At 49.4% G+C, this 60,948-nt stretch overlaps 1 protein-coding gene across 3 annotated transcripts; it reads right to left on the reverse strand.

Moving 5' to 3' along the window:
• Positions 1-21,934: 21,934 nt before the first annotated feature.
• TRMT44 (tRNA methyltransferase 44 homolog) lies at positions 21,935-57,907 on the reverse strand. 3 transcript variants are annotated; one of them, XM_024246521.3, is made up of 11 exons: positions 57,245-57,907; positions 52,089-52,203; positions 48,787-49,006; positions 46,601-46,669; positions 45,637-45,744; positions 43,821-43,892; positions 34,457-34,563; positions 32,980-33,163; positions 30,212-30,644; positions 27,307-27,423; positions 21,935-22,718 (listed from the first exon to the last, which is right to left on the reverse strand). In XM_024246521.3, exons 1-11 carry the CDS (start codon positions 57,858-57,860, stop codon positions 22,489-22,491), a joined length of 2,271 nt encoding a protein of 756 aa, XP_024102289.3. In that variant the 5' UTR covers positions 57,861-57,907; the 3' UTR covers positions 21,935-22,488. The 3 variants fall into 3 exon arrangements, with proteins under 3 accessions (XP_024102289.3, XP_024102290.3, XP_054409636.2); XM_024246522.3 differs by having other exon boundaries at positions 48,787-48,977; positions 57,245-57,363; XM_054553661.2 differs by lacking the exon at positions 21,935-22,718 and adding an exon at positions 22,725-23,433 and having other exon boundaries at positions 57,245-57,900.
• Between the last annotated feature and the right edge of the window lie 3,041 nt (positions 57,908-60,948).

A 60,948-nucleotide genomic window follows, 5' to 3' on the forward strand; every position in this document is an offset into this window, starting at 1 on the left:
AGGGAAGAAGGGGAAAGGAGAAGGGAAAGGGGCAAAGAGGGAGAGGAAAAGTCCAAAAACATCTCAAATAGCAAAGGAACGTCCCCTCTTCCAGAGGCTGGTGAGAAGGCCCTTGTGTGAAATCGCTAACCCTCACTGAGTTCTCACCGTGGCCAAGCGCCCGCTAAAGCTGTTAGGCTCCAAATGTACTCAACCTTCTCAACAATCCTCTGCCAAGATTATCCTCATCCCCGTTTTTTCCCAGGAGGAAACTGAGGCACAGGAAGTTGAGTGACTTCCCCAAGGTTGCAAGTTCTTGAGGCAGAGCTGGAATTTGAACACAGGACATCCGGTCCCAGAGCTCATGCTGCTATTAATAGCAGCAGCCTACATACCATCTCTCAGACTTTGAACTGCAGGGGCCAACTGGGGGTGGGGTCTCTCCTGCGCCACATCCCTGGATGGACCAGGGGTCCCCTCAGGCTCCCTGCCAGCCCCACCACAGGCCACCTCCCGCCCTGTACATGCACAAGCCATCACCTCTGCTGTCACTCTATCCCCAGCACAAGCCATCACCTCTGCTGTCACTCTATCCCCAGCACAAGCCATCACCTCTGCTGTCACTCTATCCCCAGCACAAGCCATCACCTCTGCTGTCACTCTATCCCCAGCACAAGCCATCACCTCTGCTGTCACTCTATCCCCAGCACAAGCCATCACCTCTGCTGTCACTCTATCCCCAGCACAAGCCATCACCTCTGCTGTCACTCTATCCCCAGCACAAGCCATCACCTCTGCTGTCACTCTATCCTCAGCACAAGCCATCACCTCTGCTGTCACTCTATCCTCAGCACAAGCCATCACCTCTGCTGTCACTCTATCCTCAGCACATGGAATTGCCGGCCATGCAGTAGGCACTCAGTTGGATCCACTGAGCGGTGGCACAACCGCCTGCCCCACAGCTAGGGGCCTGGCAGGGCTGCATCTGGGTTTCTGGCCCAGGACAGAGCTTCCTCATACAGTGCTTCCCAAGCATTCTCACCCCCACACTGGGGAAGTAGTTCTATCTATGGGTGCTACAGCACAGGGAGGGGGTCCCAGCATCACAGGAAACACACCTGTCTTCCCAGCACTTTGGGAGGCTGAGGCAGGCAGATCCCTTCAGGCCAGGAGTTCAAGAACAGCCTGGTCAACATGGTGAAACCCCCATCTCTACTAAAAATACAAAATAATTTAGCTGGGCATGTTGGTGCACACCTGTAATCCCAGCTACTCGGGAGGCTGAGGCACAAGAATTGCTTGAACCCAGGAGGTGGAGGTTGTAGTGAATCAAGGTCAACGCCACTACACTCCAGGCTGGGCAACAGAGTGAGACTCTGCCTCAAAAAAAAAAAAAAAAAAAAAAAAGTAAACAGTGCCCGCCAGACACTTGTGAAAGGTGGCAAGACTGGCTTCATTCAGACCCCTGGAGTGGGGAAGAGATTCCAGGACACACTGAGCTCAGCCTCAACTAAGACTAAGGGGACTAGGGCTTTTATTTTATTATTTTTATTTTTTTCAAGAAGGAGTCTCGCTCTGTTGCCCAGGCTGGAGTGCAGTGGCATTATCTTGGCTCACTGCAACCTCTGCCTCCCGGGTTCAACCGATTCTCTCTTGTGCCTCAGCCTCCCGAGTAGCTGGGATTATGGGTGCACGTCACTAAGCCCAGCTAATTTTTGCATTTTTAGTAGAGACAGTGTTTCACGACGTTGGCCAGGCTGGTCTTGAACTCCTGACCTCAGGTGATCCACCCGCCTCAGCCTCCTAAAGTGCAGGGATTATAGGCATGAGCCACCGCACCCAGCCGTTTTTATTTTTTTAGAGACAGAGTCTCACTCCATTGCCCAGGCTGGAACTCCTAGGCTCAAGCAATCCTCCCTGCCTCAGCCTCTAGCGTAGCTACGACTACAGGCACATGCCACCACTCCCAGCTAATTTTTAATTTTTTCATAGAAACAGGGTTTTGCTATGTTGCCCAGGCTGGATTTGAACTTCTGGACTCAAGCAATCCTCCTGCTTTGGCCTCCCAAAGTGATGGGATTACAGGCATAAGCCACTGCACCCATCGGCTGAGAGCTCTCTCTCTATTTTAGCTTTTATTTCTTGTTCAAGGGTACATGTGCAGGTTTGTTATATAGTAAACTCCTGACTCAGGGGTTTGGGGTGCAGATTGTTTCATCACCCGGGTACTCAGTGTAGTATCCGACAGTTTTGTGTTTTCTTCTGAACCCATCCCTCCTCCCAACCTCCTCCCTCAAGTAGGTCCCCGTGTCTGTGGGGACCTACTTTCTGCCCACGTGTTCTCATTATTTAGTTCCCACTTATAGATGAAAACACGTGGTATTTAGTTTATTGTTGGTTTCATCTTTGGTGGTGGTGGTGAAAGAGGCATGACACTAAATCGACCCTCAGGACACTCCCCTCCCTCCCCACCCCACATCCCCACACACACACACACACACACACACACCCTCACCCCTGCCCATCCCCCACACTCAATTCTAAAGGGAGAATAGAGAGGAAACCAAAATTGGAGGGTTGAAGAAGAGGGAAGGCAAAGGCCTGGGGCTCCGTGGATGGAGAAATGTATGGAAGGTGCAGGAGGAGAATTCCTGGAAAGGGTTTGGCCAGGCAGGCTGCAGTTTGGCAGCCCTGCATTTTCTTGCACAACACCTCAGCTCAGGGGCTGGGGTCACCTTTAGAGACACGGCCCAGGGCAGGGGGCCCAGGCTGAAGATGGGGCAAGTCTCTCAGCACAGCGTTGGGGCAAGTATCCTGTGCCGGATGGGAGTTCACAGCTCACCCCAGAGCCCCAGGCCCCTGGAACCCGGAGCCACATCTCAGGAGGCCACCTCTAACCCAGGCCTCCTCGATGGCCACGCTCTGAAGCTCCTGGGGAACTGAATCTCCAGCCCCTCCTCCTGGGCTGAAGGCCACTGCTGCAGCTGCCCCTGCTGCACCTGGAGCTACAGAACCACACAGAGGGGAAAAGACAAACTCGCCTCCCACGAGGGACCCCCTTACCTCTCAAGCTCCAGCTCAAGGGCACCTCCTCTGGGCAACTGGACCACACAGGGCCCACCATTCCCCGACAGATATAGAGGGCCCCGTGGCTCTCACTGTAAAGGTGGGGTTCACTCTCATGCCCCCTGCCCCTGCATCTGCTGACTCCCCACCCAGAACACATAGCCCCGGGCATCTCCACACAGGGCACAGGGGCATCACTTCTACACACAGACTATCAGCCAGACCCGTGGCCCAGGCTAACACAGGCAGCTGGGAATGAGGGGAGGCGTGGATGTTGGGTGGGTGTGGCTGTCTCAACATGGGACCCTCCTTCAGCACCCTGGCAGGGACAGACACTGCATTTTATCAAACCTAAGTAAACAGCAGGAGGCATCATCCTTTCCATAACACTGAGAAAGAAAATCGCTGCCCCTCTCTCTCTTCCTCCTGCACTGGCCATATGGAGACATGCCTGCTTCCCCTTTGCCTTCTGCCATGATTATAAGTCTCCTGAGGCCTCCCCAGAAGCTGAGCAGATGCCAGCATCATGCTCCCTTGATAGCCTGCAGGACCGTGAGCCAATTAAACCTCTTTTCTTTGTAATTTACCCAGTCTTGGGTATTTCTTTATAGTGATTTGAGAACAGACGAATACAGGAGTCCACCCCTACAAGAAGGGAGGTGCACGAGGTAGAATCTGCATTTACTCGGCTTTCTGGAAGAAACTGCCAGACCACGCAGTGCACAGGGTGCAAATCAAGCAAAATGTCATCATCTTCATACCCTGAGGAGTCAGGGGATGGAGTTCACAGCTGCCCAAACTACTGGAAATTGAGGAGAAAACCCCGGAGAAGGGGAACCCACAAAGGGAGGATCTCCAAAACCTGCATGTCCACTCTCCTGATGTCTTCCACTGAGTCCTGATTTGCACTGGAGTGGGTGGGAGTCCATAGAGGCTGGGGAGGGACAGTGAGAAGCATAGCTGAGAAAGGCCACGCTCTCAGCCCAGCAGAGGGCACAGCTCCTGCTCCCTGCCCCTGGGATTTTCCCAGCCCCGCCATGCCAGCCCCAATGGCACAGCTCCCATCCACCATACTGTGCAGGTAGCTCAGGTAGGCAAAGGGCAGAACCCTGAGGGGAAAAATCCTCACTGCCTTTCACCTGAGTGGCATCTAAAATGTTGTGGGAAATAGAGGACTAGAGAGACTAAAGAGACTGATATGGAGAACAGGAGGATTGTTTATTTTAAGGTATGCACCAGCTCAGTGGACTCACATCTAAAAAGCAGAGCCTTGAACAAAGACAGAGCAGGGTTTTTTGTCTCTTTGTTTGTTTGTTTTTGAGAAGGAGTCTCGCTGTGTCACCCAGGCTGGAGTGCAGTGGCGCGACCTCGGCTCACTGCAAGCTCCACCTCCCAGGTTCATGCCATTCTCCTGCCTCAGCCTCCTGAGTAGCTGGGACTACAGGCACCCGTCACCACACTCAGCTAATTTTTTGTATTTTTAGTAGAGACGGGGTCTCACCGTGTTAGCTAGGATGGTCTCGATCTCCTGACCTTGTGATCCACCCGCCTCGGCCTCCCAAAGTGCCGGGATTACAGGCGTGAGCCACCACGCCTGGCCCAGAGCAGGGTTTTTATAAGCTAGCTTACAAAAGCAAAACAAAAGCAGTTAATCATATAGTGCATAGCTTGTGGCCTTGCAGCTGCATCGAACGAAAAACAAGAACTGGCTAAATACAGACATTTGTAAAACATAATCATGCTTAGGAGACTAAGGAAAGGAGTAACAGTAAAGGAATTTGTCTTTCTCTTTTTTCTTTTTTTTTCCCTCAACCTTGCTCTGGAGAAGGAAGAGGTGTCTAAAGCCCATTCCTTTAGCCTTGGCTTTTTAGATAGCGTTATCTTAAAACTCCTTGAAGTGAGCTGCTAAACAGAAAAAAACTTGTTCTTTTCTTTTTAGCCCTTGCCTTGCCACATTCTAGGCCTTAGCTTTTACTTTTCTTACAGTGAATAAACGCAGTATTTATTTTTCTTTAATTTCTGCCTCAGAATAAGTGAAAGGGAAGCCCAGGGCCCCACCACAAAGGCCTCTTAATGGGCTCTTTTCATTAAAAATCACTAAACTCCTTTTAAAAATCAATTTTTAAAAATTAATTAAAAAAATTTAACCCTATTTGGTGCTTTAAAAAAAAAGAAAAGAAAAAGAAAAAAAAAAATCACTGAACTTCTAATTACCCTAGAGGCAAAAATTTACTGGCTGCCCCTGAGGCTCAGTCCTCTCTCCCTGACAGAGCCACAGTGACTGCCTGCATCTGCAGGATAGATTAATATGCGTTTCTAATTAATCACACAGCTCTGTGACCCTGAGCAATTCACTTTCCTTCTTGGGGACCTCTGCATCTCATTTAGAGGTGGTGCCTCTGGTTAACTGCCCAGAGGTCTTTCTACTGTCAAGTGCCCTGTAGCAACCGACAGTCCCAACTGCATGGCTGAGCTCCTGCGTGGGGCAGGCTTGAGACGCAAACACCCACTCCTGCCTTCCATTTCAGCTGCAGCCTGGCCAGCAGGTGTCCTACCACTGTCTAACAGATGAGGAGACCAAGGTGCTGCTGCAGCACAGGCCGGGATAAGACCAAGGAAGTCAGAGGCCACTGTTACTGAGTGAGGGTAGTTGTCCAGGTTCTTGGTGTTTTCAACAAAGAATTGGACACAACACACAAAGGAAGGAAGTAAAAGCAGAGATTTATTTTAAACAAAAGTACACTCCACAGTGGGAGCGGGGTTGAGCAAGTGGCTCAAGAGCGTCTGTCACAGAATTTTCTGGGGTTTAAATACCCTCTAGAGGTTTCCCATTGCTTCACTCTATGCAAATGAAGGCTTCCCATTGGTTCACTCTATGCAAATGAAGGTTTCCCATTGGTTCACTCTATGCAAATGAAGGTTTCCCACTGCTTCACTCTATACAAATGAAGGTTTCTCATTGGTTCACTCTATGCAAATGAAGTAGCAGCCTGTGACCCGTCTGATTGGCTGCAGGAGGGAAACAATCAGAATGAAGAAGAGGCCCGGCCCACAACCAGTCTGATTGTTTGTGGGAGGGAACCAATTGGAGGTACTTTCATGTTTCAACGGCCAGCAAAAAAAAAGGAGGGGTTGAAAAGGGAGTTGCCTCTGGTATCTAGTCAGCACGAATCGGCCTTAGGTTCCCTGCCTCCAGACCCAATTCCCCTGCCTCACTATCAGGCACAAGACAATGACAGGGTGTGCGCTGAGACGCGGGTGCTGCCTGCTCCTGATTCTGGAAGGAGATATGAGGCAGTGGTTTCCAAACTTGCATAATTTGAGGGCTGCCTTTGTGATGTCATCCCTCTCCATGCACCAAATAAACTGTCACCTAGTTAATATTTTGTATTTAGTTGACCCACTTTTTTTACTGAAATGGATTCATTTTGAAAGCTCCACTTCACCACCAATGAGAAACCACCATGCAGCATGACTGGAGGGTGAAAAACAAATGCATGCCCCCCAGACTAAACCCCGAGTGTCCCTCTGGTCAAGGGCCTCACGGGGAAGAGCCCTGCCAGCAGACTGCAGCCCAGCATGGAAATCCTGACTCTGGCGGTTGCTGTGTGACTCTGGGCAAGTCACTTAACCTCTCTGAGCCTCAGTTTGCTCCTCTATGGCATCAGGTCACTGACACCCCATGGGGGTTTATCTATGACAATGGATGGAAACTGCCCAAGTGCAGCAGGACTGGGAGGAACAGACAGGGGCACAGCTGCCTCCCGTTCCAGGTGTGAACAGTCTCCCTACCCTAACCTGGGGTCTCCAAATGTTCTGTCTTCCCCTGACTGAGGACTTTCATGGTGAACAAGTCAGGTGGTTCCAAACAGCCATGGCAGCCATTTCCTAGATGAAAGCCCGTGTTGGGAAAGAGCAGGTGGGAGCTGGTGAAAGCACACCGTTCACCCGTGTTTAATGCTTACCCATGCACTGCATCGCACGCCCGCTGCATCGCACGCCCACTGCATCGCACGTCCAACTGCATCGCACGTCCGCTGCATCGCGATGTTTCAGTCCACCACAGAACACACCTATGACAGTGCTCCCGGAAGACCATCACCAAGCCACGGGAAGAGTCAAGCTGGGAACTGCATCAGGCAACCTGCCTCCCATTTTATTCCTAAATAAGACAGCTGCAAAGACTGAAAAAAAAAAAAAAGCTTCATACCTCCCTTCGGTATTTGAACCCAAAATATCTGAGACAGGTCTCGACCAATTTAGAAAGTTTATTTTGCCAAGGTTAAGGATACGCCCATAACACAGCCTCAGGAGGTCCTGATGACATGCGCCCAAGGTGGTGAGGCACAGTGTGGTTTTATATATTTTAGGGAGACATGGAACATCAATCAATATATGTAAGGTATACATTGGTTCCGTCCAGAAAGGTGGGACAACTCGAAGCAGGGAGGGGACTTCCGGGTCACAGGTAGATAAGAGGCAAACAGTTGCATTCTTTTGAGTTTCCAACTGGCCTTTCCAAAGAAGGCAGGCAGAGATGCATCTATCTCAGTGAGCAGATGGGTGGCTCTGAGTTCTGTCATTTGTCCACAAGGAATTTCCTTGTGAGGGAGGTATGTAGCTTTTTAATCTTAGTAGCTATCTTTTTTAGGAATAGAATGGGAGGCAGGTTTGCCCTAAGCAGTTCCCAGCTTGACTTTCCGCTTTGGCTTAGTGATTTTGGGGCCCCAAGATTTATTTTCCTTTCACACTGTAAACTAAGTTCTTCCCAAAGTTGGTTGAGCCTACGTCCGGGAATGAACAAGGACAGCTTGGAGGTTAGAAGCAAGATGGAGTCAGTTAGGTTAGTTGTCCTTTCACGGTCGTAATTTTCTGTTATAATTTTTGCAGAGGCGGTTTCAGCACCATGGAGATCATGGCCAGAGCAAAAAGTATGTTTTTGATGTTGAAAGGAAAGGCTGGACCCGACTTCAGTGTCAGATTTCCTGCCAGTTCCGGGTGGTTCCCATGATTTGAGGATCGTTATGCATTACATAATGTTAACATGAATGCTGAGTCTGTGGGTGCTGATGTGAAGGCAGCTGAAGAGTTTTGGAAGCTTGATTATGGAGGAAATTTACTCGCCACAGCAAATCTTCAATATAGAGGGAACCTCCCTATTCTGGAAACAGATGCCTGAAAGGACTTTTGTATCTGCCCGAGGGGTTTTTCCTGACCACAGCACAAAGAAAGACCATGGCATTTGTGTAGAGAAAGAGTTTAACAGACACAAGGGCGGCCATGCCATGTGGGAGACTGAGTCACTACTCAAATCATTCTCATCCAAAGCTTGTAGGTTAGGGGTTTTTCAAAGGCAGTTTCAGGGAAGGCATGGGGGTGGACAGGTAACGGGTGCCTGCTGCTGATTGTTTGGGCAGAGATGAAATCACAGAGGATCAAAGCTGTCCTCCTGCGGGCTGAATTGCCTCTGTGGGGGCTACAGGAGCAGGGGTTGACGGGTCCAAGTGGAGCCATGGGTGTCAGACATGCAAAAAATCTGAAAAGATATCTCAAAAGGCCAATCTTGGATTCTACAATAGTGATGCTATTTGCAGGAGTAATTGGGGAAGCTGCATGTCTTTAACCTCTGATATAATGGCTGGCAATCATTCATGTCTGCGCCTTAGCAGGACTCCTCTCCTCCCCCAGTCTGATGGCCTTCCATTTGCTTTACAAAAGCAGTTGAGTTTGGGGCAAGGCCTATTATAATTTAAACTACAGCCTAGGCCGGGCGTGGTGGCTCACGCATGTAATTCCAGCACTTTGGGAGGCTGAGGCAGGCTGATCACCTGAGGTCAGGAGTTTGAGACCAGCCTGGCCAACATGGTGAAACCACGTCTCTACTAAAAATACAAAAAATTAGCCGGGCGTGGTGGCTCACACCTGTAATCCCAGCTACTCAGGAGGCTGAGGCAGGAGAATCGCTTCAACCTGGGAGGCAGAGGTTGCAGTGAGCCGAGATTGCGCCACTGAACTCCAGCCTGGGCGACAGAGTGAAACTCCGTCTCAAATAAAACAAAACAAAACAAAAACAAAACTACAGCCTGTCTTCCAAAGTTAGCCCAGCCATATGGCCCAGGAATAATTCAGGGAAAGGTAAGATGGGGGTGGGTTAGCTCAGATCTCTTTCACTGTCATCATTTTCTCACTGATAGAATTTTTGCATAGGTGTTTCACTGTCATCCATAAGGAGGCCAAGTCAATGCCAGGTTTCCAGGCTTTTAAGGACAGGATACCAGCCTTGCCTGGTGGCCATGTTGCAGGCTATGAATGTGATCCCACGCAATGAGAGCCCCAGGGCCTTCAAGCGAAACAGTGAGCACACGGGGCCAGGGCACTGCAGGAGCCAGGCAGTCAGGAATGGCCCACTCCTCTTCCAAGAGGCCCTCCTGAGTTGCCGGATGACACAGTTCCTTTCAAGGTCTTGCTTGTGGGTGGCGCTGCTCCTGCACATCCTCCTCTTACTGGTGATTTTCATCCCTCCTGCGTTGCCAGGTAACACAGTTCCTTTCAAGATCTTACTTGTGGGTGGTGCTGCTCCTGCACATCCTCCTCTTACTGGTGATTTTCCTCCCTGTGTCGCAGTGGTTCCCCCTCCAAATACCACTCCCTTGATCCCATGGACACAGCACTCACAGCAGCTTTTAAGTCCTCCTGGCTGAGGAGGTCCTTCGCCCGGGCTATAGCTTCAGCTGAAGAGTCTACCAAGAAGGCACTGATGCAACTGTGGAAGGATGGCATCTAGGGCTGCACCAGAAACCTTGTTTGAGCTTGGGGTTGTCAGGCCTCTGAGCCCAAGCCAAGCCATTGCATCCCCTGTGACTTGCAAGTATATGCCCAGATGGCCTGAAGTAACTGAATAATCACAAAAGAAGTGAAAATGCCTGCCCTGCCTTAACTGATGACATTCCACCACAAAAGAAGTGTAAATGGCTGGTCCTTGCCTTAAGTGATGACATTACCTTGTGAAAGTCCTTTTCCTGGTTCATCCTGGCTCAAAAAGCTTCCCCACTGAGCACCTTGCGACCCCCACTCCTGCCCGCCAGAGAACAAACCCCCTTTGACTGTAATTTTCCTTTACCTACCTAAATCCTATAAAACAGCCCCACCCCTATCTCCCTTCACTGACTCTCTTTTCGGACTCAGCCTGGCTGCACCCGGTGAAATAAACAGCCATGTTGCTCACACAAAGCCTGTTTGGTGGGCTCTTCACATGGATGCGCATGAAATTTGGTGCCGTGACTCGGATCGGGGAACCTCCCTTGGGAGATCAATCCCCTGTCCTCCTGCTCTTTGCTCTATGAGAAAGGTCCACCTATGACCTCAGGTCCTCAGACCGACCAGCCCAAGAAACATCTCACCAATTTCAAATCCAGTAAGCGACCCCCTTTTACCCTCTTCTCCAACCTCCCTCACTATCCCTCAACCTCTTTCTCCTTTCAATCTTGACGCCACACTTCAATCTCTCCCTTCTCTTAATTTCAATTCCTTTCATTTTCTGGTAGAGAAAAAGGAGACATATCCGTGGACCCAAAACTCCGGCGCCAGTCACAGACTAGGGAAGGCAGCCTTCCCTCGGTGCTTAATCATTGCAGGGACGCCTCTCTGATTATTCACCCAGGTTTCAGAGGTGTCAGACCACTCAGGGACTCCTGCCTTGGTCCTTCACCCTTAGCGGCAAGTCCTGCTTTTCTGGGGGAGGGACAAGTACCCCAACCCCTTCTCTCTATCTCTACCCCCTTCTCTGCTTTTCTGGGGCAGGGGCAAGAACCCCTCAACCCCTTCTCCTTCACCCTCAGTGGCAAGTCCCGCTTTTCTAGGGGGCAAGAACCCCCAATCCCTTATTTCCACGCCCCGACCTCTTATCTCTGTGCACCAATCCCTTATTTCCATGCCCTGACCTCTTATCTCTGTGCCCCAATCCCTTATTTCCGACCTCTTATCTCTGCACCCCATCCCTTATTTCCATGCCCCGACCTCTTATCTCTGCGCCTCAACCCCTTATTTCCATGACCCGACCCCTTTCCCACTTTTCTGGAGAGTAAGAACCCCCGAACCCCTTCCCTCCATGATTCTACTCTCTTTTTTCTCTGGCCTTTCCTCCTTCACTATGGGCAACATTCCACCCTCCATTCCTCCAACTCCCTTAGCCTGTGCTCTCAAGAACTTAAAACCTCTTCAACTCACACCTGACGTAAAACCTAAATGCCTTATTTTCTTCTGCAATGCCGCTTGACCCCAATACAAACTTGACAGTAGTTCCAAATAGCCAGAAAACGGCACTTTCAATTTTTCCATCCTGCAAGATCTAAATAATTCTTGTCGTAAAATAGGCAAACGGTCTGAGGTGCCTGACGTCCAGGCATTCTTTTACACATCGGTCCCTTCCTAGTCTCTGCCCAATGCAACTCGTCCCAAATCTTCCTTCTTTCCCTCCCGCCTGTCCCCTCAGTCCCAACCCCAAGCGTTGCTGAGTCTTTCTAATCTTCCTTTTCTAGAGACCTATCTGACCTCTCCCCACCTCGCCAGGCCGAGCTAGGTCCCAATTCTTCCTCAGCCTCCACTCCTCCACCCTATAATCCTTTTATCACCTCCCCTCCTCACACCCGGTCCGGTTTACAGTTTCATTCCGTGACTAGCCCTCCCCGACCTGCCCAGCAATTTACTCTTAAAAAGGTGGCTGAGACTAAAGGCATAGTCAAGGCTAATGCTCCTTTTTCTTTACCCCAATTCAGATCGTTTAGGCTCTTTTTCATCAAATATAAAAATCCAGCCCAGTTCATGGCTCGTTTGGCAGCAACCCTGAGACGCTTTACAGCCCGAGACCCTAAAAAGTCAAAAGGCCGTCTTATTCTCAATATACATTTTATTACCCAATCTGCTCGCGACATTAAATAAAAATCCAAAAATTAAATTCCGGCCCTCAAACCCCACAACAGGACTTAATTAACCTCGCCTTCAAGGTGTACAATAATAGAGGCAGCCAAGTAGCAACATATTTCTGAGTTGCAATTCCTTGCCTCCACTGTGAGACAAACCCCAGCCACATCTCCAGCACACAAGAACTTCCAAACGCCTAAACCGCAGTGGCCAGGCATTCCTCCAGAACCACCTTCCCTAGGAGCTTGCTACAAGTGCCAGAAATCTGGCCACTAGGCCAAGGAATGCCCGCAGCCCGGGATTCCTCCTAAGCTGTGTCCCATCTGTGCAGGACCCCACTGGAAATCGGACTGTTCAACTCACCTGGCAGCCACTCCCACAGCCCCTGGAACTCTGGCCCAAGGCTCACTGACTGACTCCTTCCCAGATCTTCTCGGCTTAGCAACTGAAGATTGACGCTGCCTGATCGCCTCGGAAGCCCCCTGGACCATCAAGGACGCCGAGCTTTAGGTAACTCTCACAGTGGAGGGTAAGTCTCTCTCCTGTTTAATCGATACGGGGGCTACCCACTCCACGCTGCCTTCTTTTCAAGGGCCTGTTTCCCTCGCCCCGATAACTGTTGTGGGTATTGACGGCCAAGCTTCAAAACCCCTGAAAACTCCCCCACTCTGGTGCCAACTTGGACAACACTCTTTTCTGCACTCTTTTTTAGTTATCCCCACCTGCCCAGTTCCCTTATTAGGCTGAGATATTTTAACCAAATTATCTGCTTCCCTGACTATTCCTGGACTACAGCCACATCTCATTGCCGCCCTCCTCCCCAACCCAAAGCCTCCTTTGCGTCTTCCTCTCGTATCCCCCCACCTTAACCCACAAGTATGGGACATCTCTACTCTTTCCTTGGCAACCGATCACATGCCCATTACCATCCCATTAAAACCTAATCACCCTCACCCCGCTCAACGCCAATATCCCATCCCACAGCACGCTTTAAAAGGATTAAAGCCTGTTATCACTCGCCTGCTACAGCATGGGCTTCTAAAACCTATAAACTCTCCTTACCAGTCCCCCATTTTACCTGTCCTAAAACCAGACAAGGCTTACAGATTAGTTCAGGATCTGCACCTTATCAACCAAATTATTTTGCCTATCCACCCTGTGGTGCCCAACCCGTACACTCTTTTGTCCTCATTACCTTCCTCCACAACTCACTACTCCATTCTCGATCTTAAAGATGCTTTTTCACTATTCCCCTGCACCCCTCGTCCTAGCCTCTCTTTGCTTTCACCTGGAATGACCCTGACACCCATCAGTCCCAGCAGCTTACCTGGGCTGTGCTGCCACAAGGTTTCAGGGACAGCCTTCATTACTTCATTACTTCAGCAAGCTGTTTCTCAGGATTTACTTTCTTTCCACCGCTCCACTTCTCACCTTATTCAATATATTGATGACCTTCTTCTTTGTAACCCCTCCTTTGAATCTTCTCAACAAGACACACTTCTGCTCCTTCAGCATTTATTCTCCAAAGGATATCGGGTATCCCCCTCCAAAGCTCAAATTTCCTCTCCATCTGTTACCTACCTCGGCATAATTCTTCATAAAAACACACGTGCTCTCCCTGCCAATCGTGTCCAACTAATCTCTCAAACCCCAACCCCTTCTACAAAACAACTCCTTTCCTTCCTGGGCATGGTTGGATACTTTCACCTTTGGATACCTGGTTTTGCCATCCTAACAAAACCATTATATAAACTCACAAAAGGGGTCTAGTTGACCCCATAGATCCTAAATCCTTTCCCCACTTCTCTTTCCGTTCCTTGAAGACAACGTTAGAGACTGCCCCCACTCTAGCTGTCCCTGACTCATCCCAACCCTTTTCATTACACACAGCCGAAGTGCAGGGCTGTGCAGTCGGAATTCTTACACAAGGACCGGGATCGCATCCTGTAGCCTTTTTGTCCAAACTACTTGACCTTACTGTTTTAGGCTGGCCATCATGTCTCCGTGCAGCGGCTGTTGCCGCCCTAATACCTTTAGAGGCTGTTAAAATCACAAACTATGCTCAACTCACTCTCTACAGCTCTCATAATTTCCAAAATCTATTTTCTTCCTCACACCTGATGCATATACTTTCTGCTCCCCGGTTCCTTCAGCTGTACTCACTCTTTGTTGAGTCTCCCACAATTACCATTGCTCCTGGCCCGGACTTCAATCCGGCCTCCCACATTATTCTGGATACCACACCTGACCCTCATGACTGCATCTCTCTGAGCCACCTGACGTTCACCCCATTTCCCCACATTTCCTTCTTCCCTGTTTCTCACCCTGATCACACTTAGTTTATTGATGGCAGTTCCACCAGGCCTAATCGCCACACACCAGCAAAGGCAGGCTATGCTATAGTACAAGCCACTAGCCCGCCTCTCAGAACCTCTCATTTCCTTTCCATCGTGGAAATCTATCCTCAAGGAAATAACTTCTCAGTGTTCCATCTGCTATTCTACTACTCCTCAGGGATTACTCAGGCCCCCTCCCTTCCCTGCACATCAAGCTCGAGGATTTGCCCCCACCCAGGACTGGCAAATTAGCTTTGCTCAACATGCCCTGAGTCAGGAAACTAAAATACCTCTTAGTCTAAGTAGACACTTTCACTGGATAGGTACAGGCCTTTCCTACAGGGTCTGAGAAGGCCGCCACAGTCATTCCTTCCCTTCTGTCAGACATAATTCCTCAGTTTGGCCTTCCCACCTCTATACAGTCCAATAGCAGACCAGCCTTTATTAGTCAAATCAGCCAAGCATTTTTTCAGGCTCTTAGTATTCAGTGAAACCTTCATAACCCTTACAGTCCTCAGTCTTCAGGAAAAGTAGAACAGACTAATGGTCTTTTAAAAACACACCTCACCAAGCTCAGCCACCAACTTAAAAAGGACTGGACAATACTTTTACCACTTTCCCTTCTCAGAAGTCAGACCTGTCCTCAGAATGCTACAGCGTACAGCCCATTTGAGCTCCTGTATAGACGCTCCTTTTTATTAGGCCCCAGTCTCATTCCAGACACCAGACCAACTGGGACTGTGCCCCCTCCAAAAAACTTGTCATCCCTACTATCTTCTGTCTAGTCATACTCCTATTCACCGTTCTCAACTACTCATACATGCCCTGCTGTTGTTTACACTGCCAGTTTACATTGTTTCTCCAAGCCATCACAGCTGATATCTCCTGGTGCTATCCCCAAACTGCCACTCTTAACTCTTGAAGTAACTAAATAATCTTTGCTGGCAGGACTATGCTGAATCTCCTTAGGCACTCTCTAATCAGATGTCCTGGGTCCTCCCAATTCTTAGACCTTTTATACCTGTTTTTCTCCTTCTCTTATTCTATTTAGTTTTTCAATTCATAGAAAACCGTATCCAGGCCATCACCAATAAATCTACATGACAAATGTTTCTTCTAACAACCCCACAATATCACCCCCTACCACAAAATCATCCTTCAGCTTAATCTCTCCCACTCTAGGTTCCCACGCTGCCCCTAATCCCGCTTGAAGCAGCCCTGAGAAACATCGCCTATTATCTCTCCATACCACCCCCCCAAAATTTTCGCCGCCCCCACACTTCAACACTATTTTGTTTCATTTTTCTTATTAATATAAGAAGGCAGGAATGTCAGGCCTCTGAGCCCAAGCCAAGCCATCGCATCCCCTGTGACTTGCAAGTATATGCCCAGATGGCCTGAAGTAACTGAGGAATCACAAAAGAAGTGAAAATGCCGTGCCCCGCCTTAACTGATGACATTCCACCACAAAAGAAGTGTAAATGGCCGGTCCTTGCCTTAAGTGATGACATTACCTTGTGAAAGTCCGTTTCCTGGCCCATCCTGGCTCAAAAAGCTCCCCCACTGAGCACCTTGCGACCCCCACTCCTGCCCGCCAGAGAACAAAACCCCTTTGACTGTAATTTTCCTTTACCTACCTAAATCCTATAAAACAGCCCCACCCCTATCTCCCTTCGCTGATTCTCTTTTCGGACTCAGCCCGCCTGCACCCGGTGAAATAAACAGCCATGTTGCTCACACAAAACCTGTTTGGTGGTCTCTTCACACGGACGCGCATGAAAGGGGTGATGACCCAGGTGTGCTTGCCAAGGTGTGCGTGAGTGGCATCCAGAGGAGGACACGCAAGAGTTCACCCAAGACTTCAGTGGATTTGCCCAGGATGGGGAGGCTGCAAAACTCAACACAGCTGTGGCTAGGATGGTAAACAATTCCAGCCCACGGTGGAGGAGGATGGCATTGAGGAGCACCTCCAGGTGGTTCCTGAAGAACTGACAAATGAGGAGCTGCTGGAACTGGAAGAGGGACGCCGAGCTGAAGAAGGGGCAAAAGAAAAGGCAACTGGTGAAAAACAAGATGAGCCCCAAGAAAATTTACAGTGAAGGGTGTAGCAAAAGCTTTGCAGACCTCGACACGCACCTTAACAAGCCTGAAGCATAGACCTCAACATGGAAGGCTTTCCTTCATAGAGAGGAATGTTCATATTGCCTTATCTGCTTACGAGCAAATCTATGATGAAAAAAGGAAACCAAGCACATCACCATGGCCACGTTTCTGAAAAGAGTGACGCTTCCTCAAGAAGAGCCTCAGACAGGGCTTTCAGGACGGATTCAGAAGGCAGTCCTGTCATCATAGGCAGTGACAGCCCTATGTGTGCCAGTCCCCTAAAGACCTTCCGATGGGACAAGACGAGGAGGTGGGAGACAGTGATACTGATGATCCTGACTCTGTGTACGCCTAGCTTAGGCTAATGTGTGTGTTTCTATTTTCATTTTTAACAAAAAAGTTTAAAAGTAAAAAATAATAAATAAAGAGAAAAGCTGATATAAAGAATATTCACCTGTAACCCCAGCACTTTGGGAGGCCGAGGCGGGAGTGACATAGTAGGTTGGTAGGCGGGCAGCAGCGGGACAGGAAAGGGCTACCCCAACCCCCCAGGAATGTCAGGTGAGTGACCATCAGGTTGTCGACGAAGAGAGTAGAACCCTGTAAAGTATTTGTTTTCTGTAAAATATTTGAAGATATTTCTTCTGAGCCAAATATGAGTGACCATGGCCTGTGACACAGTCCTCAGGAGGTCCTGAGAACATGTGCCCAGGGTGGTCGGGGCGCAGCTTGTTTTTATGTATTTTAGGGAGGCATGAGACATCAATCAAATACATTTGAGAAATACATTGGTTTGGTCCAGAAAGGCGGGACAACTCAAAGGTCGGAGCAGGGGAGGGAAGCTTCCATGCTACAGGTGAATTTAAACATTTTCTGGTTGACAGTTGGTTGAGTTTGTCTGAAGACCTGGGATGGATAGAAAGGGAATGTTCAGGTTAAGATAAAGATTGTGGAGACCAAAGTTCTTTGAAGTCTGATAGTGGCTGCCCTTAGAGACAATAGATGACAACTGTTTCCTATTCAGATCTTTCAAAAGGTGCTAGAGTTTTAATCTCCTCAGGACTGGGACGGTCTGGAAGAAAAAGATCTAGCTATGTTAACAGAGATTCTTTACAGATGCAAATTTTCCCCCACACAGAACAGTTTTGTAGGGTCATTTCAAAATATGGCAAACACATTTTGAGGTAAACTACTTCGATTTTTCTTCCTTGACTTGTAATGTTATGCCAGGGTCAGTCTGGAAAGTAAGTCATAACATACAGGGTTAAATAAAACCCATGTGATGAGAATTTCTGATTTGCAGGGCAGGACTCCCCAGACCCCTTAGATAGGAATTTGGGCAACATAAAAAATCAGTTTAGTCCTCGAGGTGATGGTCCCGCAGTTGTTACACTGGCTGTCTAAAAATGATCATTGGTCGCAGGCGCCAGGGAGAGGCAATTTCCCAATAGATTAAGGCACTTGAAATTGCTCACCAGCAGCTTCCAATAAAATCTCAGGAATTGGTAAGTGGGCTAGAGCAAGCGCATTAAGAGACAAAATGGCAGAGCACAACCTTCTGGGGGCATCCTACCGGAAAAGGGAAGCAGCCTCAGGCGAACATACATACAACTTCACAAACCCACTCCGAATGCTCACGTCCCGAGTGCGAGGAGGGCACCGTGCATGCAGGCAGCCCACCCTAAGGAAAGCATCATGGGAAAAGGGACACAAGACCCCAGAAGTACGCCAATATATAAGACCCCAAGACAAAAGGTCAAATGCTGCACTCCACCTCCACAGTGTGTGCTTGGGTGTCTTCCAAGTGTACTTTCTTTTCTTTCCTGCTCTAAAGCTTTTTAATAAACTTCCACTCACGCTCAGAAACTTGCCTCAGTCTCCTTTTTCTGCCGTATGCCCTTCAGATGAATTCTTTCTTCCAAGGAGGCAAGAGTTGAGGCTGCGGCAGACCCATGTGAATTCGCCACTGACAGCTCAGATATTCACCACCCCTAACAGGAGGACCGCTTCAGTCCAGGAGTTCAAGACCAGCCTAGGCAACATGGTGGCACGTGCCTATGGTCCCAGCTACTTGGGGGGCTGAGGCAGGAGATCAATTAAGCCCAGGAGGCTGAGGCTAACTGTACTGAGCCGAGATGGTGCCACTACACTCTAACCTGGGTGACACAACAAGACCCCATCTCAAAAAAAAAAATAAAAAAGTAAAAGGAAAAATATTTTTGTACAGCTGTACAATGTGTGTTTTAAGCTAAATGTTATTAAAAAAGAGTCAAAAATGTTTTTAAAATTCATAAAAAAGTTAGAAAAAAGCTCAGGTGTATGTGTTTTGAAGACTTTTTTAGTATAAACTGAGTGTGGCCTAAGTGTGCTGTTCATCCAGCCTGCAGCAGGGCCTCAGAGGCACTCCCTCTCCCTCACGGATACCCACAGCCTTGTCCACAGGCCCCAATCAGGGTGAGTGCCCTCCACAGCTGAAGCATGTTTTCTCTTTTACATCATACTTTCACTGTACCTTTTCTACATTTAGATACACAGACACTTACCATTGCGTTACAACTGCCTACAGCATTCAGCAGTTAATGTGCTGTGCAGGCGTGTGGTCCAGAAGCAACAGGCCGTCCCGTCCCCCACAGCCTGGGTGTGGGGCAGGCTGTCTCATCCAGGAGCGCGGGGCACACTCTGATGTTGCAGGATGATGAAATCACCTAACAACGCATTTCTCAGAATGCATCTGCACTGTTAAGTGACACATGACTGTGCTTTCTCGTGAACCACCTTTTCCCAGAACGATGAGGTCCACAATATAGTTTTCCGAGCAAAAACGGCAACAAGGAAGGGTCAAGCAGACATGAGCTGGGGGCAAGTCAGCAGAGGGCTCGGCTTCTCCTCTGGAACTCTCTTCTCAATACACCCACACAAGGCTCTTCTGCACGAGGCCCGGGTTCCTCGTTGTGTGACAGTTGTGGCCCTGGAGAGCAGCCCCAGCGGATGGCAGGACGAGAGGGAGAATACGCAGCCTCAGCCCCTCCTCCAGGAAGCCTGCCCTGCCAACCCCGACAGACCCCAGGGCTTGGCCATGCCACGAGCCAAGGCCTGTGTGACCTGGTGTCTGAATCCCCAGCACCAGTCCAAGGGGCTGCGGTGACCATGGTAACTCCACAAGGACCCTGCAGGCCCTAAGACCACGATGCTCACCACAGGTGGGCCTCCTCTGCAGCAGATGGTGCAAGTCGGGGCGCCTGGGGACAGAGGCTGCCCCTCAGCCAGTGAGACCTAGTGCCTGCCTGGCACTAGTCTGGAAAGCAGTGTAGACACGCTGTACCCCTGGCGAGATTCCCCCTCATGCCCACCTTCGTGGCATTCCCTCGATCCCACCTGTCCAGGAGAGACATTCAGGCTCTGAGAAGTCACCGGGAAGCCCTTGGGGCTGGCCACAGCAGGCTGCCATGATCAGTGCCCCGCCCCACCCCCGCCAAACCTCTATCTGCCCACCTTCATCCATAGATGTAGATGTATTGTTCATTGCTGCAAGGGAGCTGTGCCTGACACCCAGTCACATGATCTGTGGACAGGGGCACAGTGGTGCTGGGGGGCAGTAAGAAACGGTACCTGGCAACCGGAGATCAGGTCAGGTGATGTGGTCCCCAAAGGCTGTTTCTACCAGCTGATTATGCCAGGTGACACAGAGGGGCCTATGGCCATGGTGGGCCCCACTTAGCATAGCTCTTGGCCTGGCAGGACCCCACCCGGGAGAGCCAGGGCCACCCCACATGCCCCCAGCCCCATCTGATGCTCCTTTGAGACTGTGTCCTTGCGGCTTATGACTGGAAACTGCCGTACCAAGTGTTGGGGAGCTCATCTTCCCCAGGGCCACCACCCTCACCAGGACTGCAGTGCCGGAGCCAAGTTTGGAGTCCAGCAGCACTGAGTGCAGAACCAGGCTCTGTGGCCACTCTCTTGTCTCCTCACACTGGAAAATTAAAGCACTGGCTCTGGGCTTGGGAAAGACCTGGGAAGGGGAGAGGAAATGGGAGTCCAACCACCTGGAGCTATCCTGGGCCTGACAGACACCACACACTCTGGCATGGGGGACACCTTGGGAGGCCCCGAGGCTTGGGTGGCATCCTGGGCTTAGCTCAGGAGGTGTGCCCCTTCCAGGAGGTGGTGGCAGGGCTGCTCCTCTGGGCCGGGCTCCCTGCACTCCCTGCTCTGCCAACCCTTGATGTCGCCCCAAGCCCCTCTGTGGTTGGGCTCCGCCCTTCCTGCTGCAGGGAGAGCTCCAGCGAGGCTGCAGGGCTGGGGGGCCAAGGGGCATCAGGTGGCTTGTCCTGAAGTGCGTGACCCTGGATGTGCTGAGCAACAAAACCTGAAAGCCCTGGTGCAGTTTGGCAGGAAGATGCCTCACGGCCTAATGCAGGGGCTGGGGAAGGGATGCTGCTCTGTGGCTCATCTTTGGGAAGAGAGTTCTTTCCATCTTCCTGCTCCACCACCCTCAGTGCTGGGCTCCCGGCTGCTCCCTCAGGGCTTCTACACCAGGTGTCCCCTGCAGGGAGAACTTCCCAGCGTGGGGACCCCAGAGGTCTCAGCAGAGCTCCCTTGTGCCTCAATATTCAGAGCTGCAGCTGCTCGACCAACTGGGGCCTGCCCCAAAGGGCCACAGAGCGCCAGTCTCCCAGTAAGACGAAGGGTGGACCCTTCCAGGGCCAGGCACCTCCTGGCACATCCTCAGCCTGGGATCTGTGCTCTGGGACTGACTTGGAACTCAGAGGGCAGGGTCTGGGCCCGTGGGAGCGCCGCCCCGTGGTACTGCAGAGCTGAGGTGCCTTCAGAGAAGATGCCCGTTTCTTCTCACTGCTCAGGAGTGATGAGTGCAGCGCTGCCACGGAATGCCACACGGCTGCTGCCAATAACCAGGCGGATATACCCAACGGAGAGGCACCAGGGTACACTGCAGAAAGTCAATGGCAGAACAGTGTGGACTGCACGTAACCTTTTGTATAAAACCATAGAAATAACTTTAAATAGAAACATCGGGGGTCAAATGCCATGGCTCGCGGCTGTCATGCCAGCACTTTGGGAGGCTGAGGTGGAAGGACTGCTTGAGCCCAAGAGTTCAAGGCCAGCCTGGGCAACATAGCGAGACCCCGCCTCTAAAATTTTACAAGTTGGCCAGGCATGGTGGCGTGCATCTACAGTCCCAGTCACTTGACAGGCTGATGACAGGCAGAGGCAGAAGGATGGCTTGAGCCCAGGAATTCAAAGCTGCAGTGAGCTATGATCTTGCCACTGCACTCCAGCCTGGGCGAGAGATCAAGACCCTATCACTTCATAAAAATAAAAGAGAAACAAATCAGGATTTTTTTCTGGAAGGACTAAAAAGGACTGCTGCAGTATTTCTGGGGAGAGGGTCTCGTGGAGGAGGGAGGAAGGTGTAGGTCTTACCTTTCTGTCATCTGTGATATTTACATTTTTAAAGCCCTGTCAACAATTCACTTAGGATTCTTTTTTCATGCCGCTTAGAGTGGCCCATGTGAGGAAATTATGAGTGTTTTTATTCTCTGTAACTCTAAAAACAACCTCAACATAGCAAGCCTAACACCTTTTTTAAAAATACCAATCTGGCAGATCCCTGCTCCAGAGCGGCTGCTCTCCAGTGTGGTGAGAAACGCTGGCAAATACGGTCTTACTTCTCGAGGAGCCGCATCCTCTTCACAGATGTGGACATGGTGGGGCAGGCGTCGGACAGCACCCTGGGAAGGGCCTGTGTGAGGCAGCCTCAGTCGCTCTCCCCCAGGAGACACTGTAAGGATCCGTGCACGATCTTTATGATATGAAGATGCTGTGCACGTTTCAAGTGGCTGCATCAGAAACAAGCCAGGCACCCAGCTGGGGGCTTCCCAGTAACTGTGGCTTCTCTGGCGTGTGATGTTTTTGAAATATGGCTCACCACTGTGAGGATCTGGAGAAAGCTGGGAGGAGGTTGGCTGAAACACAGCCAGAGCAGAGACCACAGCACTGAGGACTGCTGGGGAAGCTCTCCTTGGTTTGGCCTCCCCGACCAGGCCTCCGCTGGCAAGGACGCAGCTCATGAAATCTTCTTCCTTGGGGTGGTCCGGGGTGGCCGCAGCTCCGCAGGCCCGTGGGCAAATGGGCAGCAGTCCGTGGACAGAGCACAGCCATCAGGGTGATGCGTGAAGAACCAGCAGAGGCGGGTTTTGCAGGCTTCGGAGAGCAGTCTCCGCTTCGCTTCCGGCTGCTTTGTCTTCCACGGCGTCTCCTCTCGCCAGTCGCGGATGTGAACTCTCCCATTCACAACTGTGGTTTAGAACAGAGAAGACACACTGAGAAGTAAACCTGAAAGTGCCTTCATTCACCAGCCTCTGTTTAGCTCCCACGCCACGCGAGGTGCCAATCCAGGGTCAGGGATACAACCGGAACCCAGCCTAGAGTTCCTGCTGGTCCCAGTGAGTCTGCCTCCAGTGGGAGTGACTGAGGTATGGGATGTGTCTTCAGGTAAGGCCGGGGAAGGTGAGCCCTGCGGGAGGTGAGCGGCAGCCCCGCGCAGACCCAGGAAGAGCATTTTAGGCAGAGAAGCAGCAAACCCGAGTGTCCCAGGACAGACTGCATCAGGACTGGCCACATTCAAGGGACAGCCAGAGGGGAGGGCAGAGGACAGAGCTGGGTCCCATGTGGCTTCATCATTGAGGCCACCGACCTTCCCTCTGGCTGAGAGGCAGGTCCTGCAGAGCCACCATTTTAGAAGGATCACTTGAGTGAAGGAAGGAGGGACCATGGTGTGAGAGCCGAAACACGAGAAAACATCTGTGCTGCAGCCCCGACCTCTGAGGACTGTGTCAGCATTGCAGGCAGAAAGAGCGGCAAGGCGCAGTTCCCTCCACGCAGTCTAAGGACGGAGCTGGTGCAGGGTAGCCTCCACTCCTTGGTGCGGTCCTGGTGCACTGGGTTTACATGCGCCTCCCAACCGGAGCCCCTCCAGGTGCAAGTGTGGAGTAACAGAGGCCAAGGAGCTCTGGAACAGGAACACGAAGGGGGACCTGCCTATGTGCAGTGGTTTAGATACCCCCTCTGGAAGTGCCATTGCAACCCAATGGCCAGGGCTGATCTCCAAACTGGGGAGCTGGAGGGACATCAGAATGGGGTGGGGCCAGGAGAGGGCTGCTGTGGGCCCACTCGTCACCTGGGTGCCAGGCCTCACGGGCCTCCTCTAGGCCGCCTCCTGACCCCGCCACCCAAATTGGGCCGAGATACCCACCTACGCTCCCATTTGACCGTTTCCTTGTGGGAAGCCAACAACTCCCCATGAAACGTGGCCAAAGCAACCACCTCCTTCCTGGTTCTCGCTGGAAGCTAGGAAACCGCTCGCGACAGAAGGCTCGGGGGAATAAAGGAGCTTCAGTGAGGAAGTCTGGCTCACCGACTTCCAACGAGAACTTGAAAGTGTAGGAATTAGAGCTTGAATTCTGCCTTCAAATCACCTTGTGTGTGGCAATAACGAGCCTGTGTGCTTTTGACAGACTGATACTTTACAAATAGTTTCCCCTGAAGCTAGAGAAATGAGCCCAGAGAGCGGCGCCTCGCTGCGTCCAGGGACACAGCTGGGGGCTCACCCTCACAGCCTGGCTGGAAGCACCGCCAAGGCCAGGCCTGACCCCGTTTGCCCTCCCACGGCCGCCTCTCTGTCTCGCCTCCCAACATCGGAGCTGAGGTTTCTTAACCTGAAGACTCCCATTAAGGCAGTCCCACGACACTCTGCCCATGTCCCCACAGCAGCACCTCCTGGCACAGCACCTCCTGGCGCAGCACAGAAGGGCACATCCTGGTGACTGAGGGATCTGGAACCCCCTAAAGGGTGCTCAAGTGGAGCCCCAGGGGCCAGAGCTTCTCCCCAACTCCCCATGGGGCATATGATCCCAAACAGAGGGGCCTCTGGCCTGACGCCCTGACCTGTCAAGAGAATGGTGGGTGGGGATCACTGAGGCCAAAGGCTGAGCACAGATTCCCACCCTCAGAGCCAGCCTTGGCACCCCCTTCCCCACCGCAACGTGACAGGCCAGCTGGCGGCAGGCCCTCCCACGCAGCTCCAGAGTTAAGAGCACACTCAGCCATGTTTTGGAAGCAGGACCTGCAGGGTGTCTAAGGACTGAGGAGCGGGTGCTGATGATAGAGATGAGGCTCCTGAACGGCGCAGGCAGGCTCCAGGCTGGCCCAGCCTCGCTGACCCACTCCCCGTGTCTACAACCCTGGGCATGGCAGGTAGCTCCTGGCCGCCCCTCTTAACACCTGAACCCCCATCTGGCCAGGTGCCAGAAGGGGCGGCCTTCCAGGGGCACTCGCTCCAGCCAGCTAGAAAGACAATCAACAGCTAGAAAGACTCTCCTCTTCTGGAAATGTGCTCCTCATTTTGAAATGGAACCACAGGGCCACAGTCTGCTCGACCCAAGTTCCTGCCACTTCCTCCCTCCTTACTGTGCGCATCCTCTGGGACTCTAACTCAGGACAGGAACCGCCATCTCCACCACTGCTTCTGACAGCAGACACTCCCTTTCACCAAGTTGCTCTGAGGAACGGGTTGAGGATTAGAGTCCTCGGATGATGCCATAGGCTCAGGGGTGCCAGTGCTGGGTCAGACCTGGCCTGGACTGTGGCGTGGCCTCTCCACTCACTGGGAGACTTCAGGCCGGCGCGCTGACCTCTCTGAGACTTGTCTGCATGTTCAAGGAGGAAACGCCTGCTCTGCCATGAGTGCAGGATGAGATGAGGCCCCGCATGTACCCAGCAGCACGGTGCCAAGCTCCATACCAGCCAGCATGGATGGAGCGCGCCGCCCCTTGGTGGCCTCAGGAAGGGACAGGGACAGAGGCAGGGCTGGCCCTTATGGCCCTCATAGGTCATGCTCAGGGCTGGCTGACCTGAAGCCATCTGGAAACATTTCCAATTCCTCACTCTCATAAACATTTTCTGAGACTAGCCACGTTAGCTTACAACAAAACCTAAACCTCATACAGAGATAAGACCCAGCTTCAGAGCATAGTTTTAGCATGACTGGAGGAGAATGTTTATTTGGAACCCAATCCCCAGGCCTCCTACTCAGAAGCGTTTCCAAAAAACAGGTTTGCCCCCCAGGGTGACCTGCACAGAAAAACACTGACATACAAGTAGACTCATCGTGGGTGAAAAAGACAGTATTTCAGGAAACCAACAAAAACAAGTGTTGGGAAAGACAGAAAGAGGCCCCGTGGAGGTGGGAAGTATTCTGACTGCCTAAAGCTCTATGCAAGGAAGAGCAGACTCCAGGCAGCGGCCCAGCCCAGCCAGCACTGCAGGCCCAGTGTCTACTCTGGAGGCAGCCTCAGGGACACGCTTCTGCGCCTGCCCCGGGAAACAGAGGCTCCAACCATGCTCATGGGCCCCCCACCCAACAGCAGCTCTCACCTAGAGAGGCCAGTTTAGCTGAAAGCCAAGTTCAGCTCTCCAGGAGCAGGCAGGCACACAAAGGCAGTGTGTGTGTGTGTGCGCACAAACCCACCCGCTTGCGCTCTTGTGTACACATGAGGCATGGCACGCACACCTGTGCTCTCTCACACACCCACAGAGCCAGATACTGCACTGCACCTGACCCCCACGGCTGCCTCACGGGCAGGGGACCCAGAAGCTAGGGTGTGAGCCAGGCCACTCCTTCCCACTGTGACTTCGGTGTCTTCCCTACCCATCAGTCAGAGGCCCAGTCCTTCTCCTGGTCATGGCGGCTGTAACCCGACCAGCTCCCACTCTTACTCCTCCCAACCCTGGCTCTTCGCAAATGCTGTTCGCTCTGCTTAAAGCTGTTCTCTGTTCCTGACTCCTCTTTTCCTTCCAGGCCCAGCTCAAGTGTCATTTCCTAAGTAAAGCCCTCCTGAGCCCACTCGGGCCAGGCCAGTTCTCCCTGCACATCACAACTCACAGAAATGTGTGCTTAGGGCATGGTGGTGACACAAGACACCTACTATTCTTAAAGATGCACGTGGAAGTACTTAGGGGTGAAATAGCGTGCTAGCTAGAATTTGCTTTAAAATACTTACAGAAAGAGGAAAAAAAAAAAAAGCTCCACAAAGCAAGTTATGGCAAACTCCCCAGCCACTGGCGCTGGTAAACCGTGGCTCCCTGCCGTGTTCCTGCCCCCTCTGTGCACACCTGGAAGCTGCAGATGATGGAACTGTGTACACCGCCGGCACCTGGGTGAGCACCTGCTACATCTCCCCCTCCCTCACTGCACCACCGCCTCCAGCAGGCCAGGGATGTGTCTGCTTTGCTTTGCGGGCTGAGTGAATGGACAAGCGGGTGGAGGGCCCTCCTGCCTCCCCATACCCTGGCAGTCCTGGAGTCACAGGGCGTTGGGGAGCGGGGAGCTGGGTACCAGGACTTCCCCCTGCCCAGGCCCGCGGGGTGAGGGCCACAGGAGTCCAGGCCTCTGCCTGTGGGGCAGAGCTCACTCTTCCCACTCCCCACCCTGGCTCTGTGGCTCGGGATGCTTCCAGTTTGCAGCAGCTAAAGATGACGCCAAACAATGACCCCCAGCCAACGGTGGCCCGGCCAGCGGCTGCCCGACTTGCTGTCCTGCGTGAAGCAAGTGGAGCTGAGGTGTCAGCAAGCACAGCATAGCAGGAGACCAGCCTGGGGACATCGCATGGGACGAGGTCCAGAGGAGCAAGGAGGGAACGGGGTGACCCACGTCCCACCCTGAGGTCAAATGCCACCCATGTCAGAGCTGGGTGGGGCACCGCGGAACTTGGTGCTTCTGCCAGATTCTTCTGTGAGTCTAAACCACTCTAAAATAAAACATTATTTAACTGAAAAAAGGGGGAAAAAGAAGGAAAGAACGGCGGGGGAGAGGCGGACTCCGTACCTCGGAACACCTGGTGGCTGTTCCGGAGCAGCGTCTGCAGGCCCCCACACTCCCGCTTCAGCCTCCGCAGGGTCTCCGTGTCCAGCTCATTGGCTACTTCTGCCAGAGACAGGCTCTCTGTAGAAAAACGGGTTTTCCCCCAAAACAACAACAAAATATTACAAACCTGTCACACAGGCAGAAACAGTCAATTTCGGTTCCATACTCACACGCTTTATGCACTCCAGCACGAAGGACCACGATTCCATCTCACCTAACCCACACCACACCGCAGCCAGACCGTGACGGCCGCAGTGTCTCCACCCAGCTGAGGTGGCGCAGCCTGAGAAGGCGCAGCCCCACACATGCCCCACGCCCGCACGGGGCCAGGCGTCAGGTGATGCTGCCTGCTCTGGGTGGTCACCTCAAGCTCTTCTTGCTGGTGACCCATGAAGGGGGGTGGCTGTTTGGGGCCAGGGTTTCTGACGGAAGAAGGAAGGCCAAGCTGGCAAGCCTGGGGCCCGAACCTTCCTAGTGGCTGCTCCAACCACGGAGCAGCCAGCCTGGCGCTACCGGCTCTAGGGTGGCCAGCAAGGCCACGCTAGGCGCTAAAAAAGGAACAGCACAGATACCACAGTGATGGTCTCTTTCCCATTCGAATTTCTGCTTTGAGAGCCTGCATGTATTTCAAAATGCTCTAATCAGAAAACCTGGTGACAATAAAGTCATTTATTACCGAAACATCAAATTGGATATGAATGAAAGCTGGTTTTCCTGCATGTATGTGCCAGGAACTTCCTATCTGCCAGGTGCTGCACTTCACGTCTTACCCGCACCCTCCCAAGCTGCAGGAGAGCGGAGGAGACGGCGCCTGTCTGCATGCAGCTGAGCCTGTCGGACGCCCACGGATCAGGGCACCACACTGCTGACCCAGGAGCCTGGTGCGGGCAGCCGCTGTTGCAGCTGCTGCGAGAATCCTGCCCACCCAGCCTGGCCAACCTTCTGAGTCCACCTCTCGGCTGTCTCAAATCCATTCTGAGAGGAGTGGGAGTGTTTTAAAAAAGATAACATATTGTCCCAGTCAGCCTTCCCTGTCCCCCGGGCTCTGGCCCAGCATGGACTCCATAACGGGGAATCTCACACTAGCAGCCGTGGGTGCCTCCGGGCCTGGCACATCCGGCCTCTTTGTTACTCATCCTTTGACGTGTGCAGTCTTGACTCCTAGCCAGGCAGGACTTGGAGCCTCTTGAGGGCAGGGCCCTTTCCTACCCTATTTCTCAGCAATGTCCCACAGGGACAGACGCCAAGCTAGGATGGGTGAGGTCCTGGAGACAGAGCCACACATGGCCCACAGGCACGGAAACGCAGAGGTGCCTGCCTGAGGACAGGCTGGGTGGGGCGACCAAAGGCCCTGAAGGCCGCCTGTGGGCGGGAGGGAGGCAGTGGGCTGAGAGGCCGAGGGCACGGCTCCTCCCTTCTCACAGCAAGGCCACATGGAGAGCCCCTAACAAGCCCCAGACCCATGGACACCCATCTGGAGGAGACGGGGGTCCGGGGCCTGTTAGGCGCCCTGGTTCCCAGGTTCCAAGGGGCAGGCAGGACTGAGCCCACCGCTCAGCCATCCCTGCTCTCCATCTCCAGGTCTGTTCCTCCTTCCTCCTCACCCACAGAAAGCTGTCCATCCCAGGCACAGCTGACGCCTGTGTGCCCGTCATCTCGTGGGAATTTAAAGGTCAAACTGCACTCAAGAACTGTCACTGTTTACTGCACGTGGGAACTTTCAGACCACACTGATGTCCCTGGGGCTCCGGGGCCCAGCTGCCTGTGGTGGGCTCCACTCTCTGCCAGCCTCAGCTTTCTTCCTCTGTGCTCCAGCCCCACCACAGCAGGGTGCCTTTAGTCAGCAGGGCCAACCCAGAGACCCCACGGTGCCTGGTGGTTTGCAAGCAGCTAGTCGGCCCCATCAGCCACTGAGCCAGGGCCGCTCTCACCAGATGGCTAGAGGCTCTGCTGACCAGGTACCGTCAGGTTCGAATGATTTCTGGAGGGGCCCTCTGTGCTCCATGGCCTGGCCCCATCCCACATACACATGGTGCAAGAGGACAAAGGATGAAGAAGGAAACGGGCATGATTTTGTCCCAAAATTCACAGGTGAGGAAAGCAAGGCCTGGAGAGGAAGGGTTTCCCTCAAATGGGCAGCCAGGCAGGAGTCACCGACAGAGGGGCTGGGAGGGGATGGGGCTCCGTGCTCTTCTCCAGTTCCCAAAACTGCAAGAGAAGCCAGGCTCCGGCTGCAGCTCTACACCACCCTCTGGCGGCCAAGAAGCATCCCTGCCCGGAAGGAGGCGAGGTCCTTACAGCCCTGGCTGGCTCTCTGAATGGCCTTAATTTCAACACACCAGTCACCTGAGAACATAATTTCAGCACACCACTCACCCCATGAGAACAATCGATGTAATTTTCTCCTTTTGCCATGGCTGATTGTTGTGTTTTGGGGATTTCAAAGAGAATTAAATTATCGAATCACAACAGCTCCAAATCTTACCACATACTCAAGGGGACAGTGCATTTTGCTTGCACTCAGTAACCTGTTTTCTCTTTGGATAATTTCTAGATTGAAAATGAGTAGTTCTAGCCCCTAAACCTGCATGTTTGGTAAAAGTTAATTAAGGGTCCAAACTGTCACTCCCTGGCCTGGCCTTGGCCTTCCTCCCTGGAAATAACAAAGTCCTTTATGTTTATAAGAACTATTTGGAAAATTTTAAAGAATTTGCTTGAAGAGAGCCTATTCGCCCACCATCAATGGCTTTTTCAAAGTGTGTGTAGTCACAGGGCCACACCATTTCATGTCGGTTATGAAGACGTGAATTCCTGCCCTCAAGCCTGGGAGCGTGCTAGCCCCTCCCTAAGGTGGTGGACAGCTTACCTCCCCCGTTCCAGGTCTTCAAACTCCCATTTCGAGAACTTCTTGTGTTTAATTGCTTTCCACCTAACAATAAATTCGCTACTTGCAAAACCACTTGGTCAATAAAATCTTGCGGCAGGGCGGCACAGTTCCTCACGCGCTCAGCCTTCTCTCTGGGATGAAATCCAGGTAGCCAGGGTCCTTCAGCCTGGGGCCCTGCTCCACGCTCAGCGGCCCAGGCCCTGGCTACACACCCAACCCTGGCGTCCAGAGCTTGCTGACCGTCACAGTGACCAGCACTGCCAGCAGCAACCCAGGGTGGAGAAGGGGAAAGCTCCCGGCCAGGTGGGCTTACAGGGCAGCCCCGCCTGCTCTTAATGTACTGAGTCCTCTTTTCATCCACAGAAGCTTCTCTGGAGGAAGGGTATGTTCTGGATTTCCCAACAAGACAGACCTGCGTTTGAAAAGAGCAAAGCAAGTATTTTAGCTGGCTAGTCTATTTCAACGTTCTGCATGGAATTCTCTCATCCTGGAGTACAAATCACAAGTTTTAAACGTCTATCATGAAAAAATCCTGATTTAAAAAACTGACACCAGCCAGGTACAGTGGCTCACTCCTATAATCCTAGCATTTTGGGAGCCCAAGGCAGGCAGATCACTTGAGTTTCAGACCAGCCTGGCCAACATGGCAAAATCCCGTCTCTACTACAAATACAAACATTAGCCGGGCGTGGTGGCCCTCACCTGTAGTCCCAGCTACTCAGGAAGCTGACGCAGGAGAATCACTTGAACCCAGAAGGCAGAGGCCAGTGAGCCAAGATTGTGCCAACACACTCTAGCCTGGGTGACAAGAGCAAAAACTCCATCTCAAAATAAATAAATAAAAAAACAATAAAAACTGACACCAATATAAGTAACTTAAAAATTAAAAAAACAGTAAGAGCCCATGGTTCCCTCTCATCACTTGGACCTTCACAAGATCTAACAAAGGCGCCTAAACTCAGAATCCACACTCCTGGGCCCGGCAGCCGCACCGTCCTAGTTTCCTGCTGCTGCCCCTCATTCCACCCCTCAGCCGCCCGGCAGGGGCACATGCTGATGGTAACACTGCAGAGTTGCAGAGTGCCCCAGGGGCTGGGAAGGGAGGCAGCTTTGTCCCCACCTTGCCAGAGCCAGCGAGTGCACACAGGGGCTGCGCTGAGGGCCTGGAGCCATAGAGGTGCTCCATGCGTGCTTGCCTCCCTTTGCGGCACACCCCGATGGAGGGTGCCCTTCAGACAGTCCCCTCCGGACAACCAGGCCCTGCCCAGCCCCAGCAAGGGCGCCTCATTTCTGGGCTTCCTCTCCAGGCATCAACTACAAGGCCAGGCGCAGGTGATAAGGAAGCCGACCTCCTCGCTACGTGACAGCCACATCTCTGCTACCCAGCTCTTCCAGCGGGATTTTAAATTCTCAGTGCCTGTCACACACCCAGTCGCCACCAGAAATGTGCTGTGTGTGAACTGCTTTAAAAATGACAAAGTACGTTCACATCCACTCTTACATTCGATCCCCAAACCTGCCAGTGATAAGAAAACTGAAGCTCAGAGAGATGAAGCGACAGTCCACGGTCTCTACCAATTAGTAATGGGGCAGCAAGTGCAAAAATCAAAGCCACAGGCTCCTCAGACCTGCCTAGAGGACCCAAACTTTAGCAGTTTCCCCAAATCAATTCTGACCTCAGAAGACCAAGACTTGCCAAAAACGAGGACACTGAGAGGATGACGGGACGGCTCAGCAGCAAGTCCCAGGGTAACTTCCCACGGCAGCAGGGCAGTGACAGCGCCAGCGGCCCTGAGGCCTGTGCCACCAGCCAACGCTGCTCCTGGTGCATGGCTATGACTGCAGCTGGCCAGCAAATGCCCACGACATGCCCTCCCCACCGTGGGCTCTGAAGACATCATCCTGTCCAGCCCCCACAGAGCCCCGGGCAGCCTCCTCCTGGTCTCACAGATGAGGATGGGCTTGCGGAGCTCCGCGATCAGCCCGAGTGTACCATGGGCAGCAGCAGAGCCGAGGCTTCGCTCAGATCAGCCAGGCCCTTTCTTGCTAAGGCAGCCATCAAATTCGGTGGCCTGGACACGACGGGGTTATTTTTTAAAAGCACACTGTCTGCCAGCCACAGAGTCTTGTCAAATAAAGTTACCAGAGACTGAGGTGAGCTGCTGTAAACACTTCCATGGTACTTTCAAAAGGTCAAGCCCTCGGAGCGGCAAGAGGGCATAAGTCTGCCCTGTCCACACAAAGGTCAGAGGCACAGTCCCACTGCTCACAGAAAGCCCCCGGGCCAACTTCTGCCCAAATGACATTTCAGGTGAATCTGAATGAACTAGGCCTTTAATGAGAAAATGGGAAATCATTGTGAACTTCTGAAACACACTTCAATCGCAGCCAATTATTTGCGACTTGAAGGAGCAGGAAATTTCCACAGGGAGTTCAGCCACAGGCCACACTGAGGCCTCCTCTGGGCAGGTCCCCTGGGGCCACTCAGAGCTTCTGGAGAGGCAAAGAGGGCTTGGCGAGGGCTCCTGCAGGCCTGGAGGAGGGAGCACCAGGGTGCCTTTAAGGAGGGCACCATGGGACAGAACAAGCCTCTGGGCCTCGTCAGTGACAGAGGCACAGAAATCAGCACCGGCACGTCTGGGAACATTTTGAATGTTACAGCGTGGTTCATGGCTCTGTGACAGAGCCCTGAGCTCTCCATCTGAACGCCGACACACCGCCAAGAACAACATGAGAATCAGACATACTCTTTTGGTTGAAGGAATCCTGAGGCAGTCTTCTTCCACGTGAAACCCACAGGTGAAGCCCACTTCTTTAATGAAGTCAAGGTATTCCCGGTACTGAGTCTTCTTACTCTGCCTCCGGGAGTATCTTCCAACAAAGTCAAAGAAGCAGCAGGGGAGGACAAAGAAGCGGCAATTGTAGGAAGACCTTCAAAAAGAACCAACAACCACAGCGTCAAGCATCCTGAGCAGACACAGTCAAGGAAATTCGGCACAAAGCCACATGGCAATCACGTATCAGGGCAAAATAGGGAAGTGATATTCCTGGCCAATATTGTTTCTTTTTTTTTGTATATAATGTCCACTTTTATTTCAGCTTCAGGGGGTATGTGTGCAGGTTTGTGGCATGGGCGTACTGCAAGATGCTGAGGTTTGGGGTAAGACAGATCCCATGACCCAAGCAGTGAACATAGTAACCACCAGGGGGTTTTTCAACCTCTGCCCTCTGCCTCACTCCCCACTCCAGCAGTCCCCAGTGTCTACTGCTGCCATCTTGATGTCCTTGTGTACTCAATGTTTAGCTCCCACTTATCAGTGAGAACATGCGGCATTTGGTTTTTGGTTTCTGCAATAGTTTACTGAGGATAACGGCCTCCAGCTGCACCCCATGTTGCTGCAAAGGACATGATTTCCTTTTCTTTGTGGCTATGTAATATTGTTTTTCATATTAAAAGATTAATTACAGCCTTCCCCAAGTTAATTTCCAGAAATAAGGCAACACAGTATATCTTTTCAATAAAATATGAATCTAATTACTTTTATAAAAATGATCTTTTTCACAGTTACTGTTATCAAGTGTCATCTAAAACTTCTTGAAGTACTTTAAGATGTCAGCTTTTAATAGGAACTGTTAGAAGGAAGTACAACCAAGCCTGAGTGAAGACCTGATCTTTAACCTAGTTACTCCTTGAGAATGTAAACAGCTCAGAAGAATCTGAGATAAGGAGATTCAGCAAGGAAACGTCAACGAGGAGCAGCACAACCTGCTTTGTGACCAGGTCTCTCGGACACACACAGCTCCCCATGCAGAGGCAACTGTGGCTGCAGAGGGTCTATCGATGGGTAGATTTCCCCTTTAAAGGCAAAGCCTCATGTTTTCAGAAAAAAACTTCCAAAAAGGACACCTCTTTTGACACCGGATATAAATACCGTAGAAGTAATCACAGTGCCAATCAGTGCTGGCCAATAGAGATATAATGTGAACAATCTCAGTAATTTTATATTTTCCAGTAGTCATATTTTAAAAGGTAAAATAAAACAGGTGGAATTTATTTTAAATTTAACCCAATATAGACAACATGCAAACATTTCAAAAATTGGAACTACCCACATTTCAAGTGCTCGACAACTGCACACAGCTAGTGGCTACCCTTTTGGCCATCACTGTTTAGCAGATGAAGCATTCCCCAGCCATTCACCTGATAACTTCTCCACTTCTCACCTGGCTGCAATGACAGGTATCCATGGTGTGAGTTCATCAGAATGGTTACCGATTAGCCAATCAACATCAGGGAAAAGGGTCTTATCATTGGGTGTGACTGCATCTTCCTAAAGGAATAACAAAACAAGACAAAATGTTTTGTGAATCATTGTAGAGCTACTGCGTGGGCAGGACATGGCGGGAGGGTACAGGCTCTGGAGTCACACAGCGCAGAGCTGCAGTTCACCTGCTGCATGACTAAGAGCGGGGAAGAGCGGGGAAGTCGATGTATCCTCCCTAGGTCTGCCTAGAGGGCAAGAAAAGCTGGCAACTTTTAGGGAAATCACCAGAGAAACTAACAGCACTTTTCTGAGTGCTAATCGCCTTTGGATCATTTAAAAGCTGATTTTTCCATAGGCATAAGAAGGAGCTCTAGGAGAGACGGCCACGGAACGGTTTCACCTCTGGCAGCGCATGGGAGCAAGCAATGGCTTCGGAGGAAGTGAATGGAAGGCAGAGAGGTCTGAAGGTGATTTAAGTGCATAATACAACACAGGGGTCTAACCTCACAGGCCTTTCAAACTAGGAAACCAAGTCTATGAATAGAGAATTTACATATGTAAATACACGAAATTCTTTACCATTAGGCTATTACCTTTTGTAAACTATCAGAAAGTGATTAAGATCCCCCTGAATAGGCACTCTAACCATCCTGACAAATTCTGCAGTTAAGCTGAGGACAGCTTGCTTTTATGATTTAAGAACTTTAAATAGGCACCCTACCCTTTCTGATAATCAGCAGGCCATCATTAATTACCGAAATCAACAGTTTCAACAGCAATTCTGTCAGTAAAAACCGGAAAGAGACAGGGGAAGAGAGACCACACAACCACTGAAAGTCTTCTTAATCTTCCAGTGGCAGGATGAGTCCCCAAGACAAGTAAACAGAAGTTATTCCCTCATCATAACGGGGAAGACATTCTGAGAACACTCACTTTTCAAGGCTATTCTTTCTAACAGCAAAACTATAACACAAGAATGTTTTACAGACATGATAAGTAAAAAACTAAAACTGAAATTTTGTCTGTCTCTGGTTCTTCAATAAGCATATGTGCTTCTATTTACATAGATGTTAAAATACTGAAAATAGTATTGTTCAAGGGTATATGTATAATCTACAGAGATGTCAAACCTTTGGGACTATTTATTCTTGATTCCCACTCATTCTAGATTTAAGTTTGCCCATCTGTCTCTTTAAATGGCGTGAATAAATTAAAGCATAACTGACATTTAGTAAAGACCATAATCATATTTTATATTATCTTGCCAACAGCACTAGACATCAAAGCCCCACCTGTTTTATGAAGTTTGTTTTGTTTTGTTGTTGTTGTTTTTGAGACGGGGTCTCACTCCGTCACTAGGCTGGAGTGCAGTGGCGCCATCTCGGCTCACTGCAACCTCCGCTTCCCAGGTTCAAGCAATTCTCCTGCCTCAGCCTCCCAAGTAGCTGGAATTACAGGCACCCGCCACCACACCCAGCTAATTTTTGTATTTTTAGTACAGATGGGGTTTTACCATGTTAATCATGCTGGTCTCGATCTCGTGACCTCGTGATCTACCTGCTTTGGCCTCCCAAAGTGCTGGGATTACAGGCATGAGCCACCATGCCCAGCCATTGTTTTTCTTTGAGATGGAGTATCGCTCTTGTTGCCCATGCTGGCATGCAGTGGTGCAATCTCTTCTCACTGCAACCTCAGCCTCCCTGGTTCAAGAGAGTCTCCTGCCTCAGCCTCCTGAGTAGCTAGGATTACAGGCATGCGCCACCTTGCCTGGCTAATTTTGTATTTTTAGTAGAGACGGGGGTTTCTCCATGTTGGTCAGGCTGGTCTTGAACTCCTGACCTCAGGTGATGCGCCCACCTCAGCCTCCCAAAGTGCTAGGATTATAGGCGTGAGCCACCACACCCGGCTTTTATGAAGTTTTAATTGGCATTTTGAACAGAGCAAATTCCAATATTCCTGTTTCATATACAGGTTCACACAATTAAGACAATTTGTGATCACCACCAGGCTGTTGTTATAAACAGGTGGTTTGTTTTTAGTTTTTTAACACTCCCTTGCTTGCAATCAAATGAGGTTTTTGAAAGAAAGAAAAAAAGTTATATTCTACACTTGGCCTTTGACTTTCTAGATTGTACCTGTTCGTGGAAACCACTCAACTACAGCTGGAAGGAAATCATTCACTAGAAAATCCACAAACACCATGTGCACGTCAGCGGAACCACCCTCATTCTGGCCACGCTCCTCCAAGGCAGAAAGCATGACAGAACTCCTGGCATTTATTTAACACTAGAATAAACATGGCTATTTTAGCACCGAGACTGAAGGTTGGGAGGTAACAAGGAAAAAACCTACACACTTGATTAGAATACAGAACTCTCATCAGCAGGCCTTTCCTGACTAAGTGCTCGGGGTAGGGTCTCCCCAGGTCAGATGACCCCACAGAAAGGTCTGATGCAGGCTGCTGGGGAACCTCAGCTAAACAAGTAGAGCTTCTGCCCGTTCTCCAAGGGGCACCCTCAGCAGCCAGCTCTTCCCTAGGGTCTGGGCTTACATAGATGGCCTACTCACTGCTGCTTGAATTTCCTATCCAAAGGTGCTTTTTCACCTGGGGACACATGGAATTTTGAAATCAACCACATCACTACTGCTTTAGCTTTGGTCATTAACTTCATAGCCAAGATTAGAGCCCGATTCTGGGACATGTGTGAGAGTCTATAGTCTGCACACATATTTGCAGAGCCTCCCCAGTGCACTGGCTAGATTACCAACATTCCTCAAACCTGAGGTTTTGAAAACATTTCCTAATGTACTGTAATGTATGAGTGGACAAGCAACTGCCAATCACTGTAAAATAAAGCAAAAAGTAAATGTACAACCAAAAGTAAGCACTCCAGCCTGGCGCAGCAGCTCACATTGTCATCCCAGCCCCGTGGGAGGCCGAGGTGGGAGGATCACTTGAGCCCCAGAGTTTGAGACCAGCCTGGGCAACACAGGAAGACCCTGTTTCAACAAAAAACAAACACAAAATTAGTCAGGTGTGGTGGTGTGCACCTGCGGCCCCAGCTACTCGGGAGGCTGAGGTGGGAGGATCACTCAGTCCAGAAGGTTGACGCCACAGTGAGCTGTGATCACACCAGTGTACTCCAGCCTGGGCAACAGAGTGAGACCCTGTCTCCAAAAAAATAAAAGGGGGGCTGGGCGTGGTGGCTCATGCCTGTAATCCCAGCACTTTGGGAGGCTGAGGCAGGTGGATCACTTGAGGCCAGAAGCCAGATCAGCCTGGCCAACATGGCAAAACCCTGTCTCTACTAAAAGTACAATTAGTCAGGCGTAGTAGTGGTGTGCACCTCTGGTCCCAGCTACCTGGGAGGTTGAGGCACAAGAATCCCTTGAACCTGGGAGGCGGAGGCTGCAGTGAGCCGAGATCACGTCACTGTACCATTCCAGCCTGGGTGATAGGTCTCAAAAAAAAAGGGGGCCAACAGAAAACATAAAAATAGTTTTGGAATATTTTTCTACTTACTTATTTTTTATTTTCTATTTCTATGAAATGATATGCCTGAGATTTGTTTCAAAATAACAGTGGGAGCTGCTTGAGGGTAAGTGATAGAGAAAAGAATAATCCTTGCAGCTGGCTGGGTGACTGCGTGGAGTACCTACGTTCCTCTCTCTACTTTTGTATATTCCTGACATTCTCCATGATGAAAAGTCAACATTTTTTCATTTCATAAAACAACATTCTGCCCTCTGGCAGATGAGGCTCTGTGACCTAGTCACACCCAGAGGGAGAGGCCACTCCCACACCACCCTGGGAAAGTGAGGCCATGCCCACAGAGCCACTGTAACCTGTCCTAGGACTGCTCCTGAGGGCTACTCATGACTTTTTTCCCATTAGGGAGTCATTTCTCTGTCCTCAGTACCAGGAGAAGCAAGCTACTCTTGACCAAGATCTGACTGACTTGAGTGCACTTTACCCCACGGTCACATGGCTCTAGTGGCCAGGGCTGGCTGACAGCGTGGAACAGAGGTGCTGTCAGGCCCAGACCCCCAGGCATCTTGGTGTCTGTAGCCCACCCTGGCCCAGCCTCTGTCCTGTTCTCTTCTCCAACGGCGGCCACTCCGCAACACCCCCGGCCGCCTCCTCAGCACCTGCCACCACCCTCGAACCTGCTGCACACACTGGCTGTGTGTCTGCAGGTTGTCTGCCTCCCAGCCCCTTCCCATGGCCATAAAGGCAGGGGCTTTTGTCACTGGAATCGTCAGCACCTAAGAGTGCCTGGCAGGTAGTGGGCACTCAAATATGTGATAAATGTGTACAGCTGTTTTTTCTCCCATTGGATGCATCTCTTGTAGTGCTCAGAATTCTTGCTGAAATGAAGTATATCTGAAGTAGGACCTTTTCGAAAAGCATTATGGCAATATGTATTGAAAATCTTTAAAGTCCAGGTAGGAAAAATATTTCTTAAGTGGACTACGATTTACACACACAGATTCATGTAGTGTAATTTGTAATCTGAAAACAGACGGTCAAGAACAGAAGACCTGAGTAAATAATTCTGCCTTCACTGCTTGCCGTACACATGGCTGACCTAACCTCCCCAAGGGTACCTCGGTTTCCTCGCCTGTAAAATGGGGATAATAGGAGAATCAACCTCCCAGTGCTGTTGTGCGGATTACGGTAAGTCACTGTACATAAAATACATTTACCTTTAGAAAGGCATCCACACACAGCACTGGATGACTGTCAGTTTTTATTACTATACAGCTGGCCCTTGAACAAAGTGGGGGTTAGGGGGTCTGAACCCCTACAGATGCAGTTAAGAATCTGTGTATAACTTTTGGAGACAGAGTCTCACTTGCGTCGCCCAGGCTGGTGTACAGTGGCACAATCTCGGCTCACCGCAGTCTCAACCTCTCGAACTCAGGTGATCCCCCAACCTCAGCCTCCCGTGTAGCTGGGACTACAGGTGCATGCCACCACGTCCAGCTAATTTTTTTTTTTTTAGTAGAGACGGGATTTTGCCACGTTGCCCTGGCTGGTCTCGCACTCCTGGACTCAAGTGATCCTCACACCTTGGCCTCCCAAAGAGCTAGGATTGCAGGTGCGAGCCACTGTACCTGGCCCTTGTATAACTTCTGACTCCCCCAAAACTGACTACTCATAGCCTATTGTTGACCAGAAGACTTATCAATAATATAAACATAAAGGTCGATTAAAACACATTTCGTGTATTATATACTATATCCTTAAAATTAAGCTAGAGAAAATGTTATTAAGAAAATCATGGCTGGCTGCAGTGGTTCACACCTGTAATCACACATTTCGTGTATTATATACTATATCCTTAAAATTAAGCTAGAGAAAATGTTATTAAGAAAATCATGGCTGGCTGCAGTGGTTCACACCTGTAATCACAGTACTTTGGGAGGCCGAGGTGGGTGGATCACTTGAGGTCGGGAGTTCGAGACCAGCCTGGCCAACATGGTGAAACCCCATCTCTACCAAAAATACAAAAAATAGCTGGGCATGGTGGTGGGCGCCTGTAATCCCAGCTACTCAAGAGGCTGAACGGCTTGAACCTGGAAGGCAGAGGTTTCAGTGAACCTAGATCACACCACTGCACTCTAGCCTGGGCGACAGAGCGAGACTCTCTCAAAAAAAAAAAAAAAGAAAAGAAAATCATAAGAAAGAGAAAATTTACTATTCATTGAGTGGAAGTGGACTGACCATCACAAAGATCTTCATCCCCGTCCTCTTCACACCAAGCAGGCTGAGGAGGAGGAGGAAGAGAAGGGACGGGTCTCACTGTCTCAGGTGTAGAAGACATGGAGGAGACTGAAAGGAGGTGGGAGAGGCAGGCACATTCAGTGTAACTTCATGAAGTACATCATAATTTCTGTCTGCTTTACTTTTTAGTTTCTCTAAAAATGTTTCTATCAGTGCCAATCCTTCTTCCATCATTTCCTTTAGTTTCAGTGCATATCGCGGAAGAGTCTATGGCATAAAAGAAGTCAAATGCAGTCTGGAATAATCAGGGCCCTTCTGCCATACTGTCTGATGTCAATTTGCTTTCTGGCACTATCTCTTTTACATATTCTTCCTCACCATCTGGCGCTGGGTTGGCAGCACTCATCTCCATCAGGTCTTCTGTAGTTAATTCCTCTGGAGTGGAGTCTATTAGCTCTTGAATTTCTCAAGATCCGTATCTTGCACCCTTCATCTCCTGCCTTTGTTTGCCATATCCACAGTCTCTTTCATGATTTCCTTGACTGGCTCTGTTGTAAATCCTGTGAAGTCAGGCACGACACTTACACCCTTCATCGCCCACCTTTGCCATATCCACAACTCTTTCATGATTTCCTTGACTGGCTCTGTTATAAATCCTGTGAAGTCAGGCCAACATCTGGACACCATTTTCTCTGGCGGGAATTTGTTTCAGGCTCGGTAGCTTTCATGGCCTTTTCTGTAGCAATGACGGTGTCTTCAATGGTAAAATCCTTGCAGGATTTTCATGATATTCTCTTGTAGTTCTCTTCCACAGCATCCAACCCTTTCCATTGAATACTGTGCATAATGAGGCTTAAAGGTCCTTGTAACTCTCTGATCTAGAGGCTGAAAAGAGACACTGTGTTTGGGGTCAAGCAGACCACATCAACACCACTGGTGTTAACTCAAGAGGTTCTGGGTGGCCAGGAGCATTGTCCGATATCAACAGAACTTTAAAATGTAGTCCCTTACTAACAAGGTACTTCCTGACTTCAGAGACAAAGCCTTGATGAAACCACAATACAGTTCTTGCTGCCCAGGCCTTCTTGTACAATCAAGCGACTGGCAGCTGGTGTTTCTCTTTTCCCTTCAAGACCTGGGCTTAGCAGCTTTATAGATAAGGGCAGTCCTGATCATAGATCTGATTGCATTTGCACAGAACAGCAGAGCTAGCCTGTCCCTTCCTGCCTTAAATTCTGGGGCTTCTCTCCTTTTCAGCATTTTTTTCCAGAATAGGGTACTTTCATCTGCATTAAAAACCTGTTCAGGCAGACATCCTTTCTCCTTGATGATTTTCTTTTTATAAAGTTTTATTTTTTGTAGAGATAGGTGGGGGGGTGTCTTGCTATGTTGCCCAGACTGGTCTTGAACTCCTGGCCTCAAGCGATCCTCCAGCCCTGGGCTCCCAAAGTGCTAAGATTACAGGAATGAGCCACCACACTTGGCCTCTCTGATGATTTTCTTAATGGCGTCTGGGAACTCATCTGCTGCCTCTCGGTCAGCTGAAGCTACTCCTCCTGTTATCTAGATATTTTTAAAACCCAAGTCACTTTTTAAAACTATCAAATCATCTTCTGTTGGCATTAAATTCTCCAGCTTTAGAACCTTCACCTTCTTTCTGCTTTGTCATATAATGACTTCGCCTTTTCTCAAATCATATTAGAGTCTGTATGTATGCTTTTCTTGTAGCAATCCTGCAACCACATCAAAGCTGCATTCTAAATATGAGATGAAAAGGTATTTTGCAAAAAGTGAAGGTTTTCCCGCCTGCTGGTGTACCTGCAGTGACAGTTTCACAAATTTCTTTCCCTCTCTTGCTTTTTTTTTTTTTTTTTTCAACGGTCCTTACACTGGATTCATTTATCTTGAAATGGTGGGCAACTGCAGCTGCAGCTGCAGACCGAAATCTGTAAAACATATCAAGGAACTCAGCCTTTTCTTCTACATATCAAGGAACTCAGCCTTTTCTTCTAATGCCATAACTTTTCTCTGCTTCTTGGGAGACTTCCAGCATCACTAGTGGCATTGTGTATGGGTCCCGCAGTGCTACTCGAGGTTTACAGTATTGCACCAAACACGTTGAAAAATACCAGAGATCACTTTTCACTGGGCTATGCAACTGACTGGAGGAATGAGCTGGTGCCACGGAGGTGATCGGTGTCACACAGCATTTTAAATGGGCACTTGAAACACTTGGGCTCACTGCAGTAGGAACGAGCAGTGACCAGGAAATTTTACAGTAGCATTGAATGGACTACAGTTAGTTTCATGCAATTATGATTGAATACTGCATCTTGAAGTTGGCGTTTCTCTTGACAGAGAAGGACACCACACACAGTCGGGTTTGTGTATATTTCATGGTGGTAAATGGTAAAATAGACTAGTATGTATGTATATTTAATGCATTCAGGACATATCTAACTTTTTCTGAATTTTTTTCAATATTTCTAGGTTATGCATTTCATCTGTAAGTTTTTTCAAATCGTTACAAATTTCCAACAAAATTTTCCAATGTATTTATTGAAAAAAATTTTCATAAAAGTGGCCCACAAAATGCAATCCCGTGTTGTTCAAGGGCCAGCTGTACTTGCGTTGTTGTTACCTACAATTCAATGGAACATTATACAGCTATTAACAACATGCTTGCAAATAACTGTCAAAGACTTCGGAAAATGCCTAGAATGGGATGTTAAATGAGCAGAAGCAGCCAGGGCCAAAGTTCTGTATACACCATGGTCGCAAGTATTATTCTTTAAAACTGTAAATGTGTACATATTGATTTCCCTAAATAAAAGAGAGTGATTATCTCTGGGTAGGGGCATTAAGAAAAGTGAGACTGTTTCAAGTCCTAAAAAAGGGAAATGTCAAGGGTAAAGCGGACTGGCCCAAAGATATGAGAGAAATTACGTGGGACTGCACAGTCTGCCCTACACGTCATCTGTGTGCCCAGAGGTGATCCTGCCAGGGGGCATCTCGCTTCCGTGCTGGGCACCTGGCTGCCTCCACTTGCTCATGGGGGTGCTCCAAGAAGCCTTCTCAGAGGGCCCAAGTGGGGTCAAGCCCCTCCTCTGAGTCCCCACAGCCCTCTATACCTTCTATCCCAGCCCTGGCACAGCCACCGCCCTTTGTGGCTCATCTGCAGATGTCCCCATCCCTGGCGCAGTCCTGGCAAGCAGGGTACTAACTGCTTGCTGACTGAACGAGCGGCCTTTGGGAGACCTTGGAAAAGACTTCGCAAAATGCACGGGGCACAGCCCCCACCTTAAGTCGGCACGGGAGCACCCCACACAAGATACAAACGGCACCAACAGACTCAGGGAGAGACAGCACTTCTGCCTGGAGGTCAGCGCCCTTCATTCAGTTTAACCAGAAGGTTCTGCAAAGTCTAGTTTCATCTCTCTTTTTCTCTTCTCTAATTTCAGAGCACTTAGATTAATGTGAAGGTTTACTATCAGCATGTCTGCTTGACCTATACAAAGAGACACATTCATTACAGCAATCCCCACTGGGAGCTAAGCCATGCTGACATCAAAGGCATGCGTAATAAAGATGGTACCTCTAACTGAGTTTGTGGTCCATACATGTCCCAGATTTTTCTTCTTCGGACATCAATCCCTCTGCCTGGATGCTGAAAAAATTAATTTTAGAAATCAAAGGTTAAGCTTAGTACTTCATAATAAGTTAGCAAGAACACATTAAAGCTCTGCAGGCACTGCCAGCAGGACGAAGGGCAAGAGAAGAGCTTCCTGCCAGCTACTTATACCCCTCCTGATGCATCCAGCGCACCAGGTGCCATTACCCCGTGATACGATGGCCAGCTTAGCCACTTCCTGCTAGCGGCAACAGCTGGAACCTGCAGCCCAGTCTGGTGGTACCAAGCTGATTTTCTTGCTGCTGTACTGCACAGTACTGTACTGATGGGCTGCACATATTTGCCTACGGCCTCTAAGAGCTTGGAATGGTTGTTACAATGCCCTTTTTCAAGTGTGTCATTAGCATTCGTGGATGGCACCAGAATTTCTCAGCTGTCTAAAACAGACACCCACACCCCTGCAAGGCAGGTAAGAAGGTGTACTGCGCTAATGGTCATTATGATGGGACATGGAGTTCAAGATGGGACATGGAGTTGAGTGACCACAGTGGCCTGTAGTGTGGGAACATTTCCAGGGCCAGTGCCCCAGGGAGCACACCTGAGAACGTGAGCTAATTCTCTGCTCTCAGTCAAGGTCAGCTGCCGGCTCTTCTTGCACCTTGGCCACACTCATTGGCTCTCATAGGGCAAACTTATTTATTCCAAGCCTGCAGAAGAGGAGGGGTGCACGAGACACCTCCCAGCTGTCTCCAGGTACCAGCTTCCAAGCTGCCACCTGGTACGCTACCACCCCCACAACCAGCTTATAGGTATTATAATTAGAAACTCATTCTTTAATAACACACTTGAAAAAGGGCATTGTAACAACCATTTCAAGCTCTTACAGGTGTAGACAAATATGCGCAGCCTATCAGTACAATACTGTACAGTACAGCACAGCAGGAAGATAATCAGTTTGATACCACCAATACTGGGCTGTAGGTTCCAGCTGTTGCCCCCTAGCAGGAAGTGGCTAAGCTGGCCATCGTATCATGGGGTAATGGCACCTGATGAGCTGGACGCACCAGAGGGATATGAGTTGCTGGCAGGAAGCTTCAGGCACAAGACACCCACCCCTACTGACCGTGCTACCTGAGCAGGTGCCGCTCTCAGCCCAAGAGTGCTTTCACTGCATCAGCTGAACATCCAGAAAATGAGGGCAAAACCCAGTATCACACTGTTTCATACTGTAGTCTGTGTATACATGACTGGCCGTCCGAGCCAGAACTGAAGCTTCTCTTATTTGTTTTTCCTTTTTTGCAGAGATGGAGTTTCACTATGTTGCCCAGGCTGGTCTCAAACTCCTGGGCTCAAGTGATCCACCCACCTCAGCAGCCCAAGTGCTAGGATTGCAGGTGTGAGCCCCGTGCCTGGCCTGAAGCTTCTCAAGTGCAGAACTTGCCTTGCTTTTTATCTCCCTCCAGCTCCTTGAGATGGTGGGTTTCAAAAGAAAAATCTGACAGCAAAAAAACATCCATGCTACTCAAAGCCTGTCATTTTATAGGTCCATGCCGGGGCCTGGAGACTTCCTCTTAGGTCCAATGAGATCACCACATTTCCCTTGTTTTAGGAGCTGTTTGTTTATCAAATTAACAGAAATTTATAAGTCTCTACCTACTCTGATAGCTGGCTGACTCCAAATCCAGGCTGTATCAGCAGAAAAAGATGTCAGTGAACCCTGTGCCTGACTTGAGGAAACTCTGGACAAGTTACCAGAAAAGGTGATGGAGCCAGGCCTTACCCCCTCACTGCTCAGGATGTGGACGAGGAGGCCATTTCCACATCCCAGGTCCACAAAGGACTGCCTGGCAGTTAGTCCCCTCTCGGCCCTTTCTTCTTCCCATAGAATCTAAGTGAAGAGAAAAACAAAACAAAGTCAGGTGGTAATCCACTCTACACAAGAATAATTCAGACACAAACTGGTCAAAGAAAACTCTTGAGTGAAAGGAAACTTGAAATCATCTACACTAAACATTCTTTTTTTTTTCTTTCTTTTTTTGAGATGGAGTATTGCTCTTGCCACCCACGCTAGAGTGCAATGATGCAATCTCAGCTCACTGCAACCTCCGCCTCCTGGGTTCAAGCAATTCTCCTGCCTCAGCCTCCCCAGTAGCTGGAACTACAGGCACCTGCCACCATGCCTGGCTAATTTTGTATTTTTAGTAGAGACGGGGTTTCACCATGTTGGCCAGGCTGGTCTCAAACTCCTGACCTCAAGTGATCCGCCCGCCTCGGCCTCCCGAAGTGCTGGGAATTACAGGCTTGAGCCACCAAACCCAGCCTACTCTAAACATTCTTATAGATAAGTAAATCAAGACAATTAAATCAGAGGGCATGTCCAAATGTAGCCAGCTAGCGAGCCAGCTGAGGAAAGGGCTAGAAGATCCTAGGCCAGGGCCAGAAGACATGTGTTCCTCAGTGCTTCCCTGTGCCAGCCGGCGCCTCCACGATGACTGCTGAGTGTGGACATACAGTTCCGCCTGCAGGTCAAGTTTGAACCCGAGGTCAAGTTTCAACCCAAACTTCTTGTATACGCATCAAAAGGACCACATGAAGTCAAACCATTACATGGGAAACCAACCTTGGCCAGCAGAATTGTGAGCACCGGCAGTTATGGATTTGGAAAATGTCCTTCACTACTGGGAGCATCTGCCTGTAGCAACCTCCACCCACTCCAGAGAAGCTGAGGTCGCTTACACCCTTACCAGCAGGTATGCTGCGATAGCCACATCTTCAAACACGAACTTCTCAGGATCAGTGACTTCAGGCCACACCTAAAACAGTTTCAAGAGCAAATGTAAATTGTTCGGTTTCCCCACCACCATTTCCCAATACTTAAGTATCCCTATAAAGCATAAATCAAACTGGACTAATCGTGCACTAAAATAGGAAATATAAACTCAAAGGCAGGAATTCACAACTGGTTTCTTACAATAAAATATTTACATAAAGAAACAAGGCATGCCAAGAACAATCCAATCCAAAGCAAGATTTCACAATCAAGAGAATATACCTAAGGCGTTTAGCTGAGGCAGTGGACATAGAGGAAACACTTAGCTACACTGTGCTCATTGTCTATGCAGATAAGGGCAACAAACAAGGAAACTAGGCGCAGGAGTGAAACTAGGGCAGGGAGAGCCGCGAGCCACAAACCAGGAGACCAGTGCTCCAGCCCCTGGTCCATCAGTGGCTGCTGTCGCCCTACCTGTCAAACAGGGATAAAGCCATGCCTCAACTAACACACAGGATAATCAAGGTGCTCTGAAAACTGTAAAGCACCAGCTGTGCAAAAATGAGCTCTCATTATTAAAATTAGTCATGTTCAGAACCGGCATTAGGCAAAAGAGGAAAAACCAATGGCCAATTTTAAAAGTTGAAATTTCTATTTCCAGTCACAGTGCCTTAGACAATACAGATGAACCATCCCACTAGAAACAATTTCAAAAGCTGGAAAAACATAAAAAGTACCTTCTGGACGGTACTAAATAGCTAACAAGATGGCAAAGGACCACAAGGCCAGGATGTGGGAGGGAGCCCAGCCTCAGTCAGCCAACCCTGGGGACCCACAGGTGCTTCAGCAATAATGAAAGGTCACAGCTTTAAGCCTGTGACCTTTGGGGTGCTTTTGTTACAGAGCAAGAGGTGACTGATTAAAAAAATACATGGAAGCCGGGCATAGTGGCTCACGCCTGTAATCCCAGCACTTTAGGAGGCCAAAGCAGGCAGAACAGTTGAGCCTAGGAGTTCGAGAACAGCCTGGGAAACATGGCAAAACTTTGTCTCTACAAAAAATACAAAAAATTAGCCAGGCATGGTAGCATGTGCCTGTGGTCCCAGCTACTAGGGAGGCTGAGCTGGGAGAATCGCTTGAGCCTGGGAGGTTGAGTCTGCAGTGAGCCAAGATTGCCCACTGCACTTCAGCCTAGGCGACAGAGTGAGATCCTGTATCAGAAAACAAAACAAACAAAAAAAAAACATGGAAATGACAAATTGTGGTTACTCCTAGGAGGGGGAGGAAGATGGGAACTAGGAAGAATAGTAAGTAGCTTTGACTCTACCAGCAATGCTTTCTGCCTTAAGCTGGGCATAAACACACAGATGTATTGGGGGAGCCCACCCCCAATTCGGGGTCCCTGATTTCCTGCAACACAGATGTTTCTTGTTATACTGTTTTTACATCTTAGATAGAAAGTTTAAGCACATGTTATCATGAAATGTATCCCCTTTTGGAAACTGCTCTTTTGTACTTTAACTTTTCACATATTTTCTTAAAATATATTTAAGTTTATACAAAGAATTATGGTAATTTAGCCATTTTTTTTTTCAAGGTTCCATTACTTTTCAATTAAATATTTCCCTTTAGGTCTCTTGAAAACAAATAATATACAAGTAAAGATCAATCCTTTTCCATTATATATCTGTCTATGTTTTTGTTGTGTGCACCCCTAAGTATGTCAAAGTACAGCCTGCAACAGGAATAACAATTTTACCTGGAAGAGTTTGATTATTTTACCTCATTTAAATTAAGGGGGAGCTGGGCACGGTGGCTCACGCCTGTAATCTTAGCACTTTGGGAGGCCAAGACGGTGGATTGCCTGAGCTCAGGAGTTCAAGACCAGTCTGGGCAACATGGTGAAACCTCATCTCTAATAAAAATACAAAAAATTAGCCAGGCGTGGTGGCGTGTTCCTGTAGTCCCAGCTAGTCAAGAGGCTGAGGCAGGAGAATCTCTTAAACCCGGGAGGCGGAGGTTGCAGTGAGCCAAGATCACACCACTTCACTCTGGCCCTTTTTTTTTGGGTGACAGAACAAGACTGTCACAAAAAAAAAAAAAAAAAAAAAAAAGAAAAACATGAAGGGGGAAAAATCAGATATTCTCCACCAGAATTACCTTAACCATTTCCTTATACTTCTCTTTAAGTTCCTGGTAAGCCTTGCTATACTTCATAATGGAGATGAGGGAAAGGGTGCTTTTAAAGTCGCTCTTCTTGTTCTCTACAGACCACTTGGCCAACTTGGCCAGCAACTCTTCTCCAAGCCACGTGGGTTTGGGATACACAATTCCATCTGAATGCCATCTTTCTGGACAGAAAATTAAAACAGATATGAACCTTTAAAAATAAAAGAAATATGAATAAGCACAGATATGTTCAATTCTTATTTTAAAATTATCTATTTATTTACCTAATGAAGAAAACAAAAGCTAAGACATCTATATTACCAAAAACATAAAACGAACTAGAACTAGTTACAGAACTTTCATCTAATAGAGAAAAACATGTAAAAAGCACAGAGAATACCTCTTTTCTTGCAAACTTTGTTAAGAACATATTTACACACCACGAAGCCCCTGAGGTGGCCAAACAAATAAAGGCCTCTCTCCTGCTGCTTCATGCACAAGGAGCCAGATTCTAAGCGTCCAAGGATTTTCCTAACATTTCTATTCTTTACCATTTTCACACGTGCAACTCAAATTGAGTATACTGGCTCACCGAATAGCTACTTGCCAGAAGGCGAAGTGCTCGGCCACAGAGATAAAGGCTGCTGTGCATTTTGCCGGCTTATTTTGTCTTTCACATGTCTTCTGCCATCAGAAGGTTCATGACGGCGGGGGGCTTCTGTCTGTCTTGCTCACTGCTCCGCCCCCAGGTCCCAGCAGTGCTGACACATAGCAGGCACTGTTCATGGATGCATTCAATAAATGAGTAAAAGCTCACAATCCTTGGGAGGACTGGCGGGACAGATACAAACCCAGATAACAATACACTGTCCAAGGGCTGCGTTTGGGGCAGTACAAGGAAGGGGAGGGCATTAAGTTTGCTGGGCAGATGAGAGAAAGCTATGATAAAAGTGACATTCAACGAACATTCCTAAGAACAAGCAGATCCCAGCCACTGGGTGAGCGGGGCAGAGCCGGAGGGCCTCACAAGTGTGCTGAGGGCGCGGCAGCAGCATGGCCCCGCTGCAGGGACAATGGCAAGTGGTCCATCTGGTGAGACCTGTGGTTTCCAGGTTTTCTGCCACCACGGTGCATCAGAGGGACACAAGTCACTTCCAGAAGATTCTCCAGAGAGTGAACCCCAAAGTAGGTCTGAACCTTTCCCCTGGCCCAGCTCCCTGCTCGGGACTGTGAGGTCTGTCCTGCTCAGTCCAGAAGCGTTCCTGCTGGGCCTGACACTAACTTTGGTGGTCCCTGCGCGCTGCAGACAGATTCTGCCCAAGGGGCGTTCCTCGCTCTTCCCTGGGCCTCATGCTCTTCCCCAGGGTCCCTCAGAGGTCCATATGGCCTCCTCCTTCATCCACCTCTCTTCCATGTCCCTTCTCAGAGGCCTTCCCACACACCTCGGCCACACTCTGCCATTTCTAATGAGGGGACACAGTCCTGCTCGGCCGAGTTTTCCTCCCTGCGCCACCTAGTATGGGAGCAGATATTCTCCACTGCCCCAGGAGACTCACTTCCCGCTGCGTGCCAGCCCTAGCACATGATGGGCACACAACAAATGTTGCTGAAAATGAATCGAGCTGTGAAGAAGCACGCATATCGACAGTGAGAGCCCCTCATTTGTGTTCAACTCAGAAGGCAGTACATCTGGCCCCTGAAGTGTGACCTGTGCCCAGAAACTGTGAGGAACAGCGGCCCGGTGAGGCTATGACTAGAAATGCCACCCTGGGAAGGTGGGGGCAGCAGCCGCGTCCTCGGTAGCTCGTCAAAGAGCAGTGAAGGTCACTCCGATGCCGACTAGAAATGCCACCCTGGGAAGATGGGAGCAGTAGCCACGTCCTCAGTAGCTTGTCAAAGAGCAACGAAAGTCACTCCAACGCAGCAGGCACATGCCAAGCACCTCCTGCAACCCCGCCCTGCACTAGGTGCCCACTGCACCCAAGACAGGCACCACTTTCTGGCTAACGGGCACACAGCTCAGCATCGCCGAGCACGGAGGTGCCTGGCACAGGTAAGCATGGCTTCTCCTAGTGTCTGCTCTTACTCCTCACTCTCCAACAAGGGCATGCTGGCAGGAAGGGACCTCAGGGCAGGATCCCCTGACAACTCGGGGCAACCTCTGGATGGTTCTCAAAGGGCTTCATGCTACAGGGCCTGAGCACCCCTTTCAAGTACGAGGGCTGCAACAGGTCCATGTGAGGCCCAGCCCTGCCACCTCCTCAGAGGCTCAGGAATGATGAAACGCATTTCAAGGTGAGCAGACGGAGGGCCAGGAGGTAGAGCACATACCCAAGACCATACTGCTAGTGGGAAGCCCACACTCTTCTCGCCACACCCCTCTGCTTTCTAGGAAGCCCCGGGCAAACTCATTCCAGTTACTCAGACATTATCCCCAAGACTGTTTCAGAAAGCACAGGTTGGATGTGGCACTCAGGAAAATATCAGCTGACGAGTCATGAATGAATTCACCCCTCCTCTGACTTTTTTGTTTTAAAAATACCAAACGGTATGAATTAAATTTTATACTTTCTATACAGGCCCAAATACCATATGGAATTAAGGGTGCTTATTAAACTGTTGCTTTATAATAAGGATCACTGAATACTTACTACAGAAGGAACCATCACCTATTCCCCATTACTAAGTCATACAAATAACCAAATAGGCTGGGTGTGGTGGCTCAGGCCTGAAATCTCAGCACTTTGGGAGGCCAAGGCAGGTGGATCACCTGAGGTCAGGAGTTTGAGACCAGCCCGGCCAACATGGTGAAATCCCGTCTCTACTGAAAATACAAAAATTAGCTGGCTGTGGTGGTGGGTGCCTGTACTGTGGTGACTGAGGCACGAGAATCACTGAAATGCAGCAGGTAGACGTTGCAGTGAAACGAGATGGCACCAATGCACTCCAGCCTGGGCAACAGTGTAAGACGGTCTCAATAATAATAATAACAATAACAATAAAGAAATTTGAGTTTGACTTCAGAGCTAACACTGAGGGCTGCTGATCATCACAGCCACAGGGAAGGTAGAGATCAGAGACCCCAGCCAGGCTGTGAGCACCCAGACTTGAGGCCAGGCACCAACAGGAAGAGCAACATGGCATGGGCACACAAGCCAGCAACTGCATTCCTACAAACCATAACCACCTCAGACACAGGACCTTAAGCTCTCTGGCAACCCAGAATCCTTTGGCTACCTAAAGAAATCCTCAATGGAAACCATAAAAGTAGGAGTCCACTGTCCAGCTCTTACCATTCTTCTTTGCTATGACTGAGCTGAATTTGATACACATTGCTCATCTTAACCTTTAAGTTTCCCTCATCATCTTCTTCCAAAGGCAAAAACGTTACGGTTCCATTGAGGACATCTGGAAAGAAAAAGAGAAGAAGGACAAATTACAACTGCCTAGCTACCGTCTCATCAGAAGCAGTATTAAAAATAGGGATGAGTCAAGCATGATGCTTTCAATCCCCCAGCACTCTATTCACAACGGCACTCCAGGAGAGGAGCTTTTGCCTTTCATTCACTGCTACAGCCCAGAGCCTAGAACGTGCCAGGCACACAGCAGCCATTCTCTGCAAGTATCTGTTGAGAGATGCATGACCCAGGACCTGAGGGAAGAGCCAGCCAATGTGGACGCTATCGGAACTTGAGAGCTACAATCAGAGAAAACAGGGGACCTCTGCCCTAGCTGAGTGTCTGCCACAGCCTGACCATGATCTTCGAGTGTGAGCAAGGCACAGAACACTGCTCAGCCATCAGAGGCCAGTTCAGGAAAGTGGGTATCAGTCCGGGCCTTCCTAACAACGGCTTTATGTTGTGTGGAGCCCTTGCTGCATGTAGGGACTTCACAGTCACCTTCCCATTAAAATATAAGCAGAGTGGCGTATTCCTAAGCTAAATTTACAGCATTCTGTCAGTTTGTGTGGATACTTAAGGTTTGGTTGTATAAAGTTCTATCTCTAAAATCAATCGTGTTTACCTTTGATGTTAAAAAAATAATTGCAAACTCTCAGTTAAAGAGGAATATACACTGCACAGGCCAACTATGCACAACTGTGGTTCACCTTCCACAGCAGATGAAAGAACAAGACCTGCCAAAAGGAAGCAGAGGCTGAAGGGGCTGAGTGGATTCGGATGGAAAGCAAGCAGTGTGGGGCCGAGAAAACTCTAACAATCAGAGTCTACTGCTGTGGAATACAGGGTAGCCAAGGAAGTCCTCCCTAGTTAGGTGACATTTGAGCAGAGAGCCAAGGAGGTCAGGGAGTGTGCCATGGGGCACCTGGAAGAAGAGTGCTTCAGACACAGAAGCAGCAATTGCAAAGGCCCTAGGGCAAGCGTGTGCTCAGGTGCATGGGGAATGGAGGTGAGTGGCGTGGACAAGGTGACAAGTGGTAGAAGGTGAAATCAAAGGGTAACAGTGCCCACCTAGGTCACATAGAGCCTTGCAGTTCACAGAAGTACAGCTTTTACGGTGAGTGAGACCAGAGAGAAGAGGACTGACACAATGCATCATTCTTTCCATCAATTACCTCATTTAAAAACTGCAGCAGGACCAGTGTGTTGGCCCATGCCTGTTGTCCCAGCACTTTGGAAAGCCAAGGTGCGAGGCTCACTTGAAACCAGGAGTTAGAGACCAGACTAAGAAACATAGTAAGACCCTATTTATACAAAAAATAAATAAGTAAAATAAAACTCACAACTTTATCATCCAGTATTATTTTCACCATCCTCTGGATCAGGGTTTCTCATCTTCAGTGTCACTGGCATGTGTGGCTGGATAACTCCTTATTGTTGGGAGTTGTCCTGTGCACTGTAGCATGTTTACCAGAAGCCCTGGCCCCTACCCACTAGATGCCAGCAGCATCCTCTCCCTCCCTGCCCAGTGTGGCAACCCCAAATCTGCTGTCACTGTTGCCGCTACACAATGATAAATTTCGATTTTTAAAATTTTAAAATTTTTCATTTTTGTGGGTACATAGCAGGTATATATATTTACGGGGTACATGAAATGTTTTGATCCAGGCATGCAATGTGAACTAATCACATCATGGAGAATGGGGCATCCATCCCCTCAAACATTTACCCTTTGTGTTACAAACAATCCAATTACACTCTTTTCATTATTTAAAAATGTACAATCGTGGCCGGGAGTGGTGGCTCACGCCTGTAACCTCAGCACTTTGGGAGGCCAAGGCAGGCGGATCACGTGAGGTCAGGAGTTGGAGACCAGTCTGGCCAACATGGTGAAACCCCATCTCTACGAAAAATACAAAAATTGGCTGGGCATCGTGGCACATGCCTGTAATCTCAGCTGCTTGGGAGGCTAAGTTAGGAGAATCGCTCGAACCCAGGAGGCGGAGGTTGCAGTGAGCTGAGATCACACCACTGCACTTAGCCTGGGCCACAGAGCGAGACTACTCTCAAAAAAAAAAAAAAAAAAAAAAAAGTACAATTAAGTTATTATTCACTATAATCCCCCTGTTAGACTATCATATACTAGGTGTTATTCATATTCTATTTTTTTTTGTGCACTTTAACCATCCCACCCCGCCCCCAACCCTTCACTCCCCTTCCCAGCCTCTGGTAACCATCCTCCCACTCTCCATGTCCATGAGTTCCATTGTTTTGATTTTTAGACCCCATAAATAAGTGAGAACATGTGATGTTTGATGACAAACTTCTGAGGATCAAAACTGTCCCGACTGAAACCTCTGTTCTAGATGAGAAAACCAGGCGTTCAAAAGATTAAGTAATCTGTCTCAAATCCACATAGCCTCAAACTGAATTCTGTTCTTTAACTAAAGAAGTCAAGTTCTTAACCACTGTGTCATCCTGTCACCTGCTACTAACAGTTAAGATTTCTTAGTCACATTCCTTTTTTTTTTTTTTAGACTGAGTCCCCCTCTGCCGCCCAGGCTGGAATGCAGTGGCACGATCTTGGTTCACTGCAACCTCCACCCACCGGGTTCACGTCATTCTTCTGCCTCAGTCTCCGGAGTAGCTGGGATTACAGGCACCTGCCACAATGCCCGGCTAATTTTTTTTATTTTTAGTAGAGACGGGGTTTCACCATGTTGGCCAGGCTGGTCTCAAACAGTCACATTACTCTTAAGACCTTCGTGATCTTACCCAGAATAGGGCCAAGAAATATACAAAAGTTGCAAGAGCATCTCCACTTCACACAAACAGCAGCTAGCATTTATTAGGCACTTACCACGTGCCAGGAACTATTCTAAGCACTTTACAATGTATTAATTCCATTTAACTCTTCCAGCAACTCTAAGATATTTTATTATTATCCTATTTTACAAATGAAGACACTGAGGCACAGAAAGCCTCTATAACCTGCCCACAGCCATACAGCTTATAATTGGCAAGACCAAAATTCAAAGCCAGGCTGTCTATACTCCATGGAGGACATAAGTCCTCTGGTGAGCCTTCCTGGCGGGAACTGAAAATAGAAAGCAATCCTGAAAACATCCTCCTTGTTGAGAGGGAAAACTGCCTCCCTGAGAGGAAGAAAGGAAAAAATTCAGTCCTGCCCCTCTGTTCAGCGAAGTCTACACATGAAGGCCTCATGGGCACTGCCCCTCCCATCCTCTCAGTCCAGTGGATGGACAACATAAAACGGTTAAGATTAGAACACAGTTGATAAGCTAGAAGAACTCCTAAACTAGACTGGACTGGCAGAGAGGCCCCCTGGAGGAGGGGACACCTACAGTCTGACAAAGGCACAGAGGCAGACAGTATTGGGAGCCATCAGAGGGGACTATGTACCTCCCAGCAATTGCTGCCTGAGGTAGGCAGAAGAGCCTCCCAAAAGTGTCCACGCCGTAATACCCAGGACTCGTGAATATACTGTATTATATGGCAAAAGGGACACTTTGCAAACATGATTATGGTTACAGACCTCAAGAGGGAGAGTACTCTGGATTATCCAGGTGGGCCTGGTCTAACTCCATGGGCCACGAAGAGCAGAGAATTTTCTCTGGCTGGAGGCGGAGGACAGAAGCAGTAGGAGAGGAAGGCAGAGAGATTCCAAGTGTGAGAAGGATTCAACCCCATTGCTGGCTCTGAGATGTAGGAAGCTGCATGAAAGAACCAGAAAGAAGCCTCCAGCAACTGACAGCCAGCAAGGGAACAAGGACCCCAGTCCTACATAAAAAATTGGATTCTACCAACAAACTGAATGAGCCTGAGAACAGATTCCTTCCCAGAACCTCCAAATAAGAGCCCAGCCGGCAGGCTGTTTGATTTTGGCTTCGTGAGAGAGATCCACAGCGGAGAAACCAGCAAAGCCAATGGAGATTCCTGACCTACTGAACTGAGACAATCAATTTTTTGTACTGACCAATGAATTTGCAGTAATTTGTTACAGTGGCAATACGAAACACATGCTGCTGAATAAAGTTTCAGGTAAGAGTGGCTGAGGCTGAAGTGTCAAGGTCATGGGCAGTAAAAATAAATGTCAGAGATTTAACAAACGCTGAGGACTAGTAGGTTCCCATCCATCCAGTCTCTATGCTCTTTCACAGTTATTTGTCTCAGCATAAATAGCTCCCTTTATGTTGGGGAAAAGGCTTGTGGCGTGCCTGTATAAACTGGCCACAAAAATATGAGACAATAAGTTGTGGAAAGCCACAAGAGGCTCTGAGGAGGAAAGCCTTCTTATCGTCATGATGTTCCCATGTTCTGGGCGAGACCTACTGTCTTACCTATAAACACTGTGTTCAAGGAGAAAGACACTCCTTTGAATCACTGAAATGTGGCCAGACATGCAGGCTCCTAGTTAAGCCCGCTCCTACTAGTTATTCTCCGAAAAGTTAAAGATATGCTGTTTGAGCACAAAGGAGATTCATTTAAATCGCCACTGCTATAGATTACACGTATGATGCACTGCCTCCCTTTCACCGTTTCGCCCTGAACACCCGCTTCTTAGATCTAAGTGATTGTACTCAATAGTGTGGAGACCAGAGCTCCGAGCCTTTTGCAGCCTCCATTTTGCAATTGGCCCCCTGGCCCCCAATCTTTATGCACTCTTAACCTGTCTCGTCTCATTCCTTCGTCGCCACCGGACTTCAAGTACCCTACGGGTGGTGTTGAGGCTGGTCCCCAACACTTTTACACCTACAGCTTTACCTGCTAAACTCCTAGGTATTACGCAATATCCAGCTAGTCCTTCACTGTCTCTTTGAAGCCTTCCAGACACCACCCCAATCAATTATCCCATCTTCTGTACTAAGGACACACATTTCTATGCGCCCACTCAAAAAACTATCAAACACCTAACAACCTCCCTAGGACATCACAGAAGAACTAGTACCCTTGTGACCTTTTCATTGACCCGAGGTTCTATGAATGCTTTTTTATCTAATCGTATCCGTCCACTATCAAAACACTCTTACCTTGCACGACTATTTCCCTCCTGGGAGTTGTAAGGGGGCAATGTGGGCTAGTTTTCGGGATGACGGTTCTGAGAACCACGTCGAGCTCACGCTGCGCCTCCGGCTGCGATCCCGCCCCGGAGCAGGTGAGGAAGGCCAGCATCTCCGAATTGCCACAGGCGAGACTTCGGGAGAAATCCTCCCAGAGCGAATCCAGATCTGCGGCGGGGAAGTCGCCCTCCCTTCCTTCAGCATGGCCGGGGTGCCCGGAGTCCCTCAGGGGCACTGAGGCGGCTTCCCTCTTTGCCTCCTCTTGCTGGCACTGGCGCTGGGCCTCCTCAAGTTCGCAACATGCCGTGCCCTGCTCGGGTCCTGATAGCGGCCTGGGACCCGGGCCCCCTCCCGGGGAACCCTCGCCGGGTCCCGGACCCCACTCCTGCTCCGAGCCTGCGCTAGTCCCGGGGCCGCGGGCCTCAGCGCAGGGCAGGGCGGCGCTCCAGCGGGCCTCCAGGCGGGCGCCGCAAAGCCGTTTGTTGGCCACCTGCGGCCTCTCCAGCCACACTTCGACCGCAGCCCAGAAGCCCCGTGGGAGAAGCGCGCCTGGGTCGCTGATCCCCCTACGGCCCACCTCAGCCATGGCAGCCAGCAGGTGTAGAGCCCTGGCAGCGGCGCGCGGAGATGACGCAGCCCGGTGGCGCGGTGCGTTGACGTCATGGAGGCGGGGTGCTGGCACCGGAAATGAGAATGGCATGGCTGGAGATCCGTTCCTGCTTTTGGTTTCCCTGGCAGGGGTTGGACTGTGGAGTGTGTGGATGAGGAATTTGACCTGTGTTTTATTTCCTGGGTATCCACCCAAGGGGCATTCCTGCCTGATAGTAACATGATCTGAGCTGAGTTTTGAGAGAATTCTGGAAGTGGTATAGTTATAGAATCAAACATCAGCCAGCCAGCGGGTCTGGAACGCACAATCCTGATTACCGATAAAAGTCAGGGAGCCCAAGTTTGTGAACGTAGAAGATGAGTCCTCTTATGAAAGCTGACTTTTCTCCACTTGGGTTCTGGTTTGCTTTTAGTGCCGGCATTACAGCCGGTGCCTTCCTAAGTCTGAGTGCAGCCATGGCTGTTTCATAAGAATGATGTAACGTTGTCCCATGAAGGATGAAGGTCATCTGTCACTCACTGTAGCAGGACAAGCCACAGACAAAACTCCTCAGACGCCGGATTAAAGAAGGAAGAAGTTTATTCGGCCGGGAGCATCGGCAGACTTGCATCTTAAGAGCTGAGCTCCCCAAAAAATAAATTCTTGGCCTGTTTAAAGGCTTACAACGTTAAGGGGTCCACGTGAAAGGGTCGTGATAAATCGAGCAAGCATGGGAAATGTGACTGGGGGCTACGTGCATCAGCTAACAGAACAGAAAGTTTTGCAATGCTTTTTTCATACAATATCTGGAATTTACAGATAACACAAGTAGTTCAGGTCAGAGGTTGATATTATTATTATTTTTAACTCCTAGGGCCGGGTGGTGGTACCAAGGTTGTCTGGCTATTTATCTTACTTTTGTTTCTTTCTAACTTTTTGCTTTCTCTCTTTCCTTCTGTCTTATGAACTAGGCAAGGTGGCGGGGAGGAGGGCAGCAGGAGGAGTAGTGGTCTCCTTATCCCTTCCTTTGAGAATTTTCACTAATTAGTGGGAGTTCTCACTTTTATTTTTACTTTCTGAGTCTCTTTGGTAGACAGAGTGATAGTGTGTTATGTAATACACTTACAATGAGGGTTTTAAATTCTCTTATAGCTGGAAACTATTTTGTAAATAAAGACCTAGGATCAAACCTGTGTTAAGCCAGTACAGGCACATGTGCCAACTTTGTCATGTTCTAAGCAGGTTAGTTTTTTTACTGGGTCTTAAAAGCTTCTTTCCTAGCAAGCAACACAGTATTTCTTAATAATATAAGTTTTTAAGAGCCAGATGCTTGAACTTGGCATCTGCTTGGGGAAACAGTTAAAGTTATCTTGAGGCATTAAATCTTTTGCTTCTCAAGGCCATTGGTCTCTCATGTTAGCCTTTTTACAAACATAACATGAAGAAACGTCTAGGCTGCTGGCAATGTTTTCAGCCAGCTGAGCAAATAGGTTGTTTGTTTGTTTTGCTAAAGGAAGAGGCTCTGGTGACTTCTGGTTTATGTGTTTAAAGAATGACTTAAAGACTCCGAATTGTTGCTGGGCTGGACGGGTCTGGGTTTCCTGACTAAGTAGTATGTGTACAGTGGGGACACCTTATATAGGTGTTTCTTCTAGCATGGTTATGGGGGGTAACAACAACAAAACAATATACAGCATATTTATATCCAGCAAGGACAAACGAGGTCCTTACCTGGGAAAAAAATTGAATACAGTGACAGAACAATAGGAAAACAGTATTACAGGAAAACTATTAGTCTTAAGATTTTTTAACTACATTTACTTGCTTGACAAGTCCTCAAGCTTCGGCCGTGCGTAGACTAGTGAGCTGCCAGTGTGTGACTAGAGCCAGTGTGTGACTAGAAGCTTGTTGTTTCTTCAAGCTTCAGCCATGCGTAGACTGGTCAGCCTCTGGAGTGACCAGAGCAGGGCTGTTGTCCTCAGCAGCAGCTTGGTCTCGTCTCAGGATCAGCCCGGTAGGAAGATCTGCATCCTGTTGGCTGGTCTACTTGTCCTGAGCTGCCAGTGTTAGCTGACTGTGATGGATCTAAGACACAACACCTGCAACTTTAACAGCAGTGGGAGTGGACAAGATTACAGTATAGGGCCCATCCTGTATGGGTCCTAGAAAAATTAGATTTTACTTTTTAACTTAAACAGAGTCACTAGATTTAAAGGGGTGTCAGGCTTATAGGCATTTTTATGTATTTAATTATAAACACTTTGGCTATTTCTACAGTCTGCATTTGCTTTCTTAAGGTTAATTCCTTTAGTTCTTGGAGGTCACCTTTAATTTGACCTATGATTTGGGGATGGCCGACTGAACAAAATCTTATAGGGCAAATACCTAGTTTGTTTGGTGAGGGTGCAGGTGACTCGAAGGAGGACCATAGGCAAAAGCCTGGTTTTATCTTAAATGGATTTCCTGGCAATATTTTTTCAGTAGCTGCTCAAGTGTCCAGTTCATGCATTCCACTTTTTCGTGAACTTTGCGGCCAATAGGCTGTGTGTAACTTCCATTTTATTTTTAACAGTCTTGTTAAATCCTGCACTATTTCAGCTACAAATGCTGGCCTGTTGTCTGACTTTAAAGTTAGAGGCAGTCTAAACCTGGGGATAATGTCTTTTAACAGTACTTTAGTCACTCATACTTTTTCTGTCCTGGTGGGGAAAACTTTAACTTACCCTGAAAGGTGCAAACAAGCACTAGCATGTACTGATAGCCTCCAGCACGGGGCAGTTCTGTAAAGTCTATCAGCAAGTTTTCACAAGGTATGGCTCTTTCTCCTGTTTAAGTTTCTTAGAGGAGGGGTTCTTTTTCTTCCCCCCCTTTGTAACTCTATCTAGTGGCTTAGCCATCAGTGAGAAATTGGAATCTAGATATGGCAGAATCCTGCTGCTTTTAACTTCTAATGTGACAATGGGCTCCTGGGAGACTAATAAGAAGGTGCCTAGTCTGCCCTAGTCTTTACATTCTTTAGCTCCTGCCACCCTGATCAGATCAGTATTTGGTTCCTCCAAGGTGCGGCAGCCCTTGGCCGATGGCC

Source organism: Pongo abelii, chromosome 3, assembly GCF_028885655.2.
Source record: "Pongo abelii isolate AG06213 chromosome 3, NHGRI_mPonAbe1-v2.0_pri, whole genome shotgun sequence".
Taxonomy (NCBI): domain Eukaryota; kingdom Metazoa; phylum Chordata; class Mammalia; order Primates; family Hominidae; genus Pongo; species Pongo abelii.

Bases quoted from the DNA above. Each gene is read 5' to 3' on its own strand.
- TRMT44 (XM_024246521.3), bottom strand. From the start codon at position 57,860: ATGGCTGAGGTGGGCCGTAGGGGGATCAGCGACCCAGGCGCGCTTCTC. The intron at 33,164-34,456 runs GTGAGAAGTGGA...TTCTTTTTGAAG, and splicing joins ATACCTGTCATTGCAGCCAG to GTCTTCCTACAATTGCCGCT. The intron at 30,645-32,979 runs GTATGTCTGATT...TTTCAAACGCAG, and splicing joins GGATTCCTTCAACCAAAAGA to GTCTGTCTTGTTGGGAAATC.